This window comes from Megalops cyprinoides, chromosome 8 (genome assembly GCF_013368585.1).
Source record: "Megalops cyprinoides isolate fMegCyp1 chromosome 8, fMegCyp1.pri, whole genome shotgun sequence".
Classification (NCBI taxonomy): domain Eukaryota; kingdom Metazoa; phylum Chordata; class Actinopteri; order Elopiformes; family Megalopidae; genus Megalops; species Megalops cyprinoides.
The window spans coordinates 33262121-33334209 of NC_050590.1; positions in this window are offsets into that span (position 1 = coordinate 33262121).

Sequence of the window (72089 nt, forward strand, 5' to 3'; positions counted from 1 at the left end):
GGACTACACATAAGTCAAATCATTACAAATATTTATTTACTGAGCTTGAAAGTATTATTCTTATATTACAGATAGCTTAAAAAGCACTGGCACGATGATTGATTTATCAGATAGAAAATATAAGTACCGTCCAAGTGCTAGTAAGTTAGCATGGAGTGAACATTCAGATAATTGTCAGTTATAAAAAGTGACAATGGCATACATGTCAACCTATATAGAATGTCTGTAAATTATACGGATTTTCCCCCATTTAAATTGCTTACGGACATATACATAAAATCATACGGAATATAAAAAAACTTATTGCGTGCTATTCGTTTCGAGAACAACGAATAACACATGAACACACAAACACACACTACGGTAAACAAAGAACAACAACCGTATGCTTTTGGTGTTTCCTGAAGTCTCGCACAATAGACCAATACTTCCGTGTCGTCACACAGGGGGCTGGTGGCAGAAAGTGGCTTCCCTGCTAGCAGGGGATGTCCTGGGGACATTCGGAGACATCCTTTTTTGGTACTCTGTAAGTTATGGCGTGACGTTATCTTCCGGACATCCTTAGAACGTTATTAAAGTTCCAGGAAGGTCCCAATTTGGTTATAAATATGACATTCATTTATAACTTATAGTGGACATTCGGGGACGTTCCAGGAACGTCTATGGTTGGTTATGAAATAATGTCATGTGCAGAACTTTCGGGGGACATTCGGCGACGTCTCCTTTATGGCTCTAGTTGGTCATGACGGAACGTTATGCGCAGAACTTTCGGGGGACATTCAGCGACATTCGATCATTATGCAGCGCGCACCCTATCTGTTACACACAGGGGAGTTTAGAAACATGCATAAAAATATCAAGATTACAATTCGAAAGATTATAATTGCATATATCAAGATAATGACTATTCATACTATTGAATTATATCATTGCAGTAATGATGAAGTAAATCAGACAGTTATTTGACCCATTTACAAATGTAAATCACATTGTATTTTTATAAGTGTTTTTCAAATACGGTCCCGAGATTTCACCGTGCATGCAGTTTTTTACATTTCAACACAAAATTCAAAAATCAAAATAAGTTTAGGCTAATTGATTTCCATGTGATATTTTCAGTGAGCAACGAACTTTAGTTTTCCCTGTTTCCTGACGTCATGTACATTGTGTGGCGGTTCTGGTGATGCTAGAAGACGAGGATGCACTTGCTGCTACCTGATCCCACACCTCCTTCACCTCTGGAAGCTTTGGTGGAACTCTGTTGTACAACTGATTCTCTGCTCTCACGCTTTAACCTTGCGTACGAGTAGGTCCTTCTCTTGTTAACCTTGTCTGAGCCTTACTAGGCCTATATCCGCCACTAAAATCGCAATCCACTAAGGTGCAAGCGCAGGTGGCTTTTAAAAGGAATGGGAGATGACACGCTGATTGTTTTATTGCATGTTATGCCCAAAGCACACCTGCAAATACATAAGAGACAAATTACAACACCTTTGAACCTTGGGTCTTACTTTGCGCTCAAATTATTTGCCGTTGAACTAGCAAAAGTGGATTTAGACATGCCCTAAATGCACTTGTGCCTTGCGCTTTAGACAATGAGCTTAGATATACTGCAGCATGGTCATTTCGGTCATTGTTGCAGCCCTAGTCATGTGTATACAAAAGCACCATGCAAAAGCAGGTTTTCCATTCAAAATGAAATGTTTAGGCTTCATGTAATCTTTGGCTGGGGAATAAACTCTATGTGTAAGCACTGGTGTTCACTGATCATTCTCTGGGTAGCAAGAAATATTCATAGGCCTACTGGACTGCTGCATTCACTTCTCCTCCCTCTTTGAGATTGAAAGATGATTGGAGGCAATGAAAAAAAAGGTGAACTGGTCAAGAAATCACAATTATTTATTTGTTACAAAGTAGGCTACAATAACACAGTCAAATAAATTCAATAAAAATTTACAGACAAATCAAACATATACATATGTCCAGATGCCAAGATTTAGCAGGATACTCAATAAATTTGTCTTTCATTGTAGGGCAGTGATACTCAGTAATTTTCTTAGAGGAGCCACACATGAGCAAGACCATCACTCAAAGAGCTGCACATAGTTATATATGTTAGGCTATATTATTATTGTGTTGTGGCAAATGAGTCGCAAAACAGAGCTTCAAGAGATATACCTGCAGCTTGCAAGCCGCATAACGAGTAGGAGAGTTGTATGGGCTTAAATTATTTGTAGGCATGATATTGCCTGATATGGATGTCTGGAGCAGCGGGAAACTTAAAGCACGAGCCAGTTCTCTAACTTATACAGTGCCGGCAGCGGGAAATTAGAAACGCTCGTGAAGGGAGGCTATATCCTGAGGAAAGTTGCCAAAAGTTCATTTATCCATTGGACAAAGACCTGAGCAGCCGGCTTTTACATCGTGTAGCCTATTTACCTCATAAAAGTAATTGTTCTACATATACATGTTATACATAGCATAGTATAGAACATAGTATATGTTATCCTTGCTCGCTTTAGGTAAGATGCATGATGTTACTGTGTCGTGATCTGAGCCGGTATTTCTATCTTATTGGCTATTTATGATTTGAATCTGAAAGATTAGTTTCCATCTATGTACAGACAATACAATTAATTCCCGCATGTGTTCTCTTTTTATAGATATTTCATTGTCCTTGTCCCTCCACTGTGACATCATCATGTCCTCTCAAAAGGTAAGCTACTATAACATAATATCAGCCTACAATCTGAGTAGTTCAGTGAACCCTTGATAGAATATTAGTGAATGTTGGTTATTTTTAATGCAGAGAAAGCAATTCAAGGGATTGGCAGATGCATGGATGACAACTACTGAGAAAAGGCAGGAATACAATCGTATCTGGGCTAAGTATCCAGGGACGAAATAAAGGCACTTGTAATACCACAAGCTGAAACTAACTCCACAGAGTCACTCCACGAGGAGATGATGTACGGAGAGAGTGGTCCCAGCCTTGACGTAAATGATCGTAGTGATCCTAGTGAATGTGAAGAGCCTGTTGCCGTCCCACAAAAAATTCCTGAATTGCAATCAGAGTCTGAAATGGATGATGAGGACAGTGAGCAGCTAACATCACTACGGGAAAACCTAGTAGAGTGGGTTAATAACTTCCAGGTGAAGCAGAATGCTGTGGATGCACTCCTCAAAATCCTTCAAAGACAGGGCCACCCAGGGCTGCCTTCCAGTGCAAAGACACTGCTACACACTCCGACAGTTAATGTTGACTTGAAGTCTGGCGTGAAGTGCGTAACATTCAGCGTAAGAGAGCAGTTGGAGAAACATCTCAGCCAATACCGAACAGAGTTAATTGCAGGGCAAGATGTTCTGAATATATCTCTGAATGTGGATGGTTTGCCTCTGTTTAAGAGCAATGGTGTGTCTCTGTGACCAGTGCTTTGCTCCATTAACCTATGCCCAGATGTGTTTTCCCATTGTCTTTAAGTTTCACCACATCCAAGCCTTCTTCTCTTGATTTCATCAAATATCTTGCTGATGACCTTGAGCCCCTCGTGAGGAATGGCCTTAAGTGGGGAGAGAAGATTCTTCAAATTAAGCTAGAATGCATTGTCTGTGACGCCCCAGCAAAGGCCTTAGTAAAGAGGATTAAGCAATTTTCTGGTTATTATGGATGTGACAAGACCCAGAAAGGCCTTTGGGATGGCCGCATGACATAACCAAACGTGGACAACCTGACCCTTCGAACAGACCAGTCCTTCTGGGAGGGTCATCAGCCTGACCACCATCTGGAGGGAGTTGTGTCACCCTTTATAAATTTGCCCTTTGACACGGTGAAAGCCATTCCAGCTGATTACATGCACCAGAGTTGTCTCGGTGTAACCAAGAAGCTGCTCCTCCTCTGGTCCAGAGGGAAGACAATGAACAGAATGTCCTCATCACAGCTTAGAGAGGTCAGCCAGAGACTCCACCAGCTCAGGAATTTCATTCCAGACAACTTTGCAAGGAAGCCAAGGGGGTTGGAGGACCTTGAGCGTTGGAAGGCTACAGAATTTTGTCAGTTGCTGTTGTACACTGGGAAACTTGTGCTGAGGGGAATATTGCCTGAAGATCAGTATACACACTTCATGGCCTTCAGTGCTGGCATCTGCATTCTTGTGTCCCCAAACCTGACATTAGCACACAGTGACTATGCACAGGAACTCTTGAAGTATTTTGTGGAACAGGGAAGAGTGCTTTATGGTGACCAGTTTCTTGTGTACAATGTACACTCCCTCCTGCATCTCTCTGTGGATGCTAAAGAACATGGCAGCTTGGAGAACAGCAGTGCTTTTGCATTCGAGAGCTATCTCCACCAGCTGAAGAGAATGGTCCATTCAGGACGGGAACCCCTGGTTCAAATTGCAAAAAGAGTGCAAGAGAGGAAAACAAAACAATACACAAAAGAAAGAAGAATGGTGAGTACAAGCAAGGCCAACAACTGCTACATCGTTAGTAATACCTCATGCTGTGAAGTTGTTGAGGAACAGTCCTCCGGATTGCTACTGTGTAGAGTCTTTGAGGATCTTGGGCCCTGCATGTACGCTCCTTGTGATTTTCGCCTCTATGGAGTATACATCACAAATCTGAGGAAGTCATCCATGAAACCGTTATCATGGATCATATCGTGCAATCAGGATCGAAGAGTCATATGGAGAAATAGTGGTGCTCACATTGCTCCATGAACTGTGAGAGGGAAAAATAACATCAATCATCAATCATGTTAGTATTTTTTCTGATTTGTCTTACTTACTGTTTGATCTCCTTTGCTAACAAGATTAAATTAAAACTTACGAATCATGTTCCTTTAATTTTTTCCCCACAGGTTGCGCAGTACTGTGTAATTCATTTCCTGAAAGAAAATTCAGTGGATGTGGCACCGTGGTCATGGATTGAAACAATCAATGGGGTGAGATTACAATTTTTTAACAAAAATACCGGGTTTGACCAAAGATGCAGAGAGGCAGTAATCAGTTTGGACTGGATTTAATAAATAAGGCTTGACAAATGGCAATCAAGCAATTCAGGTCCAAAGTATCAAAATACAAAATTAGGAAAAAATTGCAATTAAAGAAATACAAGAAAAATAGACACAAAAAAATATCAACTAATTGCAAATAACTCACAGCAGTTCAAATGCTCCACTCAGAGTTACACACGTGACACGTAACTCGCCGGACCCTTCTCTCCCAGACAACACAAAACAGGGGAGACATATACACGGCGACCAGCACCATTAACAATAGACAGGGAAACATACAACAAACAATTAGAACATCACCACAGACAACACTCTGAGATTAAACATACATATTGCCACTGCTCTTACAAACACCATAAACAACCATTCCACATTCATACACTTTTCATTATGACAGGATATTTCTAAACAGACGGCTTGATCAAGGCCCACTGCCATAGAAACCCCCATCCCATATACTACATTGGTCCAGCCCCAATTACGGCCGGAACCGATATTAACGTTACGATTCCCTATCGGCATCCTTTGCCAGACGAGACCAGGATCCGAACGAGAGAGACGGTAAACATTTGTATTCAGCAAACATTTCCATTGCTGTTACCCTAAGCATTAGCGCTCTACTTATGATAACGAACATAAATGTGCAAAATGCAAGTAATTCATGGTTTTGTCATTCTTTACAAAGGTTTAAAATGGTCCATTGACGTTGTGCAAACTCGCAAAGTAAAGTGCAGGTTGTTACGGCGTTAGCCGCCTAGCTCTGGCCAGTAAAGTGTAACGTCAGTAAAAGTGTGTCGGGTCTTCAGGAGATCTTCTGTGCATCACGCAATATCAGTAAAAATGTCAGACCATAATTGTGTGTAGCGTGTGTACGTATGGGTGCAAACAGATGAAATAGGCACTGCTCCTGTGCGGTCCTCGGGACCGTCACACACCCCCCCTCCTCTGGTCTCACGCTGGCAGGCGGGAGAGGAAGTCGGCTGTGGTGTTATCGCGCCCAGGAACATGGCTGATGACGAACCGGTAAGGCTGCATGGAGAGATACCAACGGGTGATCCTGGCGTTCGAATCACACATACGATCCATCCACTGCAATGGTCGGTGGTCGGTCTCGAGGAGGAACTCACGGCCCAAGAGATAGTACCTAAAAGCGTCCAGGGCCCATTTGACGGCCAGGCACTCTTTCTCGACCGTGGAGTACCGCCCCTCCCTCGGGAACAACTTCCGGCTGATATAGGCCACCGGATGTCGAGCCTCTGGTTCACCCTGCAGCAGCACCGCTCCTATGCCTGTATCGGAAGCATCGGTCTGCAACACAAACTGCTGTTCAAAATTAGGACAGTATAAACAGGCTCGTTTACATAAAGCAGTCTGAATGTCCTGAAAGGCCCTCTTGGCCTCCTCAGACCATCGGACTTGTACCGGGCAGTTCTTCCGTGTCAGGTCGGTAAGGGCAGCCGCCCTGACGGAGAAATTTGGCACAAATCTCCTATACCAACCTGCCATACCCAAGAAAGATCGCAACTGAGTCTTCGTTTGTGGCAGGGGACACTTCTGGATGGCTTCCATCTTCTGTACCTGCGGCTTAATGACCCCTCCACCGATCACGTAGCCCAGATACTCTGTCTCCTTCTTCGCGAAGACACACTTGGCCGGGTTGATTGTCAAACCCGCAGCCTCAATCCTCTGCAGCACATCCTGAAGGTGTTGAAGATGCCCCTCCCAGGACGAGCTGTACACAATGACATCATCTAAATACGCCCCCGCATAGCCATTGGTCCCCGTGAGCACCTGATCCATCATCTCTGAAATGTTGCCGGGCCCCATGCAACCCAAACGGCATAACAGAGAACTGGAATAGGCCCACGGGGTCCGGAAGGCGGTTAGCTCTCGGGTGGCGTCACTTAGTGGCACCTGCCAGTACCCCTTCTTGAGGTCCAATGTGGTCACCCACCTGGCAGCGCCCAGACAGTCGATGAGTTCGTCGATTCTCGGTGTCGGGTACGAGTCGAACTTGGAGACCGAATTGAGGTACCTGAAATCAACACAGAACCTCAAGGTCCCATCTCTTTTAGGCACTAACACAACAGGACTGCACCAGTCACTCTTGGATGGTTCGTGATGCCCATGGTCTTCATCTCCTCCACTTCCTCCTTCAGGAGCAGCAAGGAGTCGCTCCGGGATGCGGTAGCTTCTGCGACGGGGAACTGCGCCTTCGCACAGGGTGATGTGATGCTGAACCAGTGTGGTGTGCCACCGGCTCCTCCCTAAACAAACCTGGACCGCAGAGACGCCGAACATCACTTGCTGGGCAGGGGAGAGGTGACTGAGGTCGAGGGCGCCTTCTGATGGTGACGGTAGGTACTGCTCCTCGACTTCATCCTCCTCCTGCACACGCCGGATCATGAGCACATCAGCACTGGAGTCGGGCCTCTCACACCACTCCTTCAAGAGGTTGATATGCAGCACCCGTTTGGATCTCTTCACCCCTGGCTTGGCAACTTCATAAGTGGTGGACCCCAGTCTGCGGAGAACCTGAAAAGGGCCCTGCCACTTTGCCAGCAGGCTTCTGTTGTCACTGGGCAACATCACCAGTACTTTGTCTCCAACTTCGAAGTTCCTGACCTTGGCCTTCCGGTCGTAGTAAGTCCGCTGTCGTTGTTGCGCCTCCTCCAGGTTCTGCTGAGCCATCTCAGCCATACTCTTCAGTCTCTCCCTCATCTTCAGCACATAAGAGAGACTGTTCTGAGTCAGGGGAGCCTGCTCTTCTCCCATCCAGGCTTCTTTCAGCAGCGACAGGGGACCACGCACCTCGCAGCCATAAAGAAGTTCGAAGGGCGAATATCCAGTTGAGGCCTGTGGAACTTCACGGTAGGCAAAAAGAACATACGGGAGCCAATTGTCCCAATCAGTGCCAGTTTCATCCACAAACTTTCTCAATATCTGTTTGAGGGTCTGATTAAAACGTTCAGTTAGCTCATCCGTCTGCGGATGATAAGGGGTAGTCCGTATGCGCCTAATCCCTAACAAGTCATAAGCCTGTTTCAGGAGTTTAGACATGAAATTGGATCCCTGATCTGTGATTATGGCTTTGGGGAAACCCACCCTGGAGCAGAGCTGCATGAGACAGGTGGCTACAGTTCTAGCTTTCACTGCTTTCAGTGCAAAAACCTCGGGATATCGTGTGGCATAATCGGTAATGACTAACATGTAGCGATTGCCTGACCTGCTACGCTCCAAGGGGCCCACAACATCCATCCCCAACTGCTCAAAGGGAGTTCCCACTATCGGCAGGGGCTCTAAGGGGACCTTTGGGGGACATCTGCTGGTGGTTTTCTGGCACTCGGGGCAAGTCCTACAGAATTCTGCAATATCTTTGGCCATCGCGGGCCAGTAAAAATGACGTCTGATTCGGGCAATGGTTTTCTCCCTGCCTAAATGGCCTGCCCAGGGGATGGTGTGACTTAACTCAAGGACCAAGTCTCTGACCTTCTGAGGGACCACTATCCTGGCTTCCAGCCCTCCCTCTTTATAGAGCACCCCATTCTTGAGAGAAAACCCATGCCCTGCTTGCTCTCCTCCTTTATCCCCACACTGCTCTTCCTTCTGAGCCTGCTGATATAAGACACTAATGTCTGGGTCTTGTTGCTGCAACAACCCCATATCCTGTGGAATAGCTACTGGCACCCCAAGCAACTCTGGACAAGATTCTTCTTCACCGTGAGCCACCCCAAATAGAAATTTCTCCTGTCTCCTCTGTCTCTTGGGCTTCCTTGTCTTTCCCGACTTAGCTTCAATCTCACTGTCATACCATGGCAATTCTGCAAGTGACATTTCTGCTTCATCCTTCTTTGCCATTGCTCTGGTGACTGTCACATTACACTCACTTTTTGTAGGTACTAGGTCAAGCAAAGTAGGGAAATCCTGCCCCAAAATCATTTGATAAGGAAGACTATCCACCACCCCAACTTCAAGCAGGTACGTTTGTCCTAACACCTCAATGTGCACACTGGCAGTTGGATAAGCCCTTTCCTCCCCATGAACACAGCGTATCTGCATCATCTCTGCGTAGTTCCTAACATCAACTGGAACCAAGTCTGCAAATACTAAAGACTGCATGCTACCTGTATCCACAAGGGCACTAATCTCCTGCCCATTCAAAACTACCGGGCAGCAGTGGAGAGCTATACTTTCCTTGGGGGAGCCATCCCTAGGCACAGTACAAATGTAAAATTGCTTGTCTGGGTTATTGGGGCATTTTGGCTTAATGTGGCCTTCCTGTCCACACTGGTAACAAACTAGGGCCTTGGGATTACTAGACTTAACGCGCTGATTTGCCGGACCACCCTTATCAAACGCAGATTTACCCTCGCTGCTGGTCGGCTTGGGTGCTGGAGGCTGACGAGGAGGTTTGTTGGACTCTCGGCCGCCCTTCCACTTGGCATACGTCCATGGTTGGGTCTTACGACGCGCTGACACAAACACGTCTGCCAATGAAGCGGCCTCAGCAGCAGAGTCAGGGTTGCGCTCCCGTATCCACACCTGGAGCTCGGGTGACACGAGGCGAAGAAACTGCTCCAGAATGATCGTTTCCCCAATCTGCTCTTTGGTGTGGTTTTGTGGCTTCACCCATCGTTGGTATAAGTCTCGTAAGCGTACATACAGTTCTTTAGGGGTCTCATCTTCACCCACCTGGGCTCCTCGGAACTGAAGTCGATACGTCTCCTGGTTGATGTTATATTTGTCCAGTATGGCCTCCTTCACCTGCTCATAGTCTAAAGCGTCCTCTTGATCCATGCTGACATAGGCAGCCCTAGCCTTACCCGTTAGGAGGGGTGCTAACCTGACTGCCCAGTCAGTTGTTGGCCACTGACACGCCACGGCTACACGTTCAAAAGTAATGAGGTAATGCTCAACATCATCACTGTCAGTCAAACACTGAAGTCTGAGGTCTCGTTCTGCCTGTGCTCTGACTGGTCTACTTTGACGGGGCAAACCTGGTGGGGGAAATCCCGGTGGCAGCATCTGTTGGCGGCCCGCAGCTGCAGTCCCTCGGTCTGGTGCATCACGGACCTGGCTGGCACTGGAACTGGGACGTCCTCCTAATTCTGGAGAGGTCCTTTCACACACTTCGCGCTGCAGAAGGGTGAACTGGTGTTGTACGGCCTACCACTGCCGTGCCGCCTCTTGCTCCATTCGCGCTTCTCGGGCTTGCTGCTGAACCATGTGACTGCGAAGCAGGTCCCGCAGCTCCTCCACGGAGGCATCTTCAGCCACGGTAAGCAATTCCAGCTCTTCTTCCCCACCCTCGTCTCCTACAGCTGCTGCAGCCTCTTGCCGTTGCTGCTTCTTCTTATCCTTTCTTGTTTCCATACTGACCACCAGTACAAAGAAGCAAAGGGCGGAGGAGGGGAAAAAAGAAAAAAGAGAAAAAAAAAAAAAATGCAAAAAGAAAATTACTGCCCTCTAATGGCCAAATCCCACCGCTGCCACCAGTGTAACGGAACCGAGCGGGGTAACCGTACACAAAAATACCGGGTTTGACCAAAGATGCAGAGAGGCAGTAATCAGTTTGGACTGGATTTAATAAATAAGGCTTGACAAATGGCAATCAAGCAATTCAGGTCCAAAGTATCAAAATACAAAATTAGGAAAAAATTGCAATTAAAGAAATACAAGAAAAATAGACACAAAAAAAATATCAACTAATTGCAAAGAACTCACAGCAGTTCAAATGCTCCACTCAGAGTTACACACGTGACACGTAACTCGCCGGACCCTTCTCTCCCAGACAACACAAAACAGGGGAGACATATACACGGCGACCAGCACCATTAACAATAGACAGGGAAACATACAACAAACAATTAGAACATCACCACAGACAACACTCTGAGATTAAACATACATATTGCCACTGCTCTTACAAACACCATAAACAACCATTCCACATTCATACACTTTTCATTATGACAGGATATTTCTAAACAGACGGCTTGATCAAGGCCCACTGCCATAGAAACCCCCATCCCATATACTACATTGGTCCAGCCCCAATTACGGCCGGAACCGATATTAACGTTACGATTCCCTATCGGCATCCTTTGCCAGACGAGACGCAGGATCCGAACGAGAGAGACGGTAAACATTTGTATTCAGCAAACATTTCCATTCTGTTACCCTAAGCATAGCGCTCTACTTATGATAACAAAATAAATGTGCAAAATGCAAGTAATTCATGGTTTTGTCGTTCTTTACAAAAGGTTTAAAATGTCCCTTGACGTTTGTGCAAACTCGCAAAGTAAAGTGCAGGTTGTTACGGCGTTAGCCGCCTAGCTCTGGCCAGTAGCTTGTGCGTCTTCACGCTGGCACAAGACCGTGCGTGTGTGCAAAATCAGTAAAATGTAACGTCAGTAAAAGTGTGTCGGGTCTTCAGGAGATCTTCTGTGCATCACGCAATATCAGTAAAAATGTCAGACCATAATTGTGTGTAGCATGTGTACGTATGGGTGCAAACAGATGAAATAGGCACTGCTCCTGTGCGGTCCTCGGGACTGTCACACTTATGAATGTAGCCTAGAATACAGGGGCCAGCACAGGACACAAAATGATATTTGTTCTGTGATCTGAATGAAATTAAAAGAAATACAGAATTAAATGTAAATGCTTACCAAAACTTTGAGCTACATGCAAATCAAATTATAATTTATTAAAAACAAATATATTGAAATTGTTTTGTGTAGGTTCTATACAAAGGTTCTATACAATAGAATACAAAGGTTCTATACAATAGAACCTATTGAAGAGGTTCTGTTCTGCTACTGGCCCAGAAATAATGCAAGCCACCTGGCCAAAAAGGGGCAGAGACCAGATAAGGCCTTCTGGCCCAAATACATGGTGAAGGTTTTTTCAGAAACAGGCGAGCCATCAAACCTTGAGTTTTGCATATAACAAATGCTTCTTTTGATTACACTGTACTTTAACCAGTTTACTTTTGAACTAGTTCATGTAGGTATTTCTTTTAACACTAATGTTAACACTCTATTAACAATTCATTTTCTTATTTATTAAAATCAGACAGTTACAGTCAGGCGAGAGAAAGGGCAAGGAGGGCACTCGAGACGTCCAATGTGGAATCAAGTGAGGACGTGCAAACAAGGAGGGTTGTGGTTCCTACCCGATATAGGGAGGACATCAGCGGTAAGCTGATTTCAGAGCTAAATTCTTTGATTAGGTGAAATCCATGAGTTGACGTTTTACTGATGAATTCAAAATTTTCTTATATGAAAATTTTATTGTAAGAGTGGTGATTTTCTCAGATAATATTCCACATCATTCCCTGGATTTACTGAATTAAATACATTTAGCTTTACAATTAATGTATCTTAAATATGTTTTTCAGATACACATGGACTTAAGAAGATTAAGATGAAGCACAGCGTGCCAAAAAACACCTAAAAACCTCCCCAAAGCTCCTGAATGTAAGCTCCAGTCCTATGTATTTGCATTTAATATTATCACTACTTTATGTCCAAAAGACTACACACGTAGTCAGCAAAAAACTTTGTTAACTGTTTTGTTATTTCTCATTTCTTTTAGGTTCTGCGGCATGATGACATTGTGGACCAAGAGGAGGAGGAGTAGATCTAAAATTCTTTCCCCCCTAACAATAAATTATTATTTATTCATTTTTATTTTAAAATTTAAAAACCCTTCCAACTGCAATCTCTTTTGTCATGTATTCTTCCCCCGCTCGCCTTCAAGTGGGATCTGCACTAAACGAACAATAAACAAATTTAGCCCATATGATTGGTCATGTCTGATTAAAAGAGATGAATTATCAACATCATTGGTCAAGAGCATAGCAAAACCCACAACATCCACAATAACAATAAAAATAACAATACTACTACTACTACTACTACTAACAATAATAATAATAATCTGGGTATTCATAATGTTCAAAGGACATCCGAGGAACGTTAATACAAGGTCCCGAGGACGTCCTCAGGACGTCACCGAATGTCCCCAAAAGACGTCCTCCATAACATCCAGGGAACCCTACAAGGACGTTTCATTGCGACGTCCTGGGGACATTAAATAACATCCCAGGGACGTCCCCAGGACGGGGTTTGGCTCCCATAGACTTACATGCAAAACTCACGACTTTTCAATGCTATTAAATAACTTTACTATGTTTCTATAATGTCGGTATAATTTTTTGCACTGTAGCAGTCACATACTACAAAATATGTTCCCACCAACATGATCACATGAGTAACTTTGAGATTTATTTCAACACGGGTTTTCCCCCATAAAGATAGCTGACCGAATGCATGTGTCAGCCAGAACTTAACAGTCACCGACCGTCTTGGCTAGTTTCGAGGTAAATTAACTTATTGACTGTCTCTAGCCTTAGATAAAACAAAACTTGCACATTGGGATTTTGTTTCTTATTAATATTACACCTGACAGCACAGCTCTTCGCTATTACTATTACTGGGGATCCGTTGATATGTGGTTAAGGCTAAACTTCTACCTCGCTGCTAATGCTAGATAACATTACTAGCCCACTGTTTCCCCATAGAATCATATGTTTTTCCCCAAATCGGACACGTTACCTTTACTTTTTTTTAATTGTAGGTGCACAGAATCGTTACTGTAGACACTTATTATTTAATATACATCTGATAGATCATGATGATAACACAATAAAAGACACTGTTGAGAATTTTCAATTTTCTGCTGGTACTGGTTACTGCCTGGTGGCTTTCTGCCACCAGCTAATGCTCATGCGCAGCAATGTTTGTAAACATAGGATTGGTCTATATCCCATGGGCGACTAGAGACTGCAGAGATGACCCATGGTGTGACATGATCCTAGTGTAGTAGACAACTTCAAGCAATAGCTGAGTGAAGTCAGTTAGTGTTGTAGTGCTACTTATAAGTTTACATGGAAACATTGTTGATTTGTTAATAATGTGTTGGCATCTAATTCATTTTGTTGCGATTTATAGATCCTAAGGATTTTCTATGGATTTTATGGATGTTTCCAGAGGGTGATACAGGTGGGCATCCGAAGGGGTTGACATATATGCAATGGTATGAATGTAAACATAATAACATAAATACACTGCAAGTAAACAAAAGTAGATATAAATGCAAATTCAGTAGTTACATATTCAAAGAGTAAGTGCAATATACAGTAGTTCATAAATAACTTATGAGGTATTATAAAAGGTAATACATTTATAAAACATATCCTCCTCAATTAATCACAACATTGCACAAACAATAATCTATATTTGTTGAGGCAAACAGTCAATACAGCCTCTGATCATTTGTACAGATCAAGAGCAGCAAGACCTACAACATTTATACTGTATATATATCTGGTGCAGATAAATTATGTTAAAGTGCATAGTAAAGTGCATACATTGAACAATGAACTACAAATAGTAATAGAATGGCAATAATAATAGAAAAGTCACAAGTGGAGAGGATCTTCACATCTAAGTTTCTGTTATTTATCCACCAGCTGTGAACATCTACAGTGTGAATAATTGTGTAGATCTGTGAAAAATGAACAATAACTGGAATTAATACTCACAGAGTAAGTGGGCTTGGAAATCTGAGAAATTAGGAGTGGTTCGTAGATTTTAAATATAAAAATAAATATGATCATTTGTATAGATTTGTATAGACCTATGATCATTTGTATAGATTTGTAAAAACAAATAATAGATACAGCTTCTGGCCACTTGTGTAAATTTGTAAAAGTGAACAATAAACAACATCTCATTACCTGTATAGATCTGTAAAAAAATAAACAACAAACAACCACTGGTCATTTCCATAGACAACAAACACACTGTGGTCATTTGTATAGATTTGTAAAAATGAACAACAAACAACATCTCATTACTTGTATAAATTCATGAAAATTAACAACAACCATCCTCTGGTCATGACGGGGCTCAGGCAGGGACTCAGGCGCGGACCACGGGAGCGTCGGGTTCCGAGCGTCTTTAACGGAATCGTCGGGCAGATCGCTAATCCGAAAACAAGCAGGGTCGAAAACCGGGAGACAGTCCGTGGACAGAGCGAGGATCGGGAAATCGGAGCAAGCAAGGTCGGGGAACCGGATAGGCAGGCAATCAAGCGAACGAGGCAAGGAGGCAGGCAAAAACGAGGTCAGGGTACAAGCAGGGTCGAAAAACGGGAAACAGGCAGACAGAAGCATAAAGCAAACGCGGGGACGAAACAGGCGAAAAACACTGTGACGAACTAGCAACCGGACAGGGAAAAGCAGGGAACATATAGGGCAAGGCTGACGAGGGGATGGAAAGCAGGTGTGCAGGCAATCAGGCGGGCGGAGACCGGGCGGGGAGCGGGGCAGGAAAAACACAAGGAAAACAAAAGCACGACAGCTAAGGAGGCGGAGCACTGACAGTACCCCCCCCCTCTACGGACGCCCCCAGGCGTCCTAGCAGGTGCGCCAGGATGCCGGCGGTGGAAGTCCCTGATGAGGGCAGGATCCAGGATGTCCCTGGCAGGGACCCAACACCTCTCCTCGGGGCCGTAGCCCTCCCAGTCAACCAGGTACTGGAGTCCGCGCCCCCGTCGCCTAACCTTAAGCAGGCGGCGCACAGTGTATGCCTTTGTCCCGTCGATCAGGCGAGGAGGTGGAGGAGCCCGCGGAGCCGGGCAGAGGGGGCTACGGACGACGGGCTTGATCCTGGAGACGTGGAAGGTGGGATGTATGCGGCGGAGAGAGAGCGGTAGCTTAAGGCGGACCACCGCGGGACCGATCACTTTGGCAATAGGGAACGGCCCGATGAAGCGAGGAGTGAGCTTGCGGGAGTCTGTCCTGAGGGGAAGATCCCTAGTGGAGAGCCACACCCGCTGACCCAGGCGATAGCGGGGGGCTTTGGAGCGGCGGCGGTCGGCGAAGCGCTTAGTCTGGGCTGAGGCTCGCAGCAGGGCGAGCCGCGCACGCCTCCAGGTGCGGTGACATCGCCGGATGAACGCAGCCACTGAGGGGACACTGACCTCTTCCTCCTGGGCTGGGAACAGGGGGGGCTGGTAACCTAGACAGCACTGAAAGGGAGACAGTCCCGACGACGACGAGGGCAGGGAGTTGATGGCGTATTCTACCCATGGCAGTTGCTGGCTCCATGCTGACGGCTCTTGGGAGGTGAGACACCACAGCACAGTCTCCAGTTGCTGGTTCGCCCGCTCGGCTTGGCCGTTGGACTGGGGGTGGAACCCGGACGACAAACTGACCGTGGCGCCCAGCAGCCTGCAAAAAGCCCTCCAGAAGTGAGAGGTGAACTGGGGACCCCGATCAGACACCACGTCAATGGGCAGCCCGTGCAGCCTGAACACGTGGTGTACAAGCAGTTGGGCGGTTTCTCTGGCAGAGGGGAGCTTGGGGAGTGGAACGAAGTGGACGGACTTGGAAAACCGATCGACGATGGTGAGGATGGTGGTGTTACCATTAGATGGGGGCAGACCGGTGACGAAATCCAGCGCAATGTGGGACCAGGGTCGTCGGGGAACCAGCAGGGGTTGCAGCAGACCAGCAGGCGGCTGGTTAGACGTCTTGTTTTGGGCGCAGACCGAGCAGGCAGAAACAAAGCTGCGGACGTCCTCTTTAATGGTGGGCCACCAGAACCGCCGACTGATGAACACCGCCGTACGTCGGGCGCCGGGATGGCAGGCGAGTCTGGACGAGTGTCCCCATTGCAGGACCTGGGATCGGACAGAACGAGGAACGAAGAGGCGATTAGGGGGACAGGAGCTAGGACCCGGTTCGGTCCGGAGAGCGGCGTGGACGATGGTCTCGATGTCCCATTGCGCCGCTGCGACCACACATCGGGCAGGCAAAATGGTGCTGGGTTCCTGGATCTCGTCTGCTGGCGCGAACTGGCGAGACAGAGCATCGGGTTTCCCATTCTTGGCTCCCGGTCGGTAGGACAGAGTGAAGTCGAACCGGGAAAACAGCAGGGACCAGCGGGCCTGTCGGGGGTTCAGACGCTTAGCCGACCTGATGTATTCCAGGTTCTTATGATCGGTCCACACCAGGAACGGCATCTTCGCCCCCTCCAGCCAATGCCTCCACTCCTCCAGCGCCAGTTTAACAGCGAGTAGCTCCCGGTCACCGATGTCGTAATTACGCTCAGAGGGTGAAAGACGGTGGGAGTAGTAAGCACATGGGCGGAGCTTGTTGTCGGAAGCAGAGCGTTGTGAAAGGACGGCCCCCACTCCCACGTCCGAGGCGTCCACCTCCACGACGAACTGTCGGGCAGGATCGGGCTGGGTTAGAATGGGCGCTGAGGTGAAGCGGCCCTTCAGGTTGCGGAATGCCTCCTCGGCTCCCGGGGACCAGGTAAAAGCCCTATTGACAGATGTCAAAGCAGTGAGGGGAGCCGCTACCGTGCTGTAATTCCGAATGAAGCGGCGGTAAAAATTCGCAAAGCCGAGGAAGCGCTGCAGCTCTCGACGGGAAGTGGGGCGAGGCCACTCCTCTACTGCTCGCACTTTCTGCCGGTCCATTTGGATCTCTCCCGCTGTGATCACGAAACCCAGGAAGGAGACGGTCTTCCGATGGAATTCGCATTTCTCCGCTTTGACATACAGGTGATTCTCCAGCAGGCGCTGGAGAACCCGACGGACATGCTGAACGTGTTCGGACAGGGAGCGGGAGAAGATGAGTATGTCGTCCAGGTAAACGAAGACAAACTGGTTCAGCATGTCCCGGAGCACATCGTTCACCAGAGACTGATACACAGCTGGGGAATTCGTTAACCCGAACGGCATGACCAAATATTCATAGTGCCCGGATGGAGTGTTGAAGGCAGTCTTCCACTCGTCTCCCTCACGGATACGGACCAGGTGGTAAGCGTTGCGGAGGTCGAGTTTGGTGAAGACGGTGGCCCCTTGCAACGACTCAAAAGCAGAGGACAGGAGCGGTAGGGGGTAGCGATTCTTGACGGTAATGGCATTGAGACCCCGGTAATCAATGCAGGGACGGAGAGAGCCGTCCTTCTTACCGACGAAGAAAAACCCGGCCCCGGCAGGCGAGGAGGACGGGCGGATGATCCCGGCGGCTAGGGATTCCCGGATGTAGCGATCCATGGCCCTCCTCTCCGGCGGAGACAGGGAGTACAGGCGCCCCCTCGGGGGTGAGGAGCTGGGCAGGAGATCAATCGCACAGTCGTAGGGGCGATGCGGAGGAAGCGAGGTGGCGCGGGACCTACTGAAGACTGGCTTCATGTCCAGGTACTCTGGCGGCACTGCTGACAGGTCCGGGAATTCCTCGGGTGCGGCTGGTCGACGCGGATGGCCAGATCCACCAGGGCGTCAAAGCTGGCCGGCAGTTCCCGAGTGGCCAGCTCGTCCTTGACGGACTCCGAAAGGCCGTGGAGAAAGGCGTCGTATTGCGCCGCTGTATTCCAGCCACTAGTGGCAGCGAGAGTGCGGAACTCGATCGCAAAATCCGACACTGACTGGCGCCCCTGGCGAATCCTGAGCATCTCCCTTGCAGCCTCGCGACCGTGTCTGGATCGGTCGAAGACCTTCTTCATCTCCTCAGCAAAGACCGTGAAGGAATGGCAGAAAGAAACGCCGGCGTCCCAGACCGCAGTGCCCCACTCCCTGGCACGTCCCGTCAGCAGGGTAATGACGTAAGCGATCTTCGCCCGGTCCGTGGGAAACGTGGAGGGCTGCAGTTCGAAAACCAGGGAGCACTGGGAGAGGAACGACCGACAGGTTCCTGGATCCCCCGCGTATGACTCGGGAGGAGGCAGACGGGGCTCCCGGCTCGGGGGTACTGGAGAAGCTGGAGGGGGAGCTGCCGCAGGCGGCGAGAGGCGATTACCCTGGCTCAGCTGCAACTGTTGCAGCTGGGATGTGATGCTGGCGAGGCTGGCAGCGAGGCCCTCCAGGGACCGGCCGATGGTTCCCAGCTGGGATTGGTGCCCCCCCAACAACGCGCCCTGCAGCTCTAGTGCAGCCCGCAGCTGGGGTAGATCCGCTGAGTCCATGGTGGCTAGTTCGTACTGACGGGGCTCAGGCAGGGACTCAGGCGCGGACCACGGCAGCGTCGGGTTCCGAGCGTCTTTAACGGAATCGTCGGGCAGATCGCTAATCCGAAAACAAGCAGGGTCGAAAACCGGGAGACAGTCCGTGGACAGAGCGAGGATCGGGAAATCGGAGCAGGCAAGGTCGGGGAACCGGATAGGCAGGCAATCAAGCGAACGAGGCAAGGAGGCAGGCAAAAACGAGGTCAGGGTACAAGCAGGGTCGAAAAACGGGAAACAGGCAGACAGAAGCATAAAGCAAACGCGGGGACGAAACAGGCGAAAAACACTGTGACGAACTAGCAACCGGACAGGGAAAAGCAGGGAACATATAGGGCAAGGCTGACGAGGGGATGGAAAGCAGGTGTGCAGGCAATCAGGTGGGCGGAGACCGGGCGGGGAGCGGGGCAGGAAAAACACAAGGAAAACAAAAGCACGACAGCTAAGGAGGCGGAGCACTGACAGGTCATTTGTATAGATTTGTAAATATGAATAACTACTATAACATATTGGCTGCAAAAAAACACATTTGATTGAAAAATTAGCTATTATAAATATCATCAACAACATCAACAGTCAACCTATTTTGTGTGTGTGTGTGTGTGTGTACTATGGGGCGCCAAAGGTAGCAGACCTTTTTTCGTGGACAGAATGCCTTCTGTGCTACGAAAAGAATAAATTCATTACAAAACTGTATAACACCGTACTGATGTATACGAAGTTCAAGCAGCCTTGCTTTTGTAGATGGAATGCCTTCTGCAACTGTGGAGTCACGAAGTATATTGTGCTGAAATTCTTTCACGCACATCATACTTTCAGTAATATAGCAAAACAGTTAACAAAATGAACATTCGATGGCACGGAATGATGATAGTACAGCGCATTCTGCATTTCGTGCCAGAACAGTATAAATGCTGGCCTAGGACATCTGTTATGTGGACAGAGTTTCTTTTGTCCACATAGTGCAAAGTACAATCTGCCTTTTGTCTACAAAATGAAAAGCACAACGGTCAATTCAGTGCATGAATGGAATTATCCGTTTTGTTTTCTGTGCACGAAAGTATGTGCTCTCTTCAATATTTCGTGGACACAATGCTAACTCGTTTGTGTTTTTCGTGGACAAAAGGCATTACAGTGTTGAATGGTTTGGTAATGAATTTATGCGTTTTTGTAGCGCAGAAGACACTCTGTCCACGAAAAAGTATCTGTTACATTTGGCGCCCCATAGACTTCACGCTTTCCCTTGCAGATGACTGAATAGGCCAGCAGACAGTTGGAGAGGCCAGGGACAGCAATCTAAAGAGGGAGGATAGACAAAGAAAATGTCATTCTTACTGCAGAGATTACCTTACTATTCAATATATCACCATCCAATACAGAAAACATTATATATACTTTCAAACCAAAATAAATGGAAAAAGTGAAAAACTCACCAATCACTGTTTGTAGACCATCTTGGTGTGGTACAACTCAAAGCATGTGGTGGGGCACAGGGCAGGCTAGTCTGCTCTGTCCACACCACCCATGTAAATATTGTAATCTTCCACACAAAGTGGTTTTCTCATAGTCCTAAAAACAGAGGGCCCCTTATACCTTACTATTTTTGATGTAACTGTAGTGTCATGCTCTGTTGACAAAACAGTGATAACTGCTGTGTCACAAAATGACACTGCTAGCAGTGGGCCACTCTCAAAGAAAACAGGTGGGTCTGTTGGCTTTAACTTCAGGGTCTTCAGCTGGGGAGGAATTCCTCTACAGTTTCGGTGTACTGTTCCACATGCCCCTGTGTTTGCCCTATGAAAGCACCAAAACAGCCCAGCATTTCTTAGGAGATTGATAACGGCTGAATGGCCTATGCCCACAGCCCTTTGGAACCGATAGGCTCCTCCAGTGTAGACGTCCCACAGGTATGTGTAGTTGGTTTTCACATCAGTAAGGACAAAGTTTTTCATTCCAAAATGATGGCGCTTTGTTGGAATGTACTGCCTAAAAAAATTCTTCCGCGATAGGAAACCAAAGATTCGTCTATCGCTAGATTTTTCCATGGGTAGTACTCACATTTGAAGTTTCTCAGAACTCTGCCCAGAAGAGGTCAAAGTTTGAAAAGCGGATCGTAGTTTGGGTGTTCTCTTTCAACTCTAAAAGCGTTGTCGTTAAAATGTTGTCGTTAAAATGTCTCTGCCGCATCTGTGGGCTTCCATTCCCTCAGGCGAGCGTTCAGTGCTAGCTTGAGAGCTTGCACAGCCTCAACATACAGTACCTGTTGGTTTCTGTCACCATCAGATCGATCATGTCAGGTGAAAACATGGGCAGAAAATAATCCACCGGGTCACTGCTACCTCAAACTCGCTGTGGACCAGGCCTGGGAAGGTTGGAAAACTCCCATCCTCTTCTTTCCTCAGATGTGGCTAGTCGTCTCCCGGACAAGCTAGCATACACCTGACACCACTCACCACTGCCATGGAGCGGCCTCTCTCCCTCCTCCTCCCCCTCCTTCTCACTCCCAAAACTCTCCAGCACCCCCTCCAGCTCCTCTTCTTCAAAACCAAAAAACTCATCCTCACTGTCACTGTCCCAACTAAAAAACTCACTTTGTACAACACTCACCATTCCCTCACTCTGTGATTGCTGATAACATGCTACAATAATAATGACCGCGAAATTGGCTTTTATAGGACTGGATATGCAAATTAGGTAAATATCAAGAACCACACAGATCATCTTTGTTGACATTGCTGGCTCGGATCCTTGTAGTGATATCCTACTCCTACAGACCTGTGTCACTTATATGAAGTTGACAGCGTATGTCAAAGAGTTTGAGGTAAGACATTTCATAAACTTGTATAGCTAGCTGCTCTGCGTTGGATTCGCTTTGCTTTCGCTTTACGTTCGGTTAAAACCCACCTTAACGGTATCCAGAAAAGAAGCTATGCTACAATCCTAGTTTTTAAGTTTGTTGATAATTGTGGCATGAGAGTGTAGCAAAGGCCGAGAGCAGTCACCCCACCTGGCCTCAAACCCTGGTCTACGGGGTACCAACCATGCGACTTTGACCGCGACGCCAAAAAGCCAGGCTCATTGGTACGGCAGTCAGAGCACATACTCAATTGTAGTGACAGCACTCTGTCACACTGCCCTCCCCTTCAGGAAGCGTTCCCATGCGCTTCACGCACAGAGGCATCCCTCACGCATTCCCTTGCCGTTCTTCTCCCATCCCAGGGTGCCCCACTCACCGGTGCTTCACTCATCTCTGGGGTCCACCTAACCTGGGGGTCCCTCATACTGTTCACACACTGGGCACGCCTCCGATGGCCTCACGGCAAGCCATCCCACTTCTCACACCATTTGTAGTGAAGAGCGAGAGCAGTCACCCCACCCGGCCTCAAACACAGGTCTACGGTGTACCAAACATGCGACTTTGACCGTGACGCCAAAGAGCCAGGCTCATTGGTATGGCAGTCAGAGCGCATACTCAACTGTAGTGACAGCACTCTGTCACAGAGGGAGCGCTTAAAGTACACCAAGTCAACAAAAAAAAGAATGTTTAAATGGTAGCCAACTATGCCGCAAATCTGTGTACACAGAACACAGATTTGCGGCATAGTTGTGTACACAGAACACAGATTTGTTGATCCCAGGAAGCAAGAGATGTGATTTCAGGTATAAAGTGGAATTTTATTGACTGAGGAGGTAGTGGAACTACTACAAAGCTAAAAGCGTCCAAAAAGTACTCCACCAACACCCAATTTGATAGCACAATGATGTTTATTATAGGTAAAATCAATCCTGGGTATTACAGTTAGAGCAATAGTTAAAAATTCATTACAAAAATAGTTTAAAATGTATCCATACAAAGATTAAAATATTTCCACTATCACATAGACAAACAATTGCCCACCATGGTAGCTACAGGAAAAGAGGTTCAGCAGCAGGACTAAGGCTTACCTTGGGGAGACAGACTAATTGTAAGGCGTGCCCAGGTCCCAAGCCACATGCACACGTACATACGCTCTGCACACAATAATGGGTGAAAAAAAACCAGCGTGCTCCCAGAGACTCCACACTGTGAAGGGATACCACCACCCGGTGACTAGCCTCCCCAATAGCGGCGCTCAGCTGCAGCTTTAAATAAAGAGGAAAAAAATGTGTTAGCTGGGCAATAGGCACACTAAACAAATTATATACCAGTTGGTACCAAGCTATACTAAGCACGGTCGTCAAAAGTTCTGCACAGCGTAACCCTGCGCTACATAAATCACACGGCCCACGCAGACGCCACGCACACTGGGAACTAATGTGTACGAGCTTAGTGAGATACAATGCACTGTAAAGGCTGACCATCTAACAGGTGAACAATATTCAGTGTGCTATCCAATATGGATTAACATTAAGAAGCAAACATGGGCGAAACGGCAGAGACAAAACAGCAGCTTGATCAGAATGCAGCACGCCAATACAGATTCCCCTGGAACAGTTTGCAGGCCTAGTGCTACCCACAATGTGGCAAATGCACATCAAAGATGAATGCCAGGAAATGTTACGGCTTGGCAGATGAAGCTGGAGATTAATAGCAGAGAAATGTATGGAAAGTTACGCCTGCAGCAACTGCCAAATCAAGCTTTCCAACAATGGAGGAGCAGGTAGTGAAAGGGGCGGATATCCCGGAAATAGATGTTCAGGTAGGGGGTTTACCTGGGTCTTTTATACACAGACAGCTTGTCAAATATGCTAATTGATTACCGGCAGACTGAACAGATGCTTTTGTTGCTGATGCATTTCTGTCGGCTAAAGTTCTAGAACGTTCATTGTTTTGGCAACTTTAGATTCATAGATCTTGAGGGGAAAAAAGAAGGAAGCCCCCCATACACACACACACGCGCGTTCAGGGGAGAGGACCGGATCTTTCCAGCTCTGTCCTTAGATTCCTCACAAGTTCACAAATTTTCATCCTGCTACCCAACCTCCACTGCCTCGAAGAGTTGAGGCAGAAAGAAATTAAAAAAGGAGGGGAAGGAGAAGGAAAGGACTGAGTTGAGGCACAGGCCACAACACATTCCTGTGAGTCTGTAGCCAATTGCTATTCAAAACTCTGTGTGTTTTTTTCAGTTTTTTATCAATCTCCTCCATGACAACTTCAACGCCTTCAGCCATCCATGAAGGTAGTTGGTTTTTGACCAGTGAGGAAGTGAAAATAAATATTTGCCCTTGATGTTTGATCTTGAGAGAGGCCATAATATCGCAAGACATATCACTGATAAATAATAAATCTGAGCAAGCTGAACCTATGTGCTTTTTCTTTCCAGGCTGTGACATCGATAGATTAATAGACTGAAGACATTAGCATGCAGGAGAATGATGTTTGTGAGTGTCTTTTCTCTTCTTTTTTTAAATTTCAGTTCAGTACTGTTCAGGTTGTTCAATCTGCAAAGGACGAACTTAAACCATCAGGTATAAGCTTTATAAAAAGCAGAGCACATGGCTAAATTACTTATTTCTGGGAGTACACCTATTTATTCCTTTGACCTTGAACTGCTTTTCAACTGGGAGTGCAGCCCAGGAGTTGTACACAAAGATAGTTTTTACAAAGCAAATGGTTCTCTGCTCAATAGCAGTTTAACTTTTTTAAGCTGAAGTGTTATTCCATATATGGCTACATAAGAGCATTCTCTCTCCCTCCCTAAAGGGATAAAAGTCACCTTCTTCAAATCTCATTGAACAGAAAAGTCACATAAAAAAATAATAAAATCTATACTATATTTTCTACCAACACAGGGAGTTCAAGCTTAGCAGGAGCAAGCCTGTTTCTTTTTTCTCCTTCCGTCAGCAATAAAAAAGAAAGAATAAAAAAACACAGAAAGAACGAAAGAGTGGAAGCAGGTCAGGGAATTATAAATAACATTAGAGCCTTTTTCTCGTTTACAAAAGGGATGTTTGGGTCGGCAGCCTCCACTTTCATCCGCTCGCAATGTTCAAGGCTCCTTTTCAGTTTTGCTCCTCAGCAGCAAACCTCTCGAGAAACAGCTTAAAAAAAATCAACCAAGAAATTTAACATCAAGTGGCTGCCGGACGATGAAGCAGCTTTGAATTATGCACACATTTTTTGCATCTAGCTGATCAGTCGTGGCCACTTTTGTAGCGTTGCTCCAAGGGTTTGTGTAATTGATGAATTGCATGGAGAAAAGGGACACCTGTCTGTGCTCCTCACCTTTCAAACTACCGTTACCCTTGAGATTACAAATTCTGCAGAATTTTTCACGTTGGCAGTAATTTCGGTCCCACACTGACAGACAGACACTCCAAAGCTGCCTGCGAATCTGGTTATTTCACAGCGCAATGCAATAAGAGCTGACTGCTTGCTCCAGTCTGTCCCATGAGAACTTAATTACAACATATCTGTGCCTCTACCCAGTACAGGCAGAGGCAGAAAATACTTTATTCAAACCCATCGGTTGCCAATTACGATCAGTGTGTGGAGGGCAGGGTTAAATATAGACTTAGGTAATCGTCGGCTTCACTGTGGTTTCCATGGTAACCCCTGTCTCGGCAGCTGATTGATCTTGGAAAGGCAGGGATATTTGCATAGGTTCATGCGCAATAAGCATTAGCCTCTCAACACACTTCTTAACACAGTGCTCTGCTGCCTTTCCTGGCAAACCAAAGACTGATGTACACAGAAGAATGAGGCGTGTCTGAATAGCTTTCTCCTGACAGTTGTTCTGCCTTTGTTTTCACCTTGACCCTCCATCAGCTTGGCATTGACTGTTTATTTAGTCTTACTTGAGCAGAAGAAATTAAAAAACATAACACCACTACAAAATGTGATCACATCATAGCAGTGCACAGCCTGATTGCGGTCTACCTGCAACAAACATCACCACTATGATATATATGGCACCAAATTTTCATGTCCAATGTCCAGTGGGACTGAGCCGAGATTTTAACCTAACCTGTGCTGCTAAGAGTATTGCTAAAAACTGAACAGTGAATATTGTTATAAGTCAGACATGTGCATTTTAACATTTGAGTGTTCGTGGTGCTCTGATTACCACCGCAGCAGCCAGATTATGAACCAGTGGTTTGTTGTGGTCAATTTCTTGGGCCTCTTTATTTGACCTAATCCTAGCACACCCTAACACACAACACTTCAAAATATAAAATGCAAATCAGTAAACTAGATAAAGCAACACAACCCTCAAGACATGCAGGTGCTGTGATTAGCACTTCCTTCTATCAACAGAAAGTCTCTACATCTCCACTGTGTTATAGCACTCGTATTTACAGGGGGTTGACAAAATAATAAAAATAATATTTGGCTTCGTTCCGCCGGGGACAGGGGTGGGTACATCGGCAGGGGCTTGGGTGCCATTAGCAACAGTGACCCCTGCGGGTCGATCGGGCGCCTGTGGTCCACAGCCAAAGCTGCATATGAAATGTCTTCCTCAGACTCATCTCTGTGATAGCTTAGCTTGTGGACCGCAGTGCGAAAAGAAGCAGCGGCTGACATCACATGTCTCGGAGGAGGGCACGTGCTTGTCCATGCTCTCTCAGATTGACAGTGGGGGTTGTGCAATGGGACCGAACATCGATGACAAATTGGGCATTCCAAAAAAATTTGGGGAATTGGCCATTCCAAATTGGGGAGAAAATGGAAAAAATATTTACTAACCAATAAAGAGTCGGGCTGCCTTTTGTCTTCAGAACACCTTCAATCATTCTTGGAATGCTGTTTACTCTTCAAGAAGGAAAGTCTCCAGTCCTTTAAGAGAAGAAGGAGGTGGAAATCTAATACACACTCTATATTCCTAAATGTCCATTCAAATATCAAGGTTAATTATGTTTATATCTAGCGATTGGAAAGGCCATGTTTGACTTCATTCTAGTGCTCATGAAATCACTCTTGAATCCATTTAGTAGTGTGTATCATCTTGCAATATAGGAACATCTTCAGGTGGAACATAGGGTGGATCCAGACACCTATGGCTTGTTGGCTTTTTTATTACTTGGCTATAATACTACCATGCAGAGTAGTGATCTGAGCCAATGACTGTCGTGAGATGAGTCCCATACCTTAATAGATCCACCAACATGTTTAACAGCTAGGAGCAGTTAATATGGGATGAAGTTTTTCTTCCAAACATTACCCTGTCTAACTGTAGGAAAAAAGAGCAAAATTAGACTCATCAGACCATCTTACTTCCTTCCACGTGTAGCGGAGCTGAAGTGATTAGCTCGTGTGAGTCCTGCGTAAAGCCTTAGGTAGCGGGTAGCAGGTAGCCGAGTGGTTGCAGCGGCTACGTCACTCCCTCTGAGACCTGGCTAAGTAGCGTTGTTGCCGACAGGCTAACGGCAATTTGCCTTTAGCTCAACTGGCAACGACGCTGGCTTTAAGGGGTTGGCAGCGAGCAGTAAGAACCTCGGTTCGAAACTCGCTCGCTCGCCGACCCACGTAACATCACATTAAAAAAAAAACACAACGAAAGAGACCACCCGTTACACACGGACATCCAGGTTTTGTGCTTGTTACACCAGTTTATGTATTGTTTAACATTAGTCTTCCGAGTGGTTTCCAAATGGGAGCCCTATCATAAATATCAGCTTTTTGATTTTTTTTTTCCCCCCTAGGTCATGGAGGTGTAGAATCAGTTCTGTGGTAATTTTTAGATGAAATTATTACATATTAAAGTATTGATTTCCAAATGCTTTTTATAGCAGAAATATGCTGGTAATTAGTATTGCCATTAAGATGAGCACATGAAAAATACAAACATACAAACACTTGAAAATACACGTATGTTTGCGTTTACCCCCTGTATTTATGTACTGCTAGAAAAGTTGATAAATACAGTTCTATGCTCTAACTATTATGTATAGCTTAATTAATATGAAATAGCACTCAAAAATGAATATTTGGAAATTGTTCCAAATGTACAGTACTTTCTCAATTTTGATGGCCTACATGGTACAAGTTACTGTATTTAAATAAATTACAGACATAATTAACTATAATGAACTCATTAGCTGTTTTGTGATACACTTTACTGAAGTGACTGATCCAGAAAAGATGATGATAATGTCACTTGCAGGTTGGATTGGCATTTTGTCAATGGGTCAATGAGTACAGAAATTATGCTATTTATGGACACCCATACGTACACACATACATTTCTAATGAATGTTAAGAAAAAATATTGCTATTGAAAATACATTCAATGATTTTGTAACTACGATTATTTGTCTTTGGCCATTTGTGAATACCTACACCCACACCCAAATGGCCATTTTTCCTCCAGCTAAGGTTTGTGTAAATGCTGTATAATCAGTGTTTAGTTTCATTTAACACATAGACCTTTCAAGCTGAATTTTCATGAGTAATTCATTCCATCTTTCAATCAGTTGCAGTCAGTAATAACTGAAAACAGAACTTTTTTGTTTGGAAGTAACTCAGCAACACCTCATTTGCCAACTAAGCCTACACCATTAGAATTCCAATCAGCAGGGGTGCTTTAATCAAATGGAGGGATTTTTTTAGGCATGCTTTAGAGAAGCTGCAGTTTCTAACGCATGACGAACAGTTGGCACGGCATCGTTTTTTCAGGCTCAGAATGTTTGCACAGTCTTGGACTCCTCTGTATGACTCAAATTCATTATTGACCGCATTTTATGTCTGCCCATTTATCCAGAAAATCTGCCTGATTGTCTCTTTCCCAATTGACACTGATTACATGGGCAAACAATGTGTTTACAAAATTCTTAACATAATGGGCTCATGCTAAGTACAATATTGTCCGCCTAATGAGCTCATGAATGCAATATGCCACCATTCATTAGCAATCAGCAGGCTGGACATAATTGATAAACAGACCTGTAATTTGGTGTGTGTGTGTATGGTGAGGGGGCTATAATAGTCCATAGCATAAGCAATAAATGAGTCTGAGAAATGTGTACACGTTCAAACGCTGTCATACACAGGTGCCGCAGGCGTGTGCATGCACACTCGCAAACACACATTCTCACATGAACCGTTGCTGCAAAGTGAATTATCTGCACCAGCACACAAGATGCACACATACAAGCATGCACAGACATGCACAGTCACAGTAAAATGCCAGCAAATGTCATCAGTCTTCCCTTTAACCAGCACTGGGTTGTCTCTGTAGCCCTGCAATGGAGGTGTTCAGTACTGGAGCTGAGCTCATTTGCGCAGGTTGAGGGGACAAGTGAACGTCAATGACAACCATGTGTCATTGTATCATCATGTTGACAATCTAGGGTGAGTGACTGGGGGCATGCATGTCAAATAAGTCAAGCACAGTGTCATAAGCACACTGTCTAACAGAGGAGCCAGTGCCAGTCCTCCCTTTCTCTCTTTCCTTCTCACTCCTCTTTTACTCCTGCCTCCTTCCCTCCCTAACTGCTTCACGCCCACCCCCCAGCCTCTTCCAACTACTGCTCTGCAGTACCATGAAGTGCCAGTCTTTCCTCCTTCCTTTAACCTCAGGATTCACCCGATTTCAACTGGCCAACAGGACACTGGCTACCAGAAAAGAAGCCTTGGGCACACCGATTGCATAATACTGCAGGATCATGAAAGTCCTAGGGTAGGCGGTGGGTACTTAGTTGGAGCAGACACAAGTGAGGCTGAGGTGCTTTGGCACAGGTGATGAGGTAATCAGCGGCTTCCATCTACTTGCTATTCAGAGCCCAGCTCGCCAGTGCACCCGCTGTCCACTGACCGTTGAAAGGCAGAGGCCGGGGTTGACACTCACTACTGCTAATTAGAAGAAGGGGAACAGATGAGAATTAGAAGAGGCATTCTGATCTGTAACACTCCATCCTGCTCACTCCCTCCCTCCCTCACTACCCGCCTTCGTGCATCTTGAGCATTCTGTCAGCCAACACTGGGAGCAGAGAGCTCCACCTACCCTCCAGCTGTGACCTCACCCTACCCCACCCAATTACAGAGACCACACCCCCAGCACAAGGCTCCTCCCTCAGTCCTTGACACATCACAGGGGTTCTAAAGAGAGCTCAGTGAAACACACAGTCATGAAGATCTCCTGCAACTGAGGGACTGCTCTTTCCCCAAACTACATTCAGTGCACTCATTTGGCTCTGAAGATATATGATTAACAGGACCAGGCTGGTTTTGATACCTCTTGATACACATGAAAATAAGGTTAACCTACACTACCCTCCATCAACCCAATCAAAAAAACAATTCACTCCTTTGTGCGTTGATATGCAACCATATATTCATTGCATTGTCAAAAGCAATTATGAAAAATGGTTTATAGGAATTGAGGTGTGTGTGGAAGGCTGGAGAATACAGGACAAGCTGTCTGCTTATCAATATGAGCCACAGTTCTGAAAATGAACATCCAGCTCTGATTAAATTTCTCAAGTACCATGATTCTATTACTGCCACCCAGGGGCCACAAGTCCAAGGTAGATGCCTTAATATATCACAAATATTGAAGGAATGTCAGAACACCAAAAATTAAACTTTACAAGCTTCAAAGTTCCAAATTAAATGGCTGTCCATCTTTTCCAAATGTTACACATTATTTTATGTCCTTCCAATTATGTGCACTTAAAACATGGCTGAATCCATCACCAGCAGTTCACAGAGAGAAAGTGCAGGCACCGCTGGTTTATCCATTTAGACTAGAGGACATCTTTACCTCAGGTCAATCTCAAAAGCAAATGCATGCTGCAATTTGGATCTCAAATTACCAGCACCATAAACAACTTCGGAGCGGCTGAAAAGCTTTCAGGTTGCAACACCAAATGGAACTCAAAACCACCCAGTACAGACAAACTTACACATTAAGTCTGTAAAGAAACCGTTATTTTTTTGTAGTGTGGTCAGAGGTAGGCATCAGTACTTTGAATCGTACATCCAGTGCCAGGGGGCAACTTTCCTGCCATGAGTCCACTGCCTTAGTGTTCAAATACATTGGTGCTATTTGTATTCTCGAGTCCAAGGGTGTACCACTGTATGCTTCACTATATGCCTAGCACAAATTGATTGCCAGAAAATACAACTGAAGTGGAAACTCCGACCCTCATGGATAGTACTTTCCTGGATAACAATTAGCCAAAGGGGCAATTGAGGACATAAGGAGTAAAATTGTTGGGGTAAACCCGTCCAACATAATTGCACTTAGCTTCCTAAGTGAGCTCACAATACCTTGGAACAATTTTGCCCTGCTGCTTTATCAGTTTACTGCATATCTGGTGTGTTTTATCATGAACTGTTGATTGTTGGTACATAGCATCGTTGTCTACAATTAGACTCTGCCACGAAACAGATTTCCACCTGGGGACATTAAAGCTTTCTATCTGTCCATCTTGTGGGAACGTCAATGGTGGTGGCCATGTCAACAATACCAGTGTGGTTTGCATTGAAACCACTGCCAGCTGCATGGGAACCTGGGGGCTTCATGGCCAGTCACTGTGGATGGAGCTTTACTGCAGGGGGGAGTGCCAGACAACAAGAGGTCACAGCTTAACTGTCCCTAAAGAGTGCTGCTGATCACTATCTGTGTGTGTGTTTGTGCGTGTGTTGTAGGTGGGAGGAACAGTGCTGGCAGGCGGGTGAGCTCTACACACCTCTCGCCTGCTCCTTTCTTCACTTTCCCTGCCTAAAAATAAAATCTGGGGCTTTTCCACTCTTTTTTTCCAGAGATCTGTGTGTTTACTTATTTAATAAGATGTTAAAAAGAAAGAAAGAAGATTGCAGCCTCAAGTGAAGGTCAAAGCTTTCAAAAAGCATGTGGGGAAGATGAACGTACACTGCAGCGAAGACAAAGAAAAAATTTGACACAACACTTTCAAAGACAGGGTTTTATATGCAGAGTGCCCACCATTAATTGACCAAAATGTGAACAGAATTAACTTTCATGAGTCAAACAGTATGCATAACTTCAAAAAATAATGATATACCACATGAATCCAGTAAATTTAAGGGATTCAGCTTTTTGTTCCTCAAGTCAAAGGTTTCCAATATGTTGCTCATTTGGTGTATAATGATGGGCATTCAAATGCAAAGACTTAACCTCATGCAAAAGAAATTGCCATTGAAACTTGATAAATAAGCAATAGGCAGTCTGCAATGACAGCCAGCTCTCTGGGCTCCTCCTCACTGGGAGGAGCTGCAGTGTGGACTTGCTATCTACACACCTACCCACCCCACTTAAGCAAAAGCTCTCAGAAGGCATGAAAATGAGCTGAAAGCCAGCGACATCGCAATCACCGTCCTCCTCCACATTTTGAGACAGACTTTTATTTATTCGGCCGACAGGTATGTCAAAGTTCAGCAGCACCACAAGAAACTGATCTGGGGGGGACTCTTACTTGTAAGCCCCTCCCTCTGGAAGCTTTAGCTGCATAAAAGCAATAGCTGGAGGCAAGCGGCACAGTTGATTGCCCTCTCACATTTCCTTGCACTCACACACACACACACACACACACGCACACACACACACACACAGAGCCTTCCCCTGTCCCCAGCCTGTGCAATCTACACCGCATTCAAATGAAATATGAACAGAGAGATGTATTTTTAAGACTCTCTGACAAGGCAGACAAAATCCCTCTGCAGCTAAGTACAGTTGGTAAAAAAAAAAGAAAAAAAATATTTCAAAGGCTAAACTCTGGGAAATGTTCTTTGGTGTTATTTTTATATATTGCTCAGTCTAGCTTCAGGATTTGGCCCTCTCCCCGGGCTGGTATTTAAATGATAGATACGCACATCGCCTTGGCGCATTCATGCAGGGGGTCAGGGAGAGAATTGGCACATGTGAGAAAAGTAGAGTGAAACAACATGCATTTGCAAGAGCTGTGTTTGTGTGTGTGTGTGTGTGTGTGTGTGTGTGTGTGTGTGTGCGTGTGTGTGTGTGTGTGTGTGTGTATGTGTCTATGTATGCTTCTGTGTCTGTGTGTGTGCAAACATGCATTCATGCTTCCTGAACAATCTATTCAGATGTTACGGTCCCCCAGTCCCAGAATCCTAGAAGCTACACCCTCTAAGGTCCAGCTAACACATTGTAGATCTGCCACCAGCCAGGGTTAAACAACTGCATGTGCATTTTATTGGGACAAAAGTACAATCTTCTATGTTTCATCTCTCTGGATTAAATCAATGTACCCATCAACTTTGATTTCCACTTTGATGGAGTGAATTTGAATTTCTTTATCTATACAGAACTCAATAGCATTGTTATCTTCTGAATCATGCCAACAATACACTGTTTGTGAAAATATGTGCAATGACTGTTTTTGCAAGACATCATGCGTGCTGTATACACTAATTGTTCAAGAGGTGATAACAGATTTTGCTTTCAGCTTTTTGATTTTATCACTCAGTTCAAGGATACTTGATTTTATTCCTTGTGTCAGATACATATTCATGTGCTTATTAATCCTTTGTTAACATGTTATCCACACATATGCAAAGATTTTACACAATGTCTTCTCAATGCTCCTTATAGCTTTGTATGATTCAAATGATTCACAATCCACCTTAATCATGTCAAAGTGAAAAACCATCGTGCACAAATAAATAATTCTAGATCTTTAAACAAATATTTATGAATATTTAACTGTTTATAGATTGATATATAATAATATAATTAAAATACAAACTTTATGGGCACACTTTATATATGAAGAAGAAGGAAAGCAAACATGTTAAAACATATCCAAATATAGAACAGCAAATATATGCAGTTATGTTACCACAGATTTTGGTATTGTAACTGGAACAATAATGAAGAGCAAGGATGATTAATCAAAATGTCATTTCAATTAAATTCAATCACTAATGCAAACAGACTCATCCACTCATTTAACCAATAATTTAGTCATCTGTCAGCACTGTCAAAAATAAAGTAAAAATGGGATTCAAAACTGTTTTGTGTTCTAGGTGCTGAAGGACATTTGGTGCATCTATGCTTACATAGATGTAAAGTGATGACATGACAAGGTCAATATCCATCTCACTGCTCCATCCAGCCTCACTGTTCTATAAAACTTTCGTACACCATGCAGCCCTGCTGTACTATAAAACGTCACTGCAACATACAGTCCCACTGTACTATACCCCCCCACCCCCCGAGACAAAGCACACTGCGGCTCAAGTGATAAGAGGATAGGTGCAGACAGAACAAGTTAGAGAGTGTGCTCTTCTGAGTTGAAAAAGACAAAGTGTCTTAGATATGAAAATTAATTAAGAATGCAGATATTTTTAAGCACAGAGCACTTCCACCTGCAGCTTTGCATAACCCTGCAGATAAATGAACACTTCTCCCTTGTCAGAAAAAAATGAGGCCAAACTGCAAAGATGAAGACAACACATACAAGCACCAAACATATGAAATGTGGACAGTTTGAACTATAATTTATTTCACTCGGGCATCTGCTGAGAAGGTCTGTGTTCTGAATCTGCCTCAGTCAGATTCAGAAGGCTGCATTTCTCACACATTAGTGAGATGAGCGCCATCAGACATGGTCCCCCACTGCCCTGTGTCATAGTGACCCCTGCTGGACAGAGAGCTGCTCGGCTAGGGACTCAGAAAGGAGGAAAGTCATGTTCAGAATCCCCCTTAATCATTTCTCTTTGAGGAAGGAAAATTAACATCTGCAGATAAATCTGTAACCAGTTATAGGTTGTTAATATAATAATCTCATGAGCACACTTTCATGGATCTGTGAGTAGATGTATTTGAGGGTGTGAGAGAAAGTGTGTGTGTGTGTCTGTGTGTCTGTGTGTGTGTGTGTGTGTGTGTGTCTGAACATGTTTTTCTGTACCTTTCACAGGTGGTTGTTCATAGAGACCCAGGTCACCTTCACCTGGAGGAAACAGCAAGCAATTGTGAAGTAATTACCATTTCTGTCAGAATAAATGGAATCAATCTATCCAAGTAAAAAATAAATCCATAAAAAACATAATTTTTCACATAATCATCGAAGTGTGGCTGCAAGTATTGTAATATTGTGGATAGGGCTGCTCGATTATGTCAAAAATTATTTTGGCCAATATTGAGATCACGATTATTTAACACGATTACTCATTGACTTTGGAAACATCATGCATGTATTGAACTTTTAAAAAAACTTGTCTTTTTAACAGTGGATTTTCTTGAACTTTAACCCTTTCGCACGTAACTTATTTTTATGCTATGTAGCATGCGTGTTACGATACATGGTTTGTTTTGTTTCCATTAGCGTTATTAAGCTTCTCATAGTTTTAAGTTAGCATTTGCTATATTTTTGAATATTAAATCTCTGTTTCCTCAAAGCTAAAATTAGGTAGAATTTTTCCAGTCTGGTGTTCTAATCACACCGGTTTTAGCATACGCGCCAAACGGCAAATCACACCGGTGTGACCGTACGCGCAAAAGATTTAAATATAATTCAACTGAAAAACAAAAAAAATATATATATATATGTATATATATATATATATATATATATATATATATATATATATATATATACACACACACACACACACACATTTCAATAAAAAATGCGGCACAATAATCTATATTATATCAATAATTTATCTTGATTATCTTGTTTTCATAATCGTTGGAAGCCAAAGTCATAATTGAAAATAAAATTCAATTAATCGCCCAGCCCTAATTGTAGACATTAACGTGGAGTACAATTGAGTATGTGTACTCAGAATGAAATGGTTATTAAAGGGTTGATGTATATAACCTTGGAATACAATGACAGAGGACCTCTGTCATTAAGGGCTAGTCCACCTACAAGCTGCCTACATTTTATCTCTTTACGTTACACATGCTGGGCAACATGTCCTTGTGCGCAGGCCCGCAATTTGCCAATCCAGTTCAGTGAAGGGTTGCAGTGGTGTTAACAAACAAACATCCAGTGCTCCATGTGCACAAAAAAGGCAGAGTCTCAGATGGAACCGTGTACAGAAAAACGCGTGGATAGGCTATGCATGCAGGGGCTGAATACTTGGTCAGACCTCACAGACACAAATGGGTGGGTACAGAGTACAGTCATGTTGCCTTGGCTAAGTCAGCATGCCCAAAATAAAGCAGTTTATGGCTCAGCTGGTTATCAGAGACATCACCTTTTCAGCTCACAGGACCCTAGAAGTAGAGTGATGTGCCAAAGATTCAAAAAACATCTGTTCATCACACACACAACCTGGTGCAATATATAACATGGGGCAGGGCACACACTGACCTATTAGAGTAGTAGAAAGGTCATAAATCAACTGCATCATTGCATTCTGAAGTGCCCGCTTCATAATGCAATTAGTGAAGAAGAGGCAGTGCGTACCATCTGCACGCTAATCACAGTGTTATTGCCCATTGTCGGCACAAAGCACTAGCGCATGGTGTTACAATGGATGAATTTGGGTGTTTAACCAGGGGAGAAAACAATAAATAAATGCCAGTATGGAGCAAGGCAAATGGACTTGCATCAAAGGCTGACCAACTTTAAAACTTCGACATGTTTTTTGTTTCCCTGTACTTTTCAGATTTTGTTTGAGAGAAAAAGCTGAGGTGTGCCAGTCATGCAGAAAATAAATCAGCCTTTGGCTATATTCAGATTTCCCAAACGGTAATATTTATGTGTTTATTTAGGATGCAATTTTAAGAAGCTATGCATCACACCCCAAAGTCCCTGCCCTTATCAGTTGATATTAATGTTCTTCTTGAAAATGATCTGATATTATGAAACAAAAAAGAGAGACTCAGTTTATCAAACACACATACGTCTGAGAAAATGTGGAAATTCTTATTAAATCTACAATGCAGGACATTTTCTCTGACCTTGCCCCAATAAATTGTAGATAAATTTAATGGAAAAGGCTGTCCGGCTATATATATGGGGGTGGATAACAGCACAGTTTACGGCCCTCCCACCATCAGGAAATTCCCACAATGCAGCAGTGACAGTTATCAATAGCCCTCACAAGTACCTTTTGACCTCTGTGTTTCTGTGGTGGTCTCCAACATGAACATCTATTCAGACCTGTCAATTGATAAAAGGTGTTATTACCATTCTCATCATGACAACACCCAAGGCAAACTCTGGCAATGAATGTTTACATATCCCCAGGCTCATTGCCACCCTGAAAAAAAAAACAGGTCGCAAGGAAGAGCTGGCAGAAAGAGTTGATTACTCTGCAGTTACTGAATGACATCTACTGCAGTCCTTATATCACACCACTTTGTAATGCTCAGTAATCATATGCAACGCATTAGTATACATCATTTCAAGCTGTTATGGTTGAAATGGTTTTCATATCGTATTTTGTGACAAACATTGTGGAGGAAAAGCATGATGTTGTTTGGATTCTATCATCTTAATGTTTAAACTAAAAATCTATTTGTTTATTTGCATTCACCTCATTAATAAGCAGTTCAAAATGAGCCGCAATGAGATAGCATGGAATTTATTGTCCTCAATCGAAATCTGCATTGGACAAATAATCAAGTTCTCATGTGCACAAAAACATTGAAATAAAATAAGTATATTAATCAATAAACTCAGTACAAATTGTTTATTGATTATTTCAGAGCAATCAGGCCATTAAAAACAACATAAGAAAGTTGCAAAAAAAAAAAAAAAAAAACATGGCATATGTTTGAACTGGCTAGCCACTGGGGGTAGGCATGGTGCTTTTATTGGAGCAATTTCTGCACCCCGCAACTCCTTCAGGCACCTGAGGGTTGCACAGATAGTGTCAGGGGTGTATGCCTCTGTTCAGCGTTTGCCTCCTTATGCACTGTGGGACATGTATCATAGACATGCCTGTTGTACAGTACAACTACAACAATTTGGGTAAAAACTGGAAAAATGGTAATATATAAATATCAAAAAAAAACAATAGCAGAAGGACTGCTAGAGGCACAGTGCTGGCCATTATCTTGAGAGCATATGATCATTTTCATGTGCAGTTGAGTGGTGTTATTCTAAATAAGCAATTATCTTCAGAATCTAAAATTAGCTATTTACATTTATATGTGCCAGATAGTCGATTCTTCTGCAATCTCTTTGCTCTCCACCTGGTATTCTTGAGCTTTGAAGTAATGTAAGTCAGACGAGAATGAATTTTGAGAAGTTGTTTCTGAATAGCTGAGTGAGAATTCATCTCTGACAGAGAGTGCATAATCTGGGACCAATCAGGTGTTAAAATGCAACACAAGGAGGCAGGTCTACAACAACCAATTTACTGCTACCTTAGAGCTGCATGGAACTATTTTATTACATTCCACCCTGATTTCTGATTCACAGTTTCCTTTGTCATTCTTGTTTTACCAAGATAAGCAGGCTTGTGAACTTCAGAGCACTGAAGTTAAACACAAAAACACCAGTGTGTCACAGTCTCCAAAAGAACTTCTGCTCCATCTTCTTCAGGAAAAGGTTATAACATAATTATTTGGCTATCTAAATTTTAAATCTACACTTATCTATGTGACTTCTCTTTCTTTTAAAAGGAATAAAAAGTGGTTCCCAAAAAACATCAGTTAAAGTCCATCTTTTACATATTTATATAAAAAGGAATGGTAGATATGGTAGTGGTGATTTGAGGTGATTTATTTTTGTATTTCTGGGTAGAGCTTATTATATTCTACCCAGAATCATTTCAATAATGAATGAATTATTTCCTTCTTTTATGCCATTTTCATGTGTGTGTGTGTGTGTGTTGTAGGTGGGAGGAACAGTGCTGGCAGGTGGGTGAACATGTCATTCCACTCAGATCAGAGAATCCACTTAATACCAGATTGGAGAATCAACTTAATATAGGTAAATGTCAGTTTGCCATAATCCAACGTTAATGTTATGTCTCACATCATGGAATCATTCGCATTGCACCATTGTGTGTGTGTATGTATCATGCTGAATGTGTCAGTTTCACATGGATGCCAAGAAAGTTAAAATCAAGAGAAATGTATTTCCCCTCTCTGTAAAAGGAATTTTAATAGAGAGACTCATCCTATCACATCTAGAAGACAGATGAATTTGTCTTTTGCTGATCTCCTTGTAGCTGTCACAGGAAAAAAAAATACATCATTTTTTAAATGTCTGCTGTATGTAAGAAAAAAATAATCTGCCCAGTTTTCCAACAATCTGGAGATGATAATTATTAACAGTCAAGAGTCAGTGCACTTTTTATGAAGTAGGATTTTTTCTGAAAAATTGTGACCCTGATTGAAATTTTCATGACAATATCAGCATAAATTACATTGGTTTCTTTTTCTTTCTTTGCTGAACCCCCATCCCCCAAGTCCACAGCTGAATCCCCCCCGTATGATAAAATAAATTAAAGAAGCCGAGATGACTTCTCAGTGTTTATGAGCCAGGTCAGTATATTTTCTATTTTATATGACACCTCTTTGCTTGTAAACCTGGGCTAGCAAATAGCAGAGGCTGGCCAATAAACTACTGCATACTCCTAACCCAAGGTATTTACGGGTATAAAAAACAACAGGCCCTAAATCAGACCCAAACTATGACAGAGAGCCTCAGCCAGATTGTGAAAGCCGTTCCTCTTTCTTTTCCACTCGTTCACCCTCTGATTTTAGCAAGTCTTTTTCATTGCCACTCATTCACTTCACATTTACAGCTATTCCAGGATATTCACATAGGGTTGATTGTCTTGTGAGAACGGATTTTGAATTGGATTTGCATAGCAATGATACTTCCAATTATTAGAACCAGTATTATAAAATGATGTGTCATCCCAGTTTTGTTTTTAGGTCTCTTTTCTGTCTTTCTGTCTTTTTGGGATTGGTTTTAATTTCTTTGAAACACATTACTACAAAACACTCCATTTAAAAAGGTGAACTCATCTGGGATCTCCCCTTGACCTCCTCTGTCTTGTAGCTTCCATAGCCACTGAAGCCACCGTGGTGCACTATTCCTTTAAGTAGTTTTATTCAAACAATGGCAGGAAGATGGCAGTTCAAATCCCAATTTCAGAGAACTGACAGCATATAAGTGACTTCAAAACCACAGTCTTGAGAGACCTGGTAGAACAAACAGCATATCAAAATGACCTAATTCTAGGATCATTGTAGGCCACGAGCAAACAATGTCTATTAGCATCTCAGCAAAAACCAAACAACATGAACAAAACGACTGAAAGTATTGTCAGCCACAACAAAATGCTGGTCTCCCTATTTGAACTGTATCCAAAACAATAGCCATCACTGTCTCCATCAAATTCAAAGATTCTGCCACGTGTATTTCTCCCTCCTTTTCCAGTAGCAGTTCATCTTTGTATACTTATCTGGAAGGGAGGCTGCCCCAAGCTGTGTGGTGATATCAGCAGCATGTGCTAAATCACAGAAACAAAAGTGTGTGTGTGGGTTGTGTGACCCTATCCTAACATTATACAAAAATAAACTCATCTTTTCACATTTAGAAGACAGATAGATTTGTCATTCATTGATCTCCTTGTAGCTGTCTTGGGACATACACCATTATATAAATGTCTGTGGCTATATGTAAAATGTGCCCAGTTTTCCAGAAATCTTGAGATGACAATTATCACAGTCCAAGAGTTAGTGCACTTTTTATGGAGTGTGTTGTGGAGTGGAGTAATTGTGACGCTGATTGTAATATGTATGCCAATAAGAGCATAAATTGCATCGGTTTCTTTTTATTTCTATCCCCCTCCCAGGATTCAGCCTCCTTTCCAGGTATGATGAACTGCAGCATGTGCTAAATCAAAGAAAGAAAACAAAAGCGTGCAAGTTGTGTTGTGACCCCAACTATCATTATGCCCTTCACTACTGCCCTTCAGCTAGCATGTGTTGTGTACAGACATTTTTCAAACTGGTTAGAAAATTTCATAAGCACTCTGCATGTTGCAACTGACATGGCATCATCCTTTGTGTATTTATGTCTATAGCTTTTTTACTGTTATTTTCATTGTTCTTTGTTAATTCTGGGAACAAAGACAATAAGAAAAATACAGTACCTAGAAAACACCCAGTGGTTATAACAGAATGCAAACAGTACATAGTACTGTGGAGATGGCTGACAAGAAGGGTGAAAAGCAGAATGGGAGGAGGAAGATCCTGTAAAACTGGAAGGACAGAGAAGCAAGTCTAGCATATAGTATGAACAGTTAATCATAACTATGGTGTAATTGCTGTGGGGATCAGTTTTAAGTGTGGGAGTAAAAACCAATTACTTTAGTGTCATTAGTGTAATATGGGGCTTCAGTTCTGTAACATAAGGATAGAGGTGAAGGTCCATATTCCTCAGTATGCATGCATTCATTGTGTGGCGAAGCAGTGAGGTTTTCAAGAGTGGCACAATAATCTGTGTGATGTGAGGTCAATACAGGTAAGAGTTAATTGTGGCTGTTCCTCCAGCTAAGGAGGATTATTTCATTAATAACATTTATAAGAATGGAAGAAGAAGAGGATTTGTTGGACAAAGATGGTGAGTCTCTCAGCAGGCAGAGTACAGGAGTGATGGAGTCCACATGGCCCAGGATATGATTTAATGTATTGGCAATGTAATCCCAAAATGCTATATGTGTGTGTGTGTGTGTGTGTGTGTGTGCTTAATGTCAATATTATGTGCTTAATGTCTTGTTACTCAAAACTGACTTTTAATACAACACAAAACACATTATACCCTATATATATATATATATATATATATATATATATATATATATATATATAGGGTATAATGTGTTTTGTGTTGTATTATACTGAGTCTTGAGTAACAAGACATTGAGCACATATTGTGCATTGGATTTTTTTTTTTCCCAAGATTGTGCTAGGAAAGTCCCTTTGAATATTCATAGGGCTCCATTACCTTGCCGTGTGTAATACACTGCATATTCCTGTCCAAACTCATTATGCAGATTGTTATTGTGTATTACATAGCTTATCATAAGCCATTGTGAATAAAACAAATTCTTATCAATCATTTATGATTCTTTATGAAGGCATTCATCAGGCTTCATGATGTTTCATAATCATAGACTGCATAAAAAAAATTGTGCCCCAATACTCCAGTGCTCTTTCTGGATACAGATCTTTCCTGATGATCATGTCCAGTAACATGATCATGTCCAGAATGTCCAGAAACATTCTAGGAAGAAGACAGCTTTTTCATGTTTTCTTTTTTTCCATTTTCATATAATAAACTGATGTAATAAATACACACCTCACAGCTTTTACAATGCATCTTGTAAATAACCAGAACTTTGATACAATTTTGACCACTAGCTTATGTAGACAGTTGTTATGATGTACTCCTGACATGGGCTTAATCACTGGTGGAGGCTAGGGGCATTTTCTTCATACATAATGCAGTGCACCCTAGGCATTAGAGCGTGATTTGTAGCCCCAAATTTAAGTCACGGTCACAGGCAATTCAGGAACTATCTAAAAGGTCAAATGCCACATTTATTTGTTGATTCAATGGGAAAAAATACTGCAAGGAATGATTACCACCTTATACCTGCCATATACAACCTCCCCCACTTAAAAAAACAAAACAGGGCAAAAAACACTATTCCATAATGTGATCTGGTGCAAGTCTGTCTTTGCCTAAGGGCATAGAGGTGGAAACATCAGATCACTCACTTTTTTATCCTTTGGCTGCATTATCAATCAGAGGCAAAAGGGGGGAATTACAATGATGTAACATACACACACGCACATGAAAAAACAGTCCCTGTGCTAATAGTTTTCTTGTCTGACAGATGAATGACTGTGCCTATCTGAAACAGACTGACAAGGGCAACGGGGGGCCAGACCCACTTACAGGAACAAGAGAGAACTGAATCAGACACAGGCACCAACAGCTCTGCACAAACCTTTTGAGATAAAATAGAATACTTATGTAACAGTTAACAGCTAAAACATGGCAGTGCAAGCTTACCTTAGCCACTCTTGCTGGGTTCTTGCATCCCTGTGGGTCCTGGCCCGCTGTGCTTTTAATGAGCGGCACAGGCTCTGTCTTCATGGTGTAAATGAGAAGATACTTGGCCAGCTCAATGCACCGAGGCCAGTGAGAACTCTGAGGGGTCGCTGCAAATCTGGCTGTGTTTCCATTTTCCGGATGCCACTGCTATCAGTTAATACAGTGGCGGTTTGGAATCATCTCCACTCTTATCCTAACCTTCTTGTATGTACTTTTCTAAGTTGCTCTGGATAAGAGCATCTGCTAAATGACTAAATGTAAATGTACTGTAGTTCTCTACAGTGTAATCACTACAGCATGTCTGCTTAATGTTTTTGTAGCACCAAAAATGGAAGCTGTTCTTCTCTGATGTCAGATCTTGCAGAAATCGCATCACTGGACATATGACCACACCAGGCCTCACATAAATATTTTAGTATAATCGCACTGCCTCAGTTCTGGTGTTGATGAAAGTGACTGAGTGTGAAGGCTTTGTTTGCGCCAAACACCGACATGGACCTTCGAATCAATACAAATGAAAAATTAAATTTTGCTGATTGGATAAGGATGTTACAATAAGGAGCTCTTTTTTATAGCCACCCTGGCCCCCTCTTCCCTTCCTCTACACAGCTTATAACTTCAATAGTGCAATGTAAACATGCCAGACTCTTTAATAAGTTGAGGTGTGGAATTATGGAGAAATAAAAGTTTGATATATTGCTGATTATAAAAGAAATAACATGCATTTTCAGACTTTATTCAAAACTTTCATTTACACTACATACACTGTCAGTTGTTGATAGCAGAAGCTTTTTATTTTTTTGCCCATAGTGAGTCATTTAGACTAGAGGTTTTCAACCTTTTTGGGGCTAAGGCACATCAAAGGTCAAACCAGAACATCAAGGCACACCAACCTAAAGTTAGTTATTGATTATGAAGAATGTCACACACATTATGAGGTTAGGCTATAATGTCATTAGTGAGATTTGACCCATATTGCACTACAGCAGACTGTCAAATAATTACCAAACAGATAAATCAGACAGGCAATTGTATAATTTATTAAAAATGCATTGAAGTGCATCGGAGCAAGACCTTGTCCGACATAGCGCGGCATCATGAACAGCAACATACTAAAATAAAATAAAATAAAACAAAACATTACTCCATTAACCCTTTCACATGTACGGTCACACCGGTGTGATTTGCCGTTTAGCACATATGCCAAAACCGGTGTGATTACAACACTAGATTGGAAAAATTCTAGCTAATTTTAGCTTTGAGGAAACAGCGATCTAACATTAAAAAATATAGCAAATGCTAACTGAAAACTATGAGAAGCTTATTAACACTAATGAAAACATAATGAACCATGTAACGTAACATGCGGGCTACATAGCATAAAAATAAGTTATGTGCAAAAGGGTTAACAGCACAATATAAAACATCACTCTTTTCACAGAGTATAATTGTACACACACACACCTATATAAAAATGCATCGGGTTCCTCAAAATTCCATGGCACACTTCACTTTGCCTCACGGCACACCAGTTGAGAACCACTAATTTAGACAGTAGAAAGAGCTGAGTAGAGTTTGGAATCAACACAATACTATATTTTCATTGTAACTGCATTATGATATGATCTCTTCACACCTGGATTTCAAATGGCTTTCAAAGCTTTAAGATTTATTTTGGTATTTTTTGCAATATATTAAATCAGTCTGTTTCAACTACAACCAATGGCAATAGGCCCAAACTGACTGTGGACTGACTGCCAAAAGCTCTCAAGTCCTGATAAAACAGAGTGATTGTACTCCATCTTTCTAAAGGGCCTTGGAATGTCCACAGAAGACTGGAATGTAATGTATCAAATGCAAAGCTCAAGTCCTACTGGCTCAAAAGACTGTCAATCACTTTGAAGCCGATTGAAGTAAGAAATTGCATACATTTCATAAAACAAGGACCAGAATTTGGATTGTTTGACATTATAAAGCTAAATAAAAGTATTTACACTTTAGCTGTTGAGTTTTGCTTGTATTTGAAGGTTAAAGATCAGTCACCAATGTTATGTTAGTAGTAGCCTAGGCCCAGTTTACAGGTGCCAATTCAACAGTGAAATGTCTATTTATGACAGACGGAATTGCTTTCTTCTCTGCTTTTGCTTAGCCACCTACACCCTGGACAGGAAACGACAGAACACTCAAGCGCAGAATGGCAACACAAAAACAGACCTCTAAATAATCAAAAATAAAGAAACAAATGAAGCGGTTAGCCTTTGCTCAGCCACATACACATACACACAAAAAAAAAACAATTAATACAAACACCAAAACTGAATACAAATCAGTGTAGAAACCGACAAAGCAGCAAAATCAAAAGAAAACGGCGAAATCAAAATAGAAACAGGAAAATCAAAAGACAACAGCAGCGCCGCCGGGGAGAAGCGGCTATGCATGTGGAAAAGACCATCCACCGTCGTGCACCGCCAGAACTAGGAATGCCAGGGAGCAGGCGCAGCTTCCCAAACGACAAGGGGTGAGAGCTGCCAAGGCCACGGCTCAATTGCTTGCAGAGGCCCAGGTACTAAGAAGGAGAAAGTGATATTAGCTAAAAACACAAGAAGCAACGAAAAACATTAACAAAATAGAATGAACCAGCCTACCTTGAACGAAGCGAAACTGCTTTAAGCTGAGACTCACAGCGGAACAATGCTACTCCGTATCCACAGCAAAGAGACGAGCCAACTATGCTACAAAGCAAGGAAGCGGGGCAGATATAATGGCAGCAACAGATGCTTTAAACATACTATACAGGATAAAAACGATAAGAGCACACACCTTAACGTCATCGGAAAACAAATTGCGAAAAGGGCATGGTAACTCAACCAGCCAAGCCAAACTGTACACGCCACCAATCATGGAAACCAAGTTCCCCGAGAAAGAAAGGAAGTGAGAGCAAGCACACATCCAGAAAGCGGTCGCCTACCAAGATATAATGCTGAAGAGGGACCGCCCGACAATTAAACGCACGTCAATTGGCACATTCCGCATGAGGACACTTAAACCCAGCACGGAGACAATTAAGTAAGCAGAGAGAGGAGGAAAATCTGCTACAGTATGATGAAAAGAGATGGGTTTGGCAACAAATTCTCCATTTTGCATTATTCAGTGCTGGAGACTGGTGGTGATGTGGTTTAAATCTGCTGGTGCAATTATGACCATGGAATACTTCTTTTTGATGCTGTCCCCGTTATACTTTTTTGAACACTTATGTTATGACTTCAACACTCTTATCTTTGACTGAGAGCATTAAGAAGGTGTGCACACTGGAGAAGGTGGTGAAGCTGGAGAGACAAAGTAAGACAAGGGCATATGAGGATTGGAGTGTCCAGTTCATTTGCCTTTTGTCTCTTTTTCTTGTGTCATTAAGAAAACCCAAGGAGGTTTTCAGGACTTCATTCTCTCTCCTTTTCCGTGCATTTGGAGGCCCGACAAGATGGATTGCCATCAGCGCACTCCGAACCTCGAGAGGCCTTAGCTCGGAGGGGGCTTCAACACCTTTGATTGTTCTCCACTAATTATCCTCACCGCCACTGGAAGTCAACGTGAGCCTATTCCACAACAACAGAAAGAGCTAATTATTCCAGGGCTGAATGACAATGCAACAGAGCCTGTTGGAGGACAGAGGGATCCCACACACAGCCAGCCAGCCTCCCTCTACTTCCTCGACTACCCCCCACGTTTCATCAGTCTCATCAGGTGGTGGCTAACAAGACCAGCCAGGCACCCATCTGACTCCCAGGCCTCTCTCTCTTCCTATCCTTGGCCAGCCCGGGCATGTTTATGAGGCACCTCAGCAACAAGGGAGGACGGAGTAGGGCTGGCCCTCACAGCTTGTGAGGTCACAGAAATGTACCTTATGATCTTTGTCAGCCTTCTCCAGCCTGCAGGTTTTTTCTGCTTTCTTTTTATTGTATGTGCAGGCTTGACATTCCTCCCGTCCCTTTCATTTTCCATTCCCATGTGGCCAAGCATAGTTTGGAAGCAAGGATTTTTTTTCCATAACTTGGGGGAGGGGGTGGGGGACAGGACGTTGCAAGGCAATGATGGCAGTTCTGTCAGCTGGGACAGATATGACAGTTTAATGGACTTGTGCAGAGTGAAAGAGAGTTGACAAGGGCACTGCCAGCATGGGGGATGGGCACAGCGAGTCCTGGGGCATCCTTGCTTCTCCACCTCTCTGTTAGCATGCAAAGACAGGGACACTCGAGACTGGCGGTCCTGATGACCGCAGACAGGATGTGAGGGGGGTACTGGGGGGGGGGGGGGGTCTCATTTGGGGTGTAAAGTACAAGGACAAACACAGTCTACAGAGATGTTTTAAGAGAGACTGATGAGCGAGTCAAAGTACACATAGAGAGAAAACAAAAAGAGAAAGAGAGCATGCACCATCATATCTGTCCCTTTCACATCATGCATTACCCATTTATGTTAACAGCTTTGAAAAAAGGAATGCATGTGTAATCTGATTAGCAGCGATGGTCTCTTTCTCCCCTGGGGCATGGTCTCCAACTGTGGTGTTTTAGACTCAATGGTTGTACAGAACAATATTCCTCCTCATTACCATTTTACTGCCTTATTAAAGTCCAGCCAGAGACCCTTTACATGAGATCAAACATGTTCTATTAAGTTGGGACATCTTGTACAAAGCTGTAGCAGCTATTAAAGTGTGATGCTGAGGAGATGTACAGTGTAAACACCGGAGAGCCATGGTAATTAAATCTTTTTTTTCTTCTCTTTCAGGTTTCCCTGGCAGATACTCTTCATTGGCTTGGTTTTTTCTTTTGTTTTTTTTTGTTTTTTGTTTTTTTTTAATTTGTATCAAAACTGGATAAAATTGAATTTTTGTGGTATTTCAAATTTAACAAGTTTACTATGGAGTTAAATGTATTTTTGTAGTTTTGATTTTTTTTCAGATTTGGATGTTGTATTTACTGCAAGCTCATGCATTTAATGAAATAACACTGCCTGCCTGTATTGTTATTACTGTATTATTGTTTTAGTGGTAGTGGCAGTAAAAATATCATTTTTAGTCTATATATTAGTGTAAATATATATATATATATTTTTTTTTATTTTGCAAAAAACCAAAAGGAAACATGGGTGTAACATTCTAGTACTAGGTGGGGGCTGGCTTTGTAATTGGCTGTAATTGACAGACCTTTGTAATTGGCTGGCTTGGGCTTCTTGCTTATTGGCTGGCTTGGGCTTATTGCTTCTTGCTTTTCAAACCTCCCAAATTTTAGGAGTAAAACCCAAGTCAGCACTCTAGTATCATGGCCTTCAGTTGCCTCTCCACTGAAAATCAGCAATAAAATGCAAACCTTACGGGACTGCAGAAATCCAAGCTCATGGTCCAATACCCGTCTGGTCCTCCAAGACAGGTGCCTGCATTTAAATGACACCAGAGAACACACTTATTGTTTGTGTGTACGTGCGTGTGTGTGTGTGTGTGTTTGATGTGTGATATTTAACAAAGCATATATAAATGTGTCATCTGTAGTGGTGATGGCTACCACTCAACCAGCCTCTATAAATAGCAGATGGAGAGAAGGAGGAGGGATGGGGACTGTACATGGAAGAGCAGAGAGGCACCCAGAGCGACTTTAAAAAGAGGGTGGGAAATTTTGTACTCTTTCATGAACAACGGAAACAACAAAAGTCTCCCTAATTACTCCAAGAGCAGGACAACAGCCAAGGCACAATGACAGCGTTTGGCAGGGCTCAAAAGGAATTGAGCTGGGAGATGCCGATAACCCACTCTTACCCTTTTTGTGAGGGATTTGGAGCAAAACAGGGATTTTATTCTGCTCAGTATTTGGCAGAGGTGCAGAAGGGTAGAGCAGGCAGACCCAGCTGATCTCTTCACAGCTGGGGCAAGAGCAAGACTACAGCTATTGTAGGGATGTGGGCAGGACTGGAAGTACAGTGGAACCTGATCCACAGGCACAGAGGTAGTTCTTACAGCAGCAATAAAGAGAGATGTAACCATAGCAGCAACTACAGAAATGACTGATGAAGTTTGAGGGATTATATGAAGAGAATGACAATGGTTATTACACTATTATTACACTATTATATATATATATATATATATATATAATAGTGTAATAATCTGACATTAAAACTCAAGCAAACAGACTGAATATCCACTTTCAGTAATTACAATTGCTGATACATGACAGACATTGCGAAGTTTCTATTTATATAAGTACATAAATCACTTAATGGAATCAGCCCATCAAAACAAGGCCAAACTTGTCACAGGCGTTAGACCTTGCAATGATGTATTATGCAGCATGCAGCTGTATTAATATTCAGTGAATCATTAATATCATGTATGATGCTCATGGTAGTCTAATTATGCTAACCCTCAGAACCCTATACCTTTTTATATTTTTTTCTATACTTTTGCTTTTGTAAATTGTTAAAAGAAACCTAACTCACAGCCCCAAATACATCACATAAAATAAGTCCCTTACTTATTTAATAGCCTCCTATATCAACTACAGTTTTAAAACAATGCATTGTTTAATTTATGTATTAAAAAGCTATATTATATACTATATTGTGTAATAATATTGCATAAGACATGTTTTGAGGCAAAGGGTAAAATATTTTTCTTTGTTAAAAATGCATCACTCGATAAACCTCTGGGGAGCATAGAGGCAAATTTCATGTTAAAAGGAGTTTCCAAGTCCTTTGTGTGTGTAAAATGTTTGTATCCCTTTGGATTCTTAGTTTCTGCAAGGTTTTGAAATAACAGACAAAAAGTAGCACAGTTCACAGGCAGTACACAATGATACCAAGTGGAGTCATTCCAGTTCGTTGAGTTAGACATTATTGTATAAAATATTTGAATGAAATTTTAGAGTTTATATACCCTGTATTGGTTCTGATATAAAATAATTTTCATGGCACATGCTTTAACAATGTAATTAATCTGTTTCCATGCAGCGAGCATGAGATAACATTCAAAATGTAACTGAAATGTTGGTGGTGACAGTGAGGGGAGGGGGGTCATAGTATTTGAATTAAATTAGTTTCAGTTCACTTCAATAAATAGTGTTAACAGCTTTCAGTGCCTTAAGAATACAATATTTCTTATGTGGCCTGATATTTTTTCTGCAGTTTTGTAGATATATTAGACAAACAAAATCAATTTTCTAACTCCAAAAGTGTGAGAGTGACTATTTTCAAAACTATATCCTCACTTAATGGGATTAAAAATAGTCCACTGCTGCATTTAAAATTCTGAAGATTAACTAGAATAGAAACGTACTTATAAGCTCCTGAATGTACAGCCAAGACTGAAAGTTTTTTTTTTCTAGAATGGGTTTTCAAGTGATTATGTTAAAGCACATCTTTATCTTAATGAAACAACTTTATTCTATCCTTGTGAGTGGAGTTCTGTGCAGTCATAAAAAGTTCATTTCTGTCTCAGGTGTCAAATCAATCTGAAAACACATGATTGACATAAGTGACACAACTCAACAATTTCCAACAATGCTTTTGTCTTTTTGTCTTTTTTTGAAAATTAATTGCATTCAAACACCTGTTTGCATTTGTAAGGATGATGGCCAAAGCTTCCCTCAAAAACCCAAACAGAAGCAATAAAATTTACAAAATAAGTAACTTATTTTAAAAACCATAAAAATAAATGAACCTTGAGCGCACAGCATACAACAAAACTGCTGAAAAGAGTAGCTCCCCTCTCCAGCCACATACCTGTATTTAACTAGCCTTAATTAGGCAGGTTGGGTCAATTAACCCGGTGCTGGTTCAGAAAATTAGAGAGACAGACAAGTAGACATCTACAAATTGGAAATGAACAATTATTCTGTTTTGCTGTGCAATTGGTTGACATGAGCCATTATTAATAAGGTTGAAAATCGAAAGACATTTGAACAATTACACAATTAACAAATAAACAGTTTAGGGGAGCAAGTGAAGGGTCACCTTTGCAGTGTTTATTGACAAACACATCGTTATCAGGTAAGAAACAGATCACAACTATAATTCATGAATTAATTAACAGACATCACAACTAACATAATAAACAATGGTTTAAAGTTGCATATAAAGAGATCCATAAAATAGACAAACACTACCAAGATACAAGATACCTGCAGTGCATGTGCAAAAAGTATAATAATAAAAACAAAACAAAAAAAAAAAAAAACATCACTGACCACCCTCAACTCAAAGCATCCAACAAAAACAAAATGATATGGAGAATTCATAAAATGTATATTTCCTGTCATTTTTGTTGAACTCTGCAGTACAGTATACTATTAGCAGTTTTGATTTGTTTACAGTAGTTATATGATAACTACACTCCTGGGCATGTGCAGAATCTCAGAATACATTTTCTCACCACAAAACAGCCAGGAACACCTGCATAGGGGGTTGGCTACAATCTGGGAATAGCAAACTACATCTGAGATAAGATTTACAGTGCAGATCAGAGACAGTGACCAGGGCTCTGTGTTCCAGATGACCTCATCCAGTAAGTCTGTGGGTATGTTAGGGCAAGAGGCGTGCATGCGGCAGCTTAACTTTCACCATGGACAAGTGTAACAAATTCCCCACACAATCACACCACCATACAAGCAAGTTACTGTGCTGTTTCAGAGCTGTGCAACTCAAGCTGCTCAGGGGGAGACCCAACAGGCTATGACTCCATCATGTGCTCAAGCAGCTTTTAATGTTCAGGGAGGAGGTTAACATCATGCATCCCTTAAAGTCAACTAACACTTAGAGGAGCCTACCACTTTAACTAAGCAGGTTAACTAAGGTTGCCAGACTTCTGCTTGGACATAATAGGGTCACAAGCTTTGATAGTTCCCCCATGTCACTTATTGATGAACTGTTATATTGGCCTGTTATATTGAACTGTTATATTGGCTGTATAGAAGATACAGCAGGCTAGCTGACTGTTAGTGGTGCCAAGGACATGCTGGCCAAAAAGCAGTTGGAGTCCCTGGGCTACATGGTCAGAATGCAGAATGGTCAGCTGCAACCCCAAATGAGCAATGTGCAGAAGTGCCATGAAGGCAGTGATATCGTTGCTGGGGTTGGGAGGGTGGCATAGATGTTTTTGGCCCCATTTATTTTGTCTATTGACAACCAGACAAAAATAAGGGCAATACATGCAGGGTACGTGCGAGGAAGCATCTGTGCAACTTCCATTCATTATTACTAGCACACCAGTGTTTCAAAGCTCAAAATTCCCAAAGCCTTTTTAGTATGAAATGATGAATCTTAGAACTATTCTCCTACAGGGGAGAACAGGGACACATCCAAACTGCAACCAACAGACATCAACCACTCTGAAGTGAACTGTCAGAACTTGAGATAATACCGTAATGATACCGTCTTGGGACAGAGTTTTATTAGTGATGGGGCCATTAGGCCCTTCACTGGCAGGACACTATGGAGGTTTCTACTCATTTGTACATTATTGGTTATTGATTATAATATAGTGGTCACTGTCATTAGCCTCCTCTGTTTACAGAGCACTACAGAGCCAAAGAGGACTGAAAGAGGTTCCTTCACTAGTTGAGGGTGGGTATAATGTGATATAGAAGTCTGAGAAATTAATATTGAATGCAGAGAGGAAATATATTTATCTGGGTCAGAGGGATTCAGTGAGGGGAATCCTGCCATGAAAAGAAACTCTAAAAGTAGTTAGTTACCCAGTCAGAGGCGCATACCACATGAAATATTGTACAGTGGTATTGTTTTCTGTGCCCTTGATTTCTTTATGTGATGTGTTTGTGCCAGTGAATAGTCTGTTAATATGAAAAAGGAGTGGTGTTATTTGTGTGTGGACATGATTTGGGTCTGTTTTCATAATCATCCATGCAGTTGCCTGTGCAATGTCAGAGGCCTTCCAGAGGAGTAAGGAGAGGGCAGCAGCGCAGTGCAGAGGTAAAGAGCAGGTCTCGTAATCCAAAGGCTGCCAGTCTGCTTCACATCGATGTACCCTTGGGCAAGTTTCTTATGATGGATTGCCTTAGTAAACATCCAGCTATATGAATGGATTACACTTAAGTGAATAATCATATAAAAGCAATCTATGTAAATCACTCAGGATAAATTCATCTCTGTAATCTGTAGGCGTTCCTACATGGTTCAGTGGCATGGCATTCAGCTTGAACACAGGGCCAATCCCACAGCCCAGGCCCAAAATCAGGCATGTTATTTGCCAACAAAGACCAGTAACTCACAGCAACAGGACCAAAACCATTAAAATATCAGGGCAAAACATTAAAAGATCAGATAAATATATACCTGCCTAGGGCAAAAAAGGAAGTGATTTACTGTTTGAAATAAACATTCATGAATGTCCACAGATTTATTTGCACTAGTTTTCACATTGTTGTTTTACTAGTTGCTTTGTTGCTTCATTTCCCTGCTCTCCTCTAAATGTCCCTTCATGCCTCCATTTTTTTAATGTGCCTGTTTTCGAGACATTCCCTTTCTGCCAAACTCAGCAATCCCCTCTGTGGAAGCTTTTGGAGTTTTCCTCGACTTTTTCATAGATACAGAACATAATATTTTCATTTCTAAAAGAATGGGCCTGGAATGCCTATGTTCAGTGTACAGCACGTCATACACACTTAAAAATACCACCACCACCCAACCCCCCCCCCCTCTTTTTCTGTGGACCATTTCCTGCCATTTAATGACAGAAAGTGGACCCTTTCCATCAATCACCTATTGGATTTAGAAGGCCTACACAGATCTGTGGGATTGATAGGAAAGTTCCGAATGGATCAGGTTGTCTTTTTTTGTTAAGGGTACAGATGGACGAGAGAGGGTGGAATTCTAAAAATAGCTGTGATAAATAGTAAGAGGTAGATTATCAAAGCAGATAATCCATGGCCCATTAGTGAAAGAGATTTTGACACTGAATTACAGTAGAGATTCAAGAACCTTTACACACTCCACAAATCAGAATGCAAGTGCATTGTTAAGGTGCACTTATGTTAAACAATTTTTCAAACAACATTTAACCTATTCATATTTGTAGATGCCTCGTAACAGATAATCAATCCTTGCTTTCTAAGGGTACAATGGAATGTCTGTGGCTCAAGACTATTGATCCACAGACACACCAGACAATGAAAACAGCTTGTTCTGCTATGATCCGGTGTATTCCGAAGCTGATGAATGCAAGAGCATCACATTGGTAACTCAAAGCACATTTAACTCCAAATTTGCTGGACACAAGGGTAATTCCTTCCTTCAAGGTAACCCGCTAGAAGAGGAAGATGTTAGGCAACCTTTTCACAGTGCCGGAGAGAAAAACAACAAAGAGTGAGAAAACAAAATGATGGTTGCTGATATGAATGACATGGCCCGGGATTTCTTGCACAGGCACTGACCAGGGTGAAATGGAAGCAACTTACTCTGAGACAAAATCTGTTCACAGGAGAAGAAAATCACATGAGACCCACAGGTATTCACAATGCATAATTTTACAATTTGGTGGTGGTATGGGAAATCCCATTACAAGCTGGAAATGTGTGCTTATTTCAAACTTTGCTTTTTTCTTTCCAAAAATATTAAACATGCATGTTAGCAACAGTATGGTAATCATGCTGTCAGACATTTAAGGATCATCACTCTCCTTGATCACAAGATCAGTGAAATAAAATGAGTAGCTGCTCATAATTTTTAGTTTTTAGCTTAGTTATTTAGTTTAATTACCTTTATTGAGTGTGAGCTTTGCAAGAAAAAATATCTGCCTTATTTTTATTCTTAAGTGTAACTGTTGTAATATTATTATGCATTAGCTAATTTTTGAAAAATTATTAATTGAATTATGTTTAAAAGTTTATGATGACTGTCCACTACTTTTCCACTTGCATTGTGTTGCTCTTCTATAAACCCCCTTTCCCTTACAGTGTGTATCCACAAATTGTTTTCTTTTGAAACCATTGGAGATGCCAAAACTACTTTATGGTGTGTTTGGATAATTCAGATATGTGGGGACCACCAGCAACCCACCTGGGATAGAGACTAACATTTGCGCTGAAATCTGAAGAAGTCTCAGCAGGCTGGAGAATGGAGATAAATTGAGTCCATTGCAAACTTTTGGGAAGGAGCAAAACTGACATACTGATTAAAGATGGGTCAACACACAATGGGAATAATGAGATGCTGCAGGTGGTAACAGAAAAATACAGCCAGGGTAATGCCTCTCTGCTATTCGGTCAGCCTCCTTGGAAGAGACAACAGAGTTTAGCAGCATTCTAAATGGAGCAGCTCTGATCAGTTTGTGGGTGGAAAAAAACATCCCTTCCCATGTGTTTGAATTCTGGTCCAAGCCTGTTGCCATAATGTATTACAAATTACACAGAGACCTTCCTGTCTTGATCTCCTCTTGTATGCTGTCAGATTTCCTATTTCAAACGAAGACCTTCTTTTTTAACTGCACTGGCCATGCTATCACTTTCCAAGTAAAACCACACTGCACAGTAGCTCACACATATTTCCCTGCAGTGTCAACACCAGACATTGCAATTTATATTTTTTAAAGGGATTAAAATTCACCAACTTACTTATTTCTTTAATTCTTTAGGCAATTGCATGTGAAACAACTAAAAAAAATGCTGGATTCATTCAGATGAGACATAAAACATGAACCATGAAGCGTAGCAGTTTGCCTTGGGGCAGCATCGCTTGCATGGCACTACTTGGTGGTTGGAGAAGAAGATGGATGTCCAAAAAGCTGGCTTATTGCAAGGTGTGTCTCATCTGAACATTGCAGTGAAATATGCATAAGTCACTGACAATGATGAATTGGAAGGGGTACCTACTATGGAGAAAAGTGCATATTTGATGGTCCCCTTGTTAAGTTCCAAACAGATTGACTGCCATTTTTTTCCATCTTGTTCAAATAAAAATAGCATGCCCAGCAGTAGGGACTCCACAGCAGTGTGGTGTATTGATGGGGAACACAGCTCCGAGTTACTACCCAGTTGTAACTACCCAGTTGTATAAATGGCTAACAATTAAAAATTGTAAGCTATATAATTGTATCTGCTAAGCTAATATACTCCCCTCCAATGCAATGGGAAAGATTTTTCATTGGTGCTCACTCAGCCTTGTTGCTTGGGACAGGCAAAAACACTGAAAAAAACAAAACAAAAACCAAGCACAGTTCTGAAAGAAGGAGGGAAAAAGCCAAGGGAGGCTTAAAAGGAGGAAGGCTAAGACAGCAAGAGAGCTCACTCAGATGGTGAATCTGAAAATTAAAAAAGATGTGTTCAACATAAACGCTGCATCCCAACTCCAGTCCAGCTCTGCCTCTTTGAGATTGTGTGGTTTCTCACCCTGGTAGTTTCTGTTCACGCCGATGGCCTTCGCTTAACATGTTTTCCTGCATTCCCTTGTTGACACGTAACCTTTCCCCAGCTTTTAATAGCCTGCCCCTCCTCCCCACTCCTTGATGCAGAGAATGTCATTTTCAATACTTCCTGACATTTAATGCGAAGAGTGTCCCCTAATCTAGCCAGGCACAATATGCTTTTATTATTTATTTATTTATTTTATGCTTTTTAAATACTGAAAGGGTTGTACCATGACAACAGCAAGCATTAAACAGTAACATTCACTGATGTGCCATGTCCATGGAATGTTCCATTGAACACAAAAACTAATGTTAATGACCATGGTGACAACAGTTTTGTACACCTTTCTGAAATGATTGCAGTCAATTGGTTAATTTCATGGGATGATCAAATAGAATGTTAAGATACAACTCTAGGCAAAAAAGTTGTTTCATTTTTGGGGAGGGGGTCATCTGAGGCAAATCTCATGGAATAAATATCTTCCATGTTCCAACAGAATCAAGGTTGAAGACTTGTTACTGTGCACTATACTGCAAGTGCTATTATGTTTTTTTGTCACCTATGCAAGTGAAATAAATACAAAATAGCCCTCTTTTCTTGCTACAGTATGTAGGGCATAGTTTGTAAAGTGCTCTGCATTTGATGGTGAACCAGTTCTTGAATTTCCATATCCTTATTACTGACATGCTTTGCATCGATGTGGATTTTATGCCTGCCAGATCTCAGAAGGATTTACAACTTATATTCAATATGAATGAATAAACCATCTCTTGGGTCTGAGCATCTAGCATTATGTTTTTCATTAAATGGGGGCTGTTGAAGGGTTTTGGTGCCAAGGTGCATTTTTGTTGAAGTTAAGCTTTGTGAATACCTGTGGGTCTCATGTGATTTTCTTCTCCTGTGAACAGATTTTGTCTCAGAGTAAGTTGCTTCCATTTCACCCTGGTCAGTGCCTGTGCAAGAAATCCCGGGCCATGTCATTCATATCAGCAACCATCATTTTGTTTTCTCACTCTTTGTTGTTTTTCTCTCCGGCACTGTGAAAAGGTTGCCTAACATCTTCCTCTTCTAGCGGGTTACCTTGAAGGAAGGAATTACCCTTGTGTCCAGCAAATTTGGAGTTAAATGTGCTTTGAGTTACCAATGTGATGCTCTTGCATTCATCAGCTTCGGAATACACCGGATCATAGCAGAACAAGCTGTTTTCATTGTCTGGTGTGTCTGTGGATCAATAGTCTTGAGCCACAGACATTCCATTGTACCCTTAGAAAGCAAGGATTGATTATCTGTTACGAGGCATCTACAAATATGAATAGGTTAAATGTTGTTTGAAAAATTGTTTAACATAAGTGCACCTTAACAATGCACTTGCATTCTGATTTGTGGAGTGTGTAAAGGTTCTTGAATCTCTACTGTAATTCAGTGTCAAAATCTCTTTCACTAATGGGCCATGGATTATCTGCTTTGATAATCTACCTCTTACTATTTATCACAGCTATTTTTAGAATTCCACCCTCTCTCGTCCATCTGTACCCTTAACAAAAAAAGACAACCTGATCCATTCGGAACTTTCCTATCAATCCCACAGATCTGTGTAGGCCTTCTAAATCCAGTAGGTGATTGATGGAAAGGGTCCACTTTCTGTCATTAAATGGCAGGAAATGGTCCACAGAAAAAGAGGGGGGGGGGGTTGGGTGGTGGTGGTATTTTTAAGTGTGTATGACGTGCTGTACACTGAACATAGGCATTCCAGGCCCATTCTTTTAGAAATGAAAATATTATGTTCTGTATCTACGAAAAAGTCGAGGAGAACTCCAAAAGCTTCCACAGAGGGGATTGCTGAGTGGGGCAGAGTGTCTCAACAACAGGCACATAAAAAAAATGAAAGACTATATTTTCAGATGCATCAAGAATTCACTAAAGGGTTATTTATATAGCACAACAACAAAAATAAAAAACAGTAGAGTCAGCTGGCACAAATATACTTGTGGACATTTAGCAATGGATGCAATATATTATTCCACTCTCTCAGGCTTTTGTTACTTGCTCTAAACACCTGTCACATACAAAAATCTAATATATTGAGAATATATTTTAGAGAATATATAAATACATTTAAAATATGTAAACATTTGCAGTTTTGGTATATTCCAATTTTGCAATGTTTTCAATATACATTTGAAAAAATTTATACAATTTGGCTCATATGTGGTGCTGCTTGAGGTAAACCCACTCTTAGAAAGCCCCGCCCAGTCACTGGCCACCCATAGGCAAGAGAGTATTGCAGACTTACTTGCTGAGTAGGGGTGAGAATGACATGCTCAATTATGCTCTCATCTTCTATACATGGCCCAGTGTCCATGTGAAATTCTTGCAATGAGAAACCTTTATTTCTCAAATGAACACATTGGGCGTAGGGCTGAATCCAATCACACATAAACACTCCATTAATTTGGGAACAAAGGGGATGTTTTCAGGAGTTAGGGGGTAGGGAAGGGGTGATTAAATATCATTTGCATGCTGTATTACCTACAGCCTGTCAGCTAACACATAGATCCTCAGATCCACACTTCCATGCAGTCATGTCAGCATGTGGGCAAACACGTTCTCCCTCTTTTAGGGGATTCCCCCCCCCCCCCCCTCCCCTCTTTATAAAATTTGTTGCAACAGAAATTTTCACACATCACACACACACATCACCACTGACTGGTACACAAATACACACAATACAGCCATGCAGGGCTAGCATATACATATTAAACAATTATGCACATTTTTAACACACCATAACACATAACACATGTAAAGAGCATGCAACCATGAGGACAGGTTCAAGTAATGTACATGATAGGGTTATTTTTAACTCTAATGGGCAAGATTTAGAAAATGCTTTAGAAAAAGATTTAGAAGACACTTTTCAGCAAACTCAGTACAGTGATATTTACCCAGTGAAGAAATTGCACAGATCTGTTTACAGCAATAAGCAGAAGTCTTTTTTACAGTGATAGATTTAAACATTGGATATGAATACTGTTTTTGGCAGTGCATATTTGTTTGATAACACTGTTTATGAAGTGTCACACATAAGATGACCCTTTTATATGCGTATATAACATATCAATATCATAATATTAACCATAACATACTAAATCAAAATTTCCTAATGTGACATAATATTGATGGTGACATAGCACCCACCACATGAAAGTCAATGTTGGCTGGCATAAGTTTTTGTGCATGGTTATGTAGTTCCTATGAGACTGATATGTAGCTCTTCATGAATACAGGCCTGCTCATAAAAATTGTCACCTTTTTTTACATGATGGCAAACCGCCAACTCTCTTTCTGCCCACAAAGTAGTAGTGTGTTTAATTTCACAAAATGCATTTATGCAAATTCAGTACAATGTACTGTATAATTTATAAACACTTTTAAAAATCACTGCAAGACATTCATTTAACAAGGTGTATAAATTCAATAGAAGTAGAAAAAACATGCAGTACTGTATGATTTGAATGTCCTCGAGGGTCTTTAATTATACTAAATGTTACCGCCTGCTTGCTGTTGTACTCCTGTGTCACCAAAATAAATAAGCCAAAAATGACTCAAATTTATAACCCTACCTAACTCAAGCATAATGACGTTTTAGAGAGGAAATGTTTCTCTACAGCTTTAGGAGAAAGAAATTAAACACATAGCTGCTACCTAACTGACATAAAATATCATCACTAATGATGAAATGAACATTTATAAAAAACACTAGTAAAGACTTAAGAAACTTAAGAAAACTCATACAAGCAAATGTCAATAGTTTCTTCTCAGTTCAAAGAGCCATCTGTATCAATGAGCGAGTATTATGGGTAAACATGAATCCATACTGACAATGGCCAAATTTAAGATACTCACAATTTACCTTGTTCTTAATCTTGACTGACTTCAAACATTTGTCACTTTTGTTGCAGCTGTCACTGCTTACACAATATTCTAAATTGCAGTGACTACTGAACTGAATGAAAACAGTAATGCATCCTTAAAGTAAATTCATTACTCAGAGTTCAGTATGCCAAGCTTTGAGGGCTGAAGCTGAACCAACCCACGCCGCCCATGTGACAGGTCTTTGCATGGAGAACAAGGTCTTTCACTAATTTGGGCTTCTTATTCACAGAAGGGTGAAGGAAAAACAGTGTGTGATTCATTTTGTAGCCTATTAATCATGTTTTGAAATTAATTTTGTGTTAACACTAAGCATTGAAAACATAAATCATGTTTGCAGCACCCACAGGAAGGGGAAGAGAAAAGGGATCTGCCTCCCAAGTATGTCAACATACAGATGCCCTACAATAGGCAAAAAATAGTAATGTATATATAACTTAGTAACCTCTCATGGAACATCTATATCCCAGCCAATAGCTCAACACTAAACATACCAACATTAACCTTAGTCTATAACTTGTCCACTTCTGTATTGCCACAGGGATCTACAATAGAGAAGAATGACACTGTCTGGGGGGCAAAAGCAGAACTTTGGTAAGTTCAGACTGGGTATTCCCCTGCCTGGACCTCTCCTAACCTGAAAAAGATGTGGATAGTTCAACCAAGACAAAAATACAGATCTGTGGTCCTTTGGGTGCAACCTTCTTCTCCTATGAATGAGCACTGGGGCAGTGGTGGGACTGGTGAGAGATGGAGGTCAACCTCCCAGCGATTTGTCTTATTGGATGTGACTCACCCTCGGCAGGTGCCCAACTTACCTGAGAGGACATCTCCCGGACCTGGCCCTCAGGCGTGCCTTGTTCACCTGCATCAGAAAGTTACCCCAGGCAAAGACTCCTGAATACAGTCATGCCACAGACTAAGGTAAAAGAGTTCAACCAACTTGGATGCTATAGATGTACAACCCACAACATGCTCATCTTTGTCCTTTCTGCCCATTCACTGCTTTGTGACCACAGGGGTTTGTGGGTAAAATGAAATGATTACATGAGGTCCATACTCAGTGAGGTGATTATGACAGAGAGAGAGACGGAAAATAGAAGACAGAGTGGACAGAAAAAAGTGTTGCAATGAAGACATAAAGAGTAAAGCATTTGCCCGGCCTGATCGTCAAACACACACACACACACACACACACACAGAGTAACTCAGTTCCACCCAAAACTCTGCACTGGAGTGGTTCACTATCTAATCTGTTAAAAAGAAAACTCTCCCTTCCTTTTCCATTTTATAATGGAGATTCAGGAATTTCATGCAAGCCTTTGAAAATAATTCAATTTTATAACCAATGTATCTCTCCTTTCACATCTAGGTATCTATAAACCAGAACAGAAATGAGGCCAGAGTTGGCCAAAAAGGGAAAATAAATAAATAAATAATGAAAGGGGGAGCTAAACTTAGGATTTGATGTCTTACTCAATATAAGAACAAAGCTGGGGAACAGAGTGCGTGTCTAGAGGGAAAGTGGTGCACAGGTTCAAGCTGCCGCAGCGGGGGCTGGGGACGGCCCTTGGCTCCCAGCCTGTTTGAAACAGGCAGGACCTCCGAAGGATGGGGAAGAGGATACGGGGCCCCTGTTTTGACATTGGGATGAGATGTGGGGTGGATTTGGATGTTGTGGGAGACGGACAAACAGAAATGTCTTTAGCATTCTGCTCTGCACTCCACTGCAGTGAGTTTCCAGGCAGTACTGCATTATTAATGCACCCATCTCCCTGGTCTTTTCCCCCACCCCCAATGCACAGAGTCACAAGCTAGGATGGGAGGCATACCAGGGGCAACACTGCTGCATGCATACACACACACACAAACACACAGGCACATGCCCACACATACAGGTAGAGACTCAGCCTGTGCAGCTGCAGACTCGCTTTTGATACAGCAGAGGCATGGAACATCACAGTCTTCTCTCGCCTACCTGTGCCACCAAACACATCTCACTCATGCCACCCACACTACCTCTCCTGTTATCTACTCACTCAGTCAGTGAACAAAACCTGGCAACCACTGCCATTTGGATCAATAGCGCTTCTCGTCCCTGCCAAGGCAAGGACCTCTGTTGCTCTAATGATGATTACACCACAATATCAGCAGTAAGAGGATTGTGTCCTTTCTTTTGCAATATGAGCAAACAAGATGTTGCCTGTCCAAAAAAAAGCTCCGGATATCGATTGAGTACTACCCCCTATTCTGTAGGTGCCAAGAGGGACTACAACACTTGGCTTGAGATTGTCAAACACAACCACAACCACACACACATACACACACTCAAACAGACACACGCACCCTAGGTAATTAAAAAGGCGAGACGCGTTTGGAGCATTGAAAAACAGGCAGCTGGCAAACTGTGGAGAAGATAAAGATTCCAATTTCCCCTGCCACTGACATCATAAAGAACACTCTGTCGCAGCCCGCAGATTGGCATCAAATATTCCTACCTCTGCATGAAGCAGTTATGAAGAAAATGTTAAGAGTTAACCTTTGGAAGCCCGAATACAATTACACATTAGAGGCCTGTGGATTTCCATTTTTCCCCCTACTGCATCTAGGACTTCCTTTTTCTATTCAAGGTATCCAGACACAGTAATAAATTCTTATGAAGTCAAAATTCAGCTGTGCACCCCTTCTGTGACCCCCCATCAATAAATTAAATGGTCCACTGTGTTTGCAAGGAAGCTGGTGGCTTCACAACCTTGCTGTTCAACTCCCCGGAGAACATTCCGTGGGCAAAACTTTTCTGCAGCTCGGCCCCTTGCATTGTCCTGTAATCGGCACCTGCTAGGGTATATTTTTTGCCTGTTTGGTACTGCACATTTCATTCTGTCTCTCTCTTTGCCATCTGTCAGGACAATGCTATTGCAGCAAAGCTGATCAGGAGGGACATTCTTTGCCAGCTATTATTATCCTTAATGGTCCTTTGCCTGGTAGATGCCTTTAACTTCTTTAAGTTGCTCTCATTTTTTTAATGTTTTGCTGCAAAAGCTATACCACACACCATGCCTGCATTGCACTGCACTGTGGAGCTTGTGAGGGCATGGAGCAGATGAAACTGACCATCCCCCCCACCCCCGCATATAGAAATGCTGGAAGAAGCAGACTGGGAGAGAGACAAACTTCTTGTCAAGCTGTCAGATCAGCTTTGCTGTTGAAATATCACAGGCTTGGACACAGATAGTTCTGAAGCCAGCGTACTCAAGCCGGGCTGGTCTAGTCACTTGACTCCAGATTCAAGCACTGACAGGGCTGGGGGGTAGGGAGACCTGGTATGGGGGAGACCTCTCAGCATCTTCATCACTCCGACGGCACACCAAACATGAGGCAAGACCAAGGGCTAGAGATGGGGTTTGGGAGAATTCGGATGATCCGCTACACGCAAGCAGTTAGATAATAAAGCTGGGCAGGCTGTTAACTCCCCTGTTTGGAGACTGGTGATAAGCTCCCTATTTTGTCACCTAAACCGTGTAATTTCTCTGTGTCACTTTCTAAGACAAATAGGCTGGGGAAAATCAATATATGGACTCCTTCAGGAGGACTCTCCTAATCTGGCAAGACCTACAAAGCTGTTGCACAGGGAGAAAGTGCAACAATAAAGTTGTCGCATGGGCACCAAAACATCACGGGCACCAAAGCATCTCAAACACGTTGCATGCAGGCGTTGCATGCATGTGTCATGTGCACATGTCAAGAGGTACACACGTTTCACACACATCTCACATACAGAACCTCAGATATGCCTGTATTTGTCACCGGACAAATCAGCATATTACATCTATAACAAAGCTGAGAGCGCTGCTTTCACTTCTGGGAGGGAAATGGCTAAAGAAGTTTGAGGAAAAAAAATGCAAAGCATGACAAATGATGGACAAACCACTGCAGTCATGTCTTGGGGCTCTACATGAAAAGAAATAATTGTGCTTCATTTGCATCATTACCCTGGTGATTTACACAAAAGATCAGTGCTGTTTTTGAACAAATACTTTACACTCCTGCCATCTAACCTCAACTGCTTGAGTTCAGACTGCAGCTGAGAAAAGAGCATGTATAATGAGTGCATCCCTTGGTCCTGAAACACTCTTAAAAGACTGTGCAGCTACAATTAAAGACATTAAGTCACCGATGGAACTTTAAAGTTGTGATAAATGACTGCATTCACTAAGGCGCACACCTTTTTGTGTTTTAATTCCCACAATTAATCTAATCTCCTTTATTTGTCCATTATAGCTGCATTTTCAGCTCTCGCCTTTTCTGTTACAGTGTTTTCTATAATTGCTGCCATTGTGGACCGTGCCTTGATTGAAAAAGTTTGTGGTCAACTGACTGATTAAAGGTTCAGTAAGAAATAAGAGCATCCCATGAGAAGTAAAAAGTCATATAATGCATGAGAGAGATCTGAAATCGGAAGGGAGGGAGAAACAACAAGCTTGCATTTTGGGGCCACCAGTGGCAAACGTAATGTAATGAAGACAGTAATGCCTACTCTACTGCTTAACCGTAGAGAAATACTTTCTCATGACAAATCCAAGTTAAGTGTTTGGAATACTATGGCAGACTGTTTTAGGTTCACAAAAAGTGATTTAAAAAAGAACAGAATTAAATGTGGAAATAAGTTTTATTTTCTTTGGGTGGTGGCAAAATAATAATCAACTCATCATAACCCATATTACTGAGATGATTTTTTAAAAAATCCAGACGGTTATTACTCATCATAAAGCTATTACGTTCAGTGATTACCCCAGCCAACAATACAAAAAGGAAGCAGATAAATTTGCAGGTACCAGTCCATTTTGTTACCAAGCACTACCATTGCCTGTTCACATATGATGTCTCTGCAGGGAATTTCAAATGTGTGAAAACATAAAACCAGTGAGGCATTTATCATTGGTGTGTCTGTCTTTCTTGTGACATCTTTGTTGCATGGATTTTTTGGTCAATAGTTTATTCCCTGCAGTCATTCTAAAAGTGAGTGACAACCTGATTGTCACAAGTAATTTGCCAGGTCTGGGTTTTACTGTTGTAGTTTAGGTTTGAAATTAAAAGGGCCACAAGATCAAGACGTGACCAAACGACACCAAACAGAATGATACTACATACTTTTAAACAAGAGGTGTGAAAACTCAGGGAACAACATTAAACAAAAAGTTTATCATGTGTGAAATGGCATCATTAGGGTTCCCTACAGTCACCCTGTTCAGCATGGCAACCGTCAAACCAATAAAAGAGTTTATGAGCTACACGGCCCATACATTTCAAAGCACGCTCATCTTAGCTGACATTTAATGCTGCCTTCTCCATGTAGCTTGCAGACAATGTGAATGTTACAACACAAACAGGGGTGATAAGACCATTTTTAATTATTTGCCACTGCAGTTATTTATTTTTTTTTGTCCGCTCCTAATAAAAAGGATAACAATTCCCACACTGGTTTATAGCGAGTGGAAGAAACAAAGAAATGAGTTATTAGTTTTCATTTATTGCACGTGTCTTTCCCTCTCTACCCCTCCCTCACTCTCTCCTTCTCTCTCCACAGAAGTGTAAGATGACATGCCATGCACCATCCTGGATTGCGATGATTTGTGTCACTTTTTCAGTTTGCCATCATTAGTCATTGAGACTTCCAAATCTCGCTCAGCGAGATGCACAGTCCTCTTATTTTCATTCATGTCCCTCATTACTTCCATCTTAGTTTCTCGGGGCTGTTATTTTTAGCAAGATCAGTCAATCAGCTGACTCTTCCACAAAGCTGAGGGAAAGGCAGAGCCAACCTGGGGTTGTGCTGACACCCTGATGTTTGATGCTGAGAGGGAAGTAGGTAATTTGAGAGACTTTGATGTGGTCTTGCACCATCATGGGTCTTCGCCACAGGTATTTGAGTCCAAGTTTGCATCAGTGGACCTTTGAGTCTGGAGAGAATTGCCTCTAGGCAACACAGGAATGTATGTGAGAAGGGGTGCTATTTACTTAATTTACTAAAATGAAAATTAATGTAATGCTTGAATACTTGTCTATCATGAAGGTATGTGGCAGGTTTCTAAAGAGGATTTATGGACAAAGAGCACTGCATTGAGAATGAATAGTCCACTTACCCCTGGGAGTGCAGGAACCCTCTGCCAAACCATGGATTTATTTTAGAGATTGAGTAATAAGAAAGCCCACCCCACAGGCATGTATGTATCATAGGATTCTGAGTTTCTCATTCTAGAAAGGGGCACCCTGTTTTGGTATGGCATACAATGTCATAAATTAGGCATTCCTTGTTTATTGCTTCACCATGATATGGTGAAGCAACAATAGTAAAGTTGTGACTCAGAGTGTTCAGTCTCATGAATACATTTTATGCATTAACTATAATTAACACAAAGGATGATTTTAATTACTTAAATTTGCTGGGAAAATGACATTTAAAGTATGTGTCAAGGTGTATCACAACATTAAAAGCAAAATACTTGCCCAGCCGTGCTAATGGTGATCATGTGACAGGATATAGCCAACTGTTATCAGTATGATCCTTTCAAGGTGGAGGTGGCAGCACAGGTTAGCACCATAAGCACCAATCTGAGCACTATTTCTCCATCTCAATTTAGAAAAAGATTTCTGCTGTACCATTTTTTTAGGAAATCTGGTTTACTGTTGTTTCAAGAAAGGAGGACTACAGATGGGCTGGAGAGCAAGAGCTGTGATCATCACTGCGGGAAGCAGTCCCACAAATGTCCTTACTCGTCCACCGTTATACTTGCAAGGTACAGACAATGGCATACTGCAATGTGATCAAAAAAATCCAAAAGGAAAATACAAGTTTTTTTGTATTTTTTGTTTTTTTTTGAAATCCTCAAAGTACAGATAAATAAGATGTCTCCAGGTTCAGAGAAGGTTAAATATTATTACCTGGCATCATTGACAGAAAGCAAACAGCCAGAATATCCAACCAATTAAAAGACCTTTTATTCATCCAGGAATTTAAACATGCGTGGTTTATTTTCAGTGGTTAAAGTTTATGTCTGTCTAGACTGGCTGAATTAAATTAGATTGTCTTTGTCAAGACCGTTTAAAAAATCCCATCAACTTTATATTTCTTATCAGGCAATTCATGCTATTTGCACACATTATATAATCATTAATCATGCAATACACCCAGCTGTTGAAGGAAATAGCATTCCTTTAGGCCAGTGTTTCTCAATCCTACTGCTGGAGCCCACCTGTCCTGCATATCTTCAGCCTATCCTTGCTCCAAACACACCTGATTGAAATAATTAACATGCTTCTTATTAAATCAGGTGTGTTCAGCTAATCAAAAGTGCCACTGATGAGTTCGGTCGGTAGAGCAGGGAAAGATGGAAGACGTGCAGAGCAGGGGGGCCCCAGTAGCAGGATTGAGAATCAGTGCTTTAGACATTTGCTTCATATGGCCACAACCCTGTAAAATGGTATTCTCTAACACATGTTGTGTTCATAGAATTTTATTTTATAAATGTTGTCTATCCTGATGTGGAGTACTATGTTAGAAAAAAAGGCTTTAAAATATGTAGAGCATTTCACTGTATTCCAAATAAGGATTTACAAATTTGTTTTATGTCAGTGGAGGTAACAGTAGGAGATGCTCAACACTAGAAAATAACTAGACACGAAACACGAAACAATGCTTTCAACACAAACCGGAATATTAGATATTATTAATGAATGTAAATGATAAGATTGCCACAGGAGTGTCTCTAGTGTGCATGTGCCTGAGAAAGTGTGTGTGTGTGTGTGTGTGTGTGTGTGTGAATCCTGTGTGATATGCTGATAAATATCTGAGAGTGAACGTCAGACTCTCATCACTGTTAAATCAAGCAGTACATTAAAGAGTAGCCATGCTTCACAGTACTGATGCGAACGTTCGGTGCTGTTAGTTTAAAGCTGCTCTTGTTGCCCCAAGGCTCAACTTACAGCCAGTGAACCATCACTGAATCTTGCAGATGGATTTCTCCCTTTGTCAAAGTGTTGAATGCTCAGCACATTACCAAGGAGCTATAACAACCCTGACACCAATATACATGTGACTGATAGAGGGGCCATGGTTTTGCACAATGTGGGTAACATGAAATGGTCACATCTTTTTCCATTTTTACAGTTCTAGTCACTACTGTTTTTTTGTTTGTGTGTATGCGCGCGCGTGTGTGTGTGTGTGTGGTTTCTTGTCACAGGATGGTGACCTGCCCTGACGTTTACAAACTCGCCAGACCACAGACTGTACTTCAGTGATTTTATTCGCCACACCTAATGAAAAACATATTTTAGCAAAAGTATATTTATGTATTATGGGTGGACAGACAAAAACTGGCCTTATTGAGAGGCATCCAGCCAGACACAGGCATAAACCTCTTTTCAGGCAAAGACAAGGAGTTATAAGCATCAGACAACAAACCACACACACAAACACACACACACACACTCATATGATTGGATATGGCACAGATTAAATGGAATGATATTGCCAATTACTGGTGTAAAGGCAAGGAAATGGTATGGTGAATGACTTGTTTCAGGGTACCACTTTAGAATTAGTGCCTCCTTCAGCACCTCAATACAATTTGAAAAACAATAACCAATAAGGATTATTATAATACAAACATCACCATCAGTGCTTTAAGTTTAACACTAACTAGTTTACCCCACAGTTTAACACTAATCATCCATCACACAGACTATACATTATTAGTATCTATACATCGATACATTATTTGTCCCACTATCATCATACCCATTCTATTTGCATAATACAAATCTCATAGATAACAATCCAATCCATAAAAAATTGTATAACAAGCAAACAATATCTCCTGTTGATGTATCCCCATCCCCATCCCCATCCCCATCCCACAGCCTAGACACTGAAGTCTCTGAGTCAGTCTTTACCATCATACTTCTCATCAGCACAATCCATTTTTCATCCTGCTGCTCAGTCTGCCCTCAGAAAGGCAGGCAGTCTCCCCATCAGAATAGCCACCCACTTCCCCACAGAAGCTTACTGTGCCCAATTCCCCCAACCAACCCTGGCTGTGCATAGGTGTGTTCTCCATTGCTGCACTTTCATTGCCAAATTGCAGGGGGTGTCCAGAGGCAGTTAGCCTATGTGCTTTCACTTTCAATCACACCAAAGGCCCAATTCCAGACACTGTGCCCATCCTATGTGGGATATTTCACTTTTCTCAGGTTGCATATAAGGCAGTTTGTTGTTCCCATCCCCCCCCCCCCCCCCCCCCCCACCACCACCACCACCCCACAATGAAGGACTTTCAAACCTCTCCTCTGAATTACTCCAGTATGTTTTTGCACACAGCTGAAGATTAAATAATGCTCTTAAAATGAAGGGATCATTTCCCCAAGGTGAAATGGCCTCTCCAATAAGGGGCTCTTTGGGTCTCCCAGTCAACCACAGGAGCCAGAGTTATTCTGTTGTTATTAGAGGGCGGCTGAAAGTCAACGCATCTCATTTTCTCACGTGGAACTCTTTTTTCTTATCTCAGCTTTTTTTCTGTTGATGAGTCATAAGGAATGTGTGATTTTGATCTCTGCCAGCCTGCAAGGGTGAGACATAATTTCATATCGTGGTGTGTGGCGTCTGGCTTTTGTGACACACACGCACCTAGAATGCTGGTAGTCGGTTCTCAGCTAAACCTCAAACACACCATCATCCTCAAACTGAAAAGGCTGTAAGACATAAACCCACAGCACTGTAGTTCCCCCCAACGTGATAAAAATATATTGTGTCATTCATAGGCCTCAGTGACATGACATTTCCAGTGTCATAATACTGGGACAAAAGGGTTCACATTTGTGTTTTTCCCCCCAAGATCTCCAGAAAGTGGGTGGTTTCTTCACATCCGGCCTTGTGTCAAAGAAAACGGGGTGGAGAACCCAAGTTTGGGAACTGTTCAGGTGACAAAAAAACACAAGATAAAAAAAATTAAAGCAGCACCAAAAAAAAGGCAAAAGAGCACAGACCTTCACCTCCATTCCTGCATGGACACAGCACCAGGGGAGTCCATTATCATTAATAACCAGGGAATGCTAATATCTTGAAGCTTCCATCAGTCTGTGTGTTTGTCTGGACTTGGTTACTAATCGACAGCTTGCAGAAATCTACTCAGGAGCAAATATCAACAAGTCTCTCTCTGGCTTTTCACTTTCTCATTAGGCAGATAGATTGCAGATAGCTAGAACAGGGAGGGGGCGGGGGCAGAAACAGATTAGTCTCTCCTCACAAACAACCACATATCCTTGACTTTTAATTAAAAATGCCATTGTAATTAGACACGGTAGTTTAAAGCACTGTAAAAATAAAAAGAGTTCAGGCGGCACTATAAAGCTGATCAGGCAGCACTCTAGGAGAATAAAGCTTTCTCCTTCTTTCGATGGGGACATGTTTTCATTTTTTATTTATTTTTCTTTAAAGGAAAGCCAAATCCGCTTATGGGTTTCACAAAACCGCATAAGTTGAAAAGAAAGGAAATAAAATAAGTGAAGTGAAAGTCATCGCTCCAGAAGGGAAGGACAGTATACTGAGGTCAGAGGAAAGAGATATTCACTATGCCCACACTACAAATGAGATCAATTAATCAAACGTTAATCTGCATTCCATCATTCATTTATCCAAATGGATAGTCAATGTCATGAAGCAGGCTCTATGGATAAATTAATGCATCCAAAGTGGTTGAATGATTTTGGCTCTTTGTGACAGTTGCTTGACAATTTTTTTATGTGATGATATCCTGGTATTGATGAATTTATAACTAGTTAACTATAGTTATAACAATAGTTTTAGCTATTTATAAATAAATAATCCAACATAAATTTAGGTTACATCTATCTGACTTGGTATGTATATTAAAACTATAACAAAATGCCACCATTTTGGTCAAGAATTCCATTGATAGGATGCTTTGAGGTGGCTTCTTTTATAAATACAGGGTAAAATAATTTGTGGAAGGGAAAAAACACTCTGGTGATTTATAATTCCCCCTGGTAATTGGTTTTCTGGAGTGGTGACCATGTGGAGATAAAAAAACAATGAGCAAACCTCTTAACAGACGCTGTAATTACCTGAGCAGTGTGGAAACGCTTCAACACCCCAGGTCTCTCCCTTGCCTTTACTTTATTATTATTATTTTTTTCTTTAAAAGAGTCAAACCTTCTCTATTCTGCTCCTGGGAGAAAGAGAAACAATGGGGAAAATGCACATTCCATCATTCCTTCCCTTCTGGTAGACGGCAGTACGTGGTGGGTATATTGGGTACAAGCCTTTGCCAGTGTCCACCGCCTTAATATCTGTGCACAACAGAGGAGATCACATGAAACATGTGCCTCTGTAGCTCATTACCAGCATGGTTGTGTCTGCAAAAAGAAAGAATGCATTCACATGAATGCATGTGACAGCACTGCAACTGACTCCCACAAGCAGCAAGTTGCTGTGTACAAGACCTTGTCATACAGGCTAAATTAATGTTTAAAAAAGAGGCTTTATCACTTTAAACCTGAGATGGTGTTTCATTAGCTGACTGGCTGCTGTTTAAGTCAACAAATATTCTGCAAATGTGACTTTGAAAAAAACACATTTAAAACAACCAATGCATGTCACAACTATCTATGTTTGCAATAATTGGGTTGACC